Source organism: Geotrypetes seraphini, chromosome 16 (genome assembly GCF_902459505.1).
Source record: "Geotrypetes seraphini chromosome 16, aGeoSer1.1, whole genome shotgun sequence".
NCBI classification, from domain to species: domain Eukaryota; kingdom Metazoa; phylum Chordata; class Amphibia; order Gymnophiona; family Dermophiidae; genus Geotrypetes; species Geotrypetes seraphini.
Genome location: NC_047099.1, coordinates 12,908,418 through 12,969,365, shown reverse-complemented (window position 1 = coordinate 12,969,365; position 60,948 = coordinate 12,908,418). Strand labels below are relative to the sequence as shown.

At 41.2% G+C, this 60,948-nt stretch overlaps 4 protein-coding genes across 4 annotated transcripts; 3 read left to right on the top strand and 1 right to left on the bottom strand.

Moving 5' to 3' along the window:
- The first annotated feature begins 6,089 nt into the window (after positions 1 to 6,089).
- On the top strand, positions 6,090 to 7,034 carry LOC117349648 (olfactory receptor 6M1-like). The gene has a single exon (XM_033923241.1). The coding sequence runs from the start codon at positions 6,090 to 6,092 to the stop codon at positions 7,032 to 7,034; it is 945 nt and encodes a 314-aa protein (XP_033779132.1).
- A 19,479-nt stretch (positions 7,035 to 26,513) lies between these two features.
- Positions 26,514 to 27,344, top strand: LOC117349647 (olfactory receptor 5I1-like). The gene has a single exon (XM_033923240.1). It carries the CDS (start codon positions 26,514 to 26,516, stop codon positions 27,342 to 27,344), a length of 831 nt encoding a protein of 276 aa, XP_033779131.1.
- Positions 27,345 to 43,359: 16,015 nt separating this feature from the next.
- Positions 43,360 to 44,301, top strand: LOC117349646 (olfactory receptor 5I1-like). Its single transcript, XM_033923239.1, has one exon. It carries the CDS (start codon positions 43,360 to 43,362, stop codon positions 44,299 to 44,301), a length of 942 nt encoding a protein of 313 aa, XP_033779130.1.
- A 6,637-nt stretch (positions 44,302 to 50,938) lies between these two features.
- On the bottom strand, positions 50,939 to 51,883 carry LOC117349645 (olfactory receptor 5V1-like). Its single transcript, XM_033923238.1, has one exon. The coding sequence runs from the start codon at positions 51,881 to 51,883 to the stop codon at positions 50,939 to 50,941; it is 945 nt and encodes a 314-aa protein (XP_033779129.1).
- Positions 51,884 to 60,948: the final 9,065 nt, after the last annotated feature.

The window sequence follows — 60,948 nt, the reverse complement described above, 5'->3', positions numbered from 1 at the left end:
CAAGATAAGAAATAAGAAGATGGCAGTCAATACTTACAGAAGATTCATTGTGGCCAGTGCAGGGCCTTGATCATTCATTCACACTCAAGGCCAACTAGTTGCCATTCCCTCCTAAAGTTCTATTTCATAAAATTTTAAAAGAACATAAGAATAGCCTTATTGGGTCAGACCAATGGTCCATCAAGCCCAGTAACCCATTCTCACAGTGGCCAATCCAGGTCACTGGCCAAAACCCAAGGAGTAGCAAAATTCCATGCTACCGATACAGGGCAAGCAGTGGCTTCCCCCATGTCTTTCTCAATAACAGACTATGGACTTTTCCTCCAGAAACTTGACCATACCTTTCTTAAAACCAGCTACGTTATCCACTCTTACCACATCCTCTGGCTATGCGTTCCAGAGCTTAACTATTCTCTGAGTGAAAAAAAATTTCCTCCTATTGGTTTTAAAAGTATTTCCCTATAACTTCATCGAGTGTCCCCTAGACTTTGCAATTTTTGACGGAGTGAAAAATCGATCCACTTGTATCCATTCTACTCCACTCAGGATTTTATAGACTTCAATCATATCTCCCCTTAGCTATCTCTTTTCTGAACTGAAGAGCCCTAACCATTTTAGTCTTTTCTCAAATAGGAGAAATTCCATCCCCTTTACCATCTTGGTCGCTCTTCTTTGAACCTTTTCTAGTTCCGCTATATTTTTCTTGAGATAAGGTGACCAGAATTGAACACAATACATATGGTGAGGTCACACCATAGAGTGATACAGAGGCATTATAACATTCTTAGTCTTTTTAACCATCCATTTTTTCATAATTCCTAGCATCTTGTTTGCTTCATTGACCACCACCACACATTGGGTGGAAGGTTTCAGCATATTGTCTACAATGAAACCCAGATCCTTTTCTTGAGCGCTAACCCCCAAGGTGGACCCTAGCATCCGGTAACTGTGATTCAGGTTATTCTTCCCAATGTGCTTCACTTTACATTTGTCCACATTAAATTTCATCTGCCATTTGGACGCGCAGTCTTCCAATTTCCTAAGGTCTTCCTGCAATTTTTCACAATCCGTATGCGTTTTAACAACTTTGAACAGTTTAGTGTCATCTGTAAATTTAATCACCTCACTCATCGTTCTAATTTCTAGATCATTTATAAATAAGTTAAATAGCACTGGTCCCTGTGGCACTCCACTGTTTACTCTCCTCCATTGAGAAAAATGACTATTTAACCCTACCCTCTGTTTTCTATCCGATAACCAATTCCTTATCCCCAACTGAACTTTGCCACCTATCCCATGACTTTCATTTTCTTAGGAGCCTCTCATGAGGAACTTTATCAAAAGCTTTCTGAAAATCTAGATACACTATATCAACTGGCTCACCTTTATCCACATGTTTATTCACACCTTCAAAGAAGTCAAGCAAATTTGTGAGGCAAGATCTCCCTCGACTGAACCCATGCTGACCCATGCTCATGTGTGACCTCATCATGTTGACATCTGCGCACGCACAAAGACCCTTCAGATGGGCCATGAGATGCCAGAAGGGGGTGCCAGCAGGGAAGAGGTGCCAGAGAGAAGGAGAGACGCTGGCACTGGCTGATTGTCTTCAGAACAGGCACATGCCGTGAAATACCTGAAATCTCTAGAGGCACACTAGATACACTGCACTAAAGTGTCACAGTTAGGCCTGCAATGGACATGACATAATTCGCTGTACCTAGACGTTTCCACGTAAAGGCTGACATACAATAGCATTCTCTAATGGAATATGGGTGCCCAGATGATGTTAGAGAATTTGTGCTAGTGCCTAGGATTTTGGTGTCTTACTTTTGGCACACTTTATGGAACCAGATGATAGCCATCGGAACTGGGGTTGACGGCAGTTAAAGAATAGAATGTGAATGGTGGTTGAAGTGAATTGGGGTGGAGATGGAGGTGGGTATGGAGAGGGATAGGGATATGATGTATTCCGGAAAGGCATTTAAGATCTGGTGTTAAATGATCATAATAATTACAAGTCAAAGATCTTGATGCTTTTTTGGAGTGTGTTTCTGTTTCTCTCTATGCTTATTTTTATCTCTATTTTGTTTACTTTAATTATTATTTTAATTCTATCTTTAAATTATTTATTCATTACTTGCTGGAATATTTCATTTCTATCTCTGTCTTTTTATTTTATTTTTCATACTGTTTCTTCAGGTACTTTAGTTAGATTGTGAGCCTTTGGAACAGTTAGGGAATTTCCAAGTACCTATCTTATTTATTTAGTTTTTATTTATTGTATCTTTAATGCATCATTTTTGTAAACCGCTTAGAAACCTCACGGTTATTAGCGGTATATAAGAATTAAATTAAATTAAAAAACCTCCCCCTTTGCATGAATTTGCGTATTTCATCAAATGCATTCATACGTCACAAATCCATCCTGGTTCCACCCAAACTGTGCCCTGGGGATGCCTATGTGTGCTCCTGGGCAAGACACTTGATCCTCCCAAACTTACCCCCCTCTTTTACTGAGGGCTCCATTTACTAAGCTGTGGTACCATTTTTAGCGCACGCTGAAGATTAGCGCGTGCTAACCCCCGCGCTCCGTGGAAAAACTAATGCCAGCTCTATGGAGGCGTTAGCGCCTAGTGCGCGCGGCATTGTAACACGTGCTAAGCATGCACTAAAACCACTAGCGCAGCTTAGTAAAAGGAGCCCTAAGGTGTGCTAACCGATTAGCGCCCGCTAAACGCTAACGCATCCATAGACTAACATGCATGTATTAGCGGTTAGCTAAATTGATTAGCGCGCGCTAATTGTTTAGTGCACCTTAGGGGTCCTTTTATCAAGTTGCACTAGCGGGGTTAGCCCATCGTACATTTCATCACGTGCTAACCCCCACTCAATGCAGGCGCTAGCGGCTAGCACGGCAGGCGGTTTAACGCGCTTTAAACCCCCCTACCGCAGCTTGATAGAAGGACCCCTTAGTAAAAGAGGATCTAAGGGCTCCTTTGACAAAGCCACAGTAGGGATTCCCACATGGCAAAAGCAACGCAGCCATTCAATTCTTATGGGACATGCTACCGCGGATTTGTAAAAGGGGTCCTTAGATTGTGTGCATTATTGAAAGATAGTGTGTACAGTGCTTCGTACATCTAGTAGTGCTATAAAAATGATAAATAGTAGGCACTAGTAGATCTGCATAAAATCATAAGTTATTGTCAGCGTAGAAAGTCTGCATAGGTGCACGTGCATCCAGATAATTTTATAAAAGCCATTTCCCCCCGTGTAAATCATGCTATATACACAGAAAATGTTTTACAAAATTACCCTTTCAGTGTGTAGAGTAACTTTTTTTAAAATTAGAAGAAAAAAATTACACTGTATCATCACAAAATAAAGGATATGGAAATCATCATACATTATAAGGAAATATTCCCTTTAGAAACATAGAAGATGACGGCAGAAAAGGGCCATAGCCCATCAAGTCTGCCACTCCAATGACCTACCCCCCTTGATTTTAACCCCCTAGAGATCCCTCTTTTATTAAGGGCTCGTTTTACGAAGCCGCGTTAGCGGTTTAACGTGCATAATAGCACGCACAAAACTGCCGGCCATGCTAGACGGCCATGCTAGACGGCCATGCTAGACGGCACTGAGCTGGCGTTAGTTTTAGCCACGTAGCACGGGTTTAGCGCACGCTAAAAAGCCCTCAAACCGCTAATGCGGCTTCGTAAAAGGAGCCCTAAGGTGCGCTAACTGAGTAGCATGTACTAATTGAATTAGTGCGCGCTATAGGCAGACCCGTGCATGTTAGTCTATGGACGCGTTAGTGTTTAGCATGCCCTAATTCGATTGGCGCACCTTAGTAAACGAGGGGTTAAATTCCATCGAACCCACATTAATGAGAGGATAGTGCTTACAAATTCAAGAAATAAAGAAAAAAATATAGGATATAATCCTAAACTACCTTGGCATATATTTATTCATCTCCCCATAATTTCAAAATCAGAATTGTGCAGAGTTACTTTCCACTGCCAGGTATGGGTGGGGGCCACCTCTCACGAGAAAAGAGCCTGCCATGAGCAGATCCCAGTAGATCTGTGATGAACTTCAGTACTTCAGTTTAATGTGAGAAGCACAGCATAAAAACAAAGACATTTCCAGCAGATAAAGATTTTAAGACCCATCCAGCCTGCGAAGCCTATCTCTTTCATGTTCTCCAAAGCCAGAAGAGTCATCAGTCAGAGCAAAATTATCTGTTTGGCCTATCAGCAAAATCCGTAGCTGTTTGAGAAACATTAGGCTAGAACTTCTGAGGGTTTCCAAGTCTCTAAGATTTTCTTGTCACCTCCTTCTCGACGAAAATCATTCTCCAAGTCAAGATTTGTCTTTCACGTAAGCAGGAGTCAGATGCAGTGAAATGTCACTAAGATTGTTTATAGGTATCGTGAGATAGGATCAAGTAATGCATATTAAAATCATAAAAATTTGCCATACGCAAAAGGCCTTTTGAGTGTAAGAAGCGCTCAACGATCCAGATCCTGAAAGATCCAAAGAAAAACATCCCAAAAGCTCCTTGAGTACCAATATTTGATGTTAAGACCAATCTGAAAAAAATTAAAAAAAAAATCTGCAGCAGATTAAATATAACATTTCGTTCATGGATAAGATTAGCCATACAAATCCAGGTCATTATGTTTCCTGGTGACAACATGGTTCTGTCAACAGAATTAAGAACTAGAATTTAAAGTGATGAAAAAAAATGAGTACAATATTTGCTAGTTGATTGGTCTCCTCATGAAGTTTGCATAAGATTTAGGAAAAGAATGGAATATTATTATCAATTTGAATGCTCATATTTTCTTTAATACATTATAAATTTGAACTGCAAGATTTCCAATTAAATGTTTGGGTTTTTTTTTTTTTTAGAAAAATGGCAAGGATCTCCCATCTCTTGCCAGTTAGGCTTCCCTTAATATTTTAATTTAACTTTCTAAGGGGCTCTAAACAGAATCTACTGTAAAAAAAAGATGTGTAGGAACACCCAGAAATGCATATGCAAGTGAAAAATATATATTCAGCAACCAACACTGTTTTTGTCAAACATATAGAACTAGTGTGGTCCACTCACAGCTTTGAGCATGAAAAGAATTCAATTTACACTTACAGGACCTGATTTTTTAACCTATGCATGTACGTGTCAGAACTTATTTATGTAAGTGCAAGATTTTACAAAATGGATCTTCTAGGAAGAGTCAATTAAGAGAAAAGAAAAAAAAAAAACCTCTTCATTTTTTTTCTAATTTTGAGCTGGTTTTGAACATAATTGAGGTAAGTACTCCTGTCTTCTCATCCACTGGTGCCATCCTGAAGTACAAACCAGCAGTTTTCTGTAACTTATGCCTACCTCAGAGCAGGTGCAAATTGCATGCCCAGATTGTTTACTGTAATTATGTCGGAATACTAGGGATATACAAGCAAAAATAATTCATGGAATTTTTTCTGGGTTTTTTTTTTTTTTTCTGGAGCAACTATCTTCAAGAGTGTGCATTCTTTGCAATGGATTGTGCATTATGGAGATCATCATAGAATATTTGTCTGATCTTTATTACATGTAGATTATATATACATGGGAATGGTAATTTCAGAATGCTACTGTTCATACATATAGATAGTCTGGAATGCAAACATTTTAGGGTGAAATCAGAGGAATTAATATCAAATTTGATTTATTAATATTTAATATTATTATTTTCAAAATTGCTAAAATTGGATTACCCCATTCATAAAATACAATGTTTAAGAGAAGCCAGACATTTTTTTTTTCTATATTCATAAATGCACACACGGAAAAGTTATATTCATTCTTGTAGAAAACAGAATCCATCTGTTCCACTGTATGCAGAGCCTCTGGTTTTAAGATTGTGATCCTACACCATTGCTTGCATTGCCAGTTCCAAGAAAAGTTTAGCATCTCAAAACAGCTTGATTAATATAATATATCATTTTTATTCTATCTGTATGCATGACCATAGCAGGTCATGCATTCATTTCATTTCTTACTGTTTCTGCAGATATCATACATCTTGGAAGTAATTATGGACATAGGGAATCATACTGAAGTAAAACACTTCATCCTGCTGGGATTTTCAACTGATCTGCAGACACAACTTCTACTTTTCCTGATCCTATTAATTCTGTACTCGATAACAATAATAGGTAACATCATAATCATTCTATTGATATTGAAAGATTTTCGGCTCCAAACCCCTATGTACTTCTTCCTCATCAACTTGTCCTTCTTGGAGATCGCTTTTACGACTGTCACTGTGCCAAACATGTTGCAAAACCTAGTGACAGGGAATAAAATCATTTCTTTTTCTATGTGCATTGCTCAGTGCTATTTTTATTTCTTCCTGGGATCCACTGAGCTTCTTCTTTTAATGGTTATGTCTATTGATAGATACACAGCCATCTGTTTCCCATTGCATTATGCCACCATTATGAACCATCAATTTTGCCTTCTTCTTTCCATTGGTTCTTGGGTAGGTGGGTTCCTTGATACTATCCTACAAGCTATTTTAGTTTCCCAGTTATCTTTTTGTGGTCCCAATATTATTGATCATTTCTTTTGCGATATAGATCCTCTATTGAAACTAGCTTGTATGAAAACAGAACTCATTGAACTCATTGACCTGGTTATGGCTCTTTTAGTAGTCTTAAGTTCATTTATTCTAACAACCTTGTCCTACATTTATATTACATCTGCAATTCTACGGATCCAATCTACCAAGGGGCGATGGAAAGCCTTTAACACCTGTTCTTCCCACATCACAGTGGTAATGATCATCTATGGAAGCTCTTTGTTTAGTTGTTTTCAACCTTTGTCAAATTCTTCAGTGAACCTCAACAAAATATCTGCAGTGTTGACAACTGTTATCACCCCTTTGCTGAATCCCTTTATTTACAGCCTACGAAATGAAAAGGTCAAAGAGGTTTTTCGAGAATCAATAACTAGTAGGAAATTAATCAGGCAAAAATAGAATGTAGAGGACATAGTCTTGAGGGCTACAATCCAGTTAGGTTTTCAAGATTTCCACAATGAATATGCATGAGAACCAGTACATGCAAATCAATTTCATGCATATTCATTGTGAAAATCTTGAAAGCCCAACTGGATTTTGGCCCCCAAGCACTGTGGTTGCCTACTCCTGGTCTAGAAGGAATCAACGTTAAAGGTATTATGAAACTTAACGAAGCTTCAGTATTTTGGAACAATATTTAGCTTGTAACATTCATCATTTCTTTAGATATTCAGTGATAACCCTTATTTGAGCACCCTCACTAAATATCAAGTTTCAAGTTTATTTAAAAATTTGATGAGATCGCAAAATCCAATACGATTTACACATAGCCTGGACTTAACTTGGCACTGTGGATATTCAACGGTGATACCAAGGTACCTAACTTAGGGCAATCTTTTTATTGTCCAGTATTAACTGGTTAGTTTTCTGGACATCACTGCTATCAACAGTACCCAAGTAATTCTTGGACCTACTCTGACTCTGCCTCAAAACTGCCCTAGCAGTAATTGGGGCAGCCTGATTTTTTTCAGCAGCATTATCTGGTTATATGCCACTGAAAATCTGGGGAACACCTGCCCATTTAGATTTTCAGAGGCCCTACCTGGTTATCTCTTGCAGAAAATTGGTTCCTTTCTTTTCAGATGGTCCAAATAAATTAATGTTGAGAAATTCAACAAAGTTTAGAATATAAATAAGCCATGTGATCATCACTGAAAATCTTCATTCTGAATTCCACTTTGTATCAAGGTCCTTGCCTGAGAAATAGTTTTATTAGAACTGGGTTTCTAGAAGCTCCCTAACAAACTAATTCATCAGAATGCAAAAACTGATTTATTGGTTCTGTCCTCAAATGTTCTGGAGTCATTAAATAATTTGGGGAGGTTTTCAGACTGTTCACAATGGAACAGTGTCAATAGGTTCATTTTTGTCTATAAACTTTGCACCAGAGTTAGAAAATACCCATTTCCACCTTGAAGCATGTTATGTATCAAAGCACCAGACTTTTGTTAATTAGATTTTCTACGTGGATCAGCATTTAAACTACAGTTGTTGTTTGTTTAAATGGCTCAATGAGAATTATAAATAAAAAATAGTTATGATTATAAGTAGAATTACCTATATATTCTTCCAGGATTGCATATTTAATTTAATAAAAAATAATATATATATATAAATTAATTAATATGACCGCGAGCAGCTGGAGTTAATGTTTCTAAGAATGGTTTCCAAATAAGTAAAATTCTTCCTTGTTTCGTATCCCAGTCAGAAACAGACAAAGTCTCCATAAGCACTAAATATAACATTTGTGCTCTCCAATGACCATAATTTGGTCCTGTAGGCCCTATCCATGAATAAAGAATAGCTTTCATCCCAGAGAGAATTACCCTTTTAAAAAAAATTTTTAAACCCCTTAGGTATTGGATGTTATATGTCAAAAAAAGGCAAAATAGGCTGTAACTATTACAATGCCACGTAAGACGCCACATTCTACTAACCCTAGAAAAAATCTCTGACCAAAAATTAGAGATCAAAGGACATTCCCAAAACATATGTGATAATGTCGCCTTAGGATGATCACATTTTAAACAAGAACCTACAGAAGCAATTGTTGCCCTATATGCTCTCCAAGGCGGCCTATACATACGAAAAAGAAATTTATAACCCATCTCAAAATAAAACATGCCAGGTATAAGACCATGTAATAAAGATAAAAATCTTTTGAGATGAGTGCCCTGTAAATTCTTATATTCGTATGCTCATATGTTTTTGTTTTTTGGGGTTTTTTTTTTACCCTGATTTATATCTATGTGTAAATCGCATTGAAGTTGAATTTTGCGATCAAATCAAATGTTTAATTAAACTTGAAACTTATTTAATCGGGAAGTGGGGTGGTGATTAATGGGTTTGTAAAACTGAAATTGTTTCAATGTATTATTGATTGTTTATTTATATAATTATATATATTGGTATATCCACTTTTCAAATTATTTGTATTTTCTCATGTTTAATAAAAATGATTTATTGCTAAATGACTCAATGAAATGTTTCTTTTTTTTTTGTAAATCTTTATTGATTTTCAAACTAAAACTAATACAAACAAAAGAGCAATAAGTACTCCATAAGCACTAAATATAACATTTGTGCTCTCCAATGACCATAATTTGGTCCTGTAGGCCCTATCCATGAAGAAAGAATAGCTTTCATCCCAGAGAGAATTACCCTTTTACCCATTGCACTAATAACTATACAGGTAACACATATTTCAATCAAATCATCCTATCCTTCCTTAATAACATAACATAGGACTTAATATGTAATGATAGAATTAAATTACCCAAGTGTAACCATCAAGATTTATTTCTCCCCCCCCAATCCCCTACCCTGGATGTGTAAAGGATAATAATAAGAAGAAAAGAAAAGATAAATAAACATTATTATAAATTTACAAATCTAGTCAATGGGCTCCACACTTTATTAAACATAGAGCCCCTGCCGTTTCCAGCCACCGGGGATCACCGACGCAACCCGACTTTTGAGTCGGATTTTTTCTTCAGCCCTTGAGGGCCACCGAAAGCCTCCCCCCTCCCAGCGACTTCCTAGGCAGAGGAAGGAGGAAGTTTCTGCCATCTTGTCCCTCCTTCCTCCGCCCGACGCCGTGCAAGCAGGAGGACTCTGCTCTCTCATAGAGCCCCTGCCGTTTCCAGCCACCGGGGATCACCGACGCAACCCGACTTTTGAGTCGGATTTTTTCTTCAGCCCTTGAGGGCCACCGAAAGCCTCCCCCCTCCCAGCGACTTCCTAGGCAGAGGAAGGAGGAAGTTTCTGCCATCTTGTCCCTCCTTCCTCCGCCCGACGCCGTGCAAGCAGGAGGACTCTGCTCTCTCATAGAGCCCCTGCCGTTTCCAGCCACCGGGGATCACCGACGCAACCCGACTTTTGAGTCGGATTTTTTCTTCAGCCCTTGAGGGCCACCGAAAGCCTCCCCCCTCCCAGCGACTTCCTAGGCAGAGGAAGGAGGAAGTTTCTGCCATCTTGTCCCTCCCTCCTCCGCCCGACGCCGTGCAAGCAGGAGGACTCTGCTCTCTATTAGAGCCCCTGCCTCTCCAGCCACCTCTCCAGCGAACTCTGCACAAAACCCATACATCCACTCCTATAATCATCTCAAATAACTACTAAACCGCAGTCTTCACAAATATATAAAAAAAAAATAAAAAAAAAATGGCACTGCGTACACCCAACCTCATTCTTGTCCTCATACTAATTGCCACATTTATAGCAAAATGGAAAACCACAGGCTACCAAATACAAACCATCCCTATCCTACCAACAACACACAGACCTGTTCAACATACCAGAAAACTGCATACCACCAGAACGCTAACTCCATGCCCAATATCCAGCCAAGCCAGCATCCCCACCATCTGGGGAAAAAGACCACCACCAAAGCCTAACTCAAACACACAAAAACACCAAACCTCACCAAGAACTATCATCAATACAACCACTACCCCCACCACAAAATACACAACAATTGCTTGCGCATATATGAACATCAGATCCGTCAGCCCAAAGGCAGATTTAATCAAAGATTGGCTGACCAAAGACAATCTAGGCTGTCTCTTCCTAACCGAAACATGGCTCACCTCTGAGTCAGATCCAAGCATTGCAGAATTCTGCCCCAAAGGATATAAACTTGAATTAGTATGTCGAGAAAACAGAAGAGGAGGAGGTCTAGCAATCATAACAAAAAACAATCTCAACATCGACGTACTAACCAAGCACTCCACCCCTTATCTAGATCTGCTAGCCTGCCAAATATCTGACAAATCACTCAATGGAAACCTGAACTGTCTTATTTGCTACATTACACCAGGTAAATGGAACACCTCAAAACAAGAACTTGAAGAATTCATCTTCCAGAACTCACTCTCCTCCACACATAACTTGATCCTCGGAGACTTAAATCTCCACTTAGAAGATCAATCATCCAAACAAACAACAGAAATACTCTCATACCTCAACACTTTATCCTATCAAATTCTCAACCCAGAACCCACACACGAAAAAGGTCATCAACTCGATATAGCAGCTTATTCATCTCCAAATCAAAACGAACAAAACATCTACATCTCAAATGGGTCCTGGCACCCTACTCTATGGTCAGATCACTACAAATACTCATTCACCATCAATTGGGCTCAAAATAACAACAAACCCATCCCAAAGAAATCACTCATCAAGATCAGACCGAAAATCGAACCTCACACATTCTGGAACACAGTCGACCCCGAAATCGACCCCAATAACCCCAAAGAATTCATAAACAGTTGGCGGACCCTCAGTGAATCTACACTAAACGAACTAGCTCCAATAAAAAACAAAAACAAAATAGACAGACCATCTAATAAATGGTTCGACGACGAACTTCTACAACTAAAAAGAAAATGCAGACAATTAGAAAGGACATGGAAAAAACAAAAACACAATCACATTAAAGATGAATGGAAAATCCTAATCAAACAATACAATACCAAACTGAAGGAAAAACGAAAAAACTACTACTCCAAACTCATCAGCACCGAAAAACCAGACACAAGAATACTTTTTAACATCGTAAGAAATCTCACTGATACCAAACCATTTCTCGCCACCCAAGGAAACCAAACTCCCACAGCCACCCAATTAGCAGATCATTTCAAACACAAAATCATCACAACCAGATCCACATTCAACAACTCAAGAACCAACATAGAAGAAATACGAATCAATCCCAAAACAGATGAAGCAATCCCAGCAGACAGGATATGGACAAACTTCCCAAAGATACAATGGTCAGACTTGGACAGGCTTTACAAAAAATACAGCAAATCCTCATGTGACTTAAACAACTGTCCCTCATACTTACTAGCAACAGCTTCCACCAAATTTAAAGCTAGCCTCACACTATGGCTTCAAACAACATTAAGTGAAGGTCATTTCCCACCGGAATTAGGAGAAATCATAATTACACCTATCCTAAAAGATCCCAAAGGTCCTATAGATAATCCTGCAAACTATAGGCCAATCGCCTCAATCCCACTATACATTAAAATAACAGAAGGCCTTGTCGCACAACACCTCTCCAACTACCTTGAAGACCATCACATACTACATCCATCACAATCCGGATTCAGATCCAACCATAGCACAGAAACTCTACTGGTATCACTATTAGACATTGTCCGACAACACCTCAGCAAAGGAAACAAGCTGCTTCTCATTCAACTCGATCTTTCTGCGGCATTCGACCTAGTTGACCACCACACGCTACTCCAGACATTAGACGCAATAGGAATCTCAGGTAATGTTCACAAATGGTTCCGAAGCTTCCTCAAAACACGAACATACAAAGTCAAATCAAAAGAGCACATATCCGACCCATGGTCAAACCCATGTGGAGTACCACAAGGATCACCATTATCACCCATATTATTTAACCTCTTCATAGCATCCCTAGGCATAACCCTAGACGCCCTAAACACAGTATCTTTCAGCTACGCGGATGACATAACTATCCTCCTCCCCTTTAACATTCAAGACCCATTATCCACAAACCACCTGAAAATAATAATGGAAACGGTAGAAAAATGGATGTCAAGTCATAAACTAAAACTGAACTCGGAAAAAACTAAATTCCTACTACTAGAGAAGGAAAAAAAACCATCTCTCAAAGAACTAGTATTAAATACAATCAAGTACCCAATGCAAAGTACACTCAAGATCCTGGGAATACAACTAGACAGAAACTGCACAATGCAGTCTCAAATCCACAAAATCATCCAAAGAGCTTTCTTCACAATACGTAACCTAAGAAAAATAAGAAAATTCTTCAACAAAGATCAATACAAGATAGTAGTACAATCCCTAGTACTAAGTATTGTAGATTACTGTAACAGCCTATACCTATCATGCCCAAACTACATGATAAAACAATTACAGACAGTTCAGAACACAGCCCTCAGAATCATCTACTCACTCGGCAAATATGACCACATCACCAAAGCATACCTAGACTCACACTGGCTACCAATAAAAGCAAGATCCCAGTTCAAATTCTACTGTCTACTATACAAAGTAATACATGGAACAGCCCCCAGCTACCTAAATAACAGACTACACCGTAACCTCTCACACAGACTAAGGAGAACTCAGAGCCTATTCATTCACCCCCCTCTCAAAGGAACACGACGAAAGAAACTATACGACAGCCTTTTAGCGACACAGGCAGCAAAGATCGATACTACCATCACCAATCTACTGACCAAATCTACAGACATTAAAGTATTCCGAAAAGAAATCAAAACTCATCTCTTCAAAAAACACTTCCCATCATCATAACCTCACAAAAGTATTAGAAAATGCTCTCACGACCACCTCCATCACCACCACCAGCAACACCCTGAATCCGGACAGTATTATCTCTATTCGTCTAAACAACCTATCACTATCTACTACCTGCTATCAATTTCTCCTGGAAAAGTCCAGACTAACAATTATAACTGGACACACTCTTGATTACATGTACTGCAATGCTACTGGAAATGTCCAGTCCTCTAACTTGTAATCCGCTTAGAACCGCAAGGCACAAGCGGAATAGAAATCACTAATGTAATGTAATGTAATGTTTTATAAGAAGTAGCTGTGGATTCAAATCCAAAACATAATGAATTAACCTTCCTGTAGGACTGTAACCCTTCTTTGAAGATCATTTATAAATACTTCTGTGGCATTTATACTTGTAGACAGCATATACGAGGGGCCACTGAAAAGTTCTCATCCCAACCAACAAAGCTGGGGCAGTCTCCATTGAGGACTATACACTTATTCCAGTGATTTTCCATTTTTAGCGTTGCATCAGAAAAATATAGAACAAAAAAAGTGGAATATCACTGGACCCACCCCCTATTTTACAAAGGTGCGCTATGCTTTTTAGCATACGCTAAATTCTAACACGTGCATGTTATCCTATGGACGCATTAACATATAGCACGCATGTTGATTTAGCGCGCACTAAAACGCTTTGCACACCTTTGCAAAAAAGGGCCTAAGTATGTAGCCGTTGATAGAGACTAACCCAAATTTATTGGTTGGGATGAGAACTTTTGAGCGGCCCCACATACATGGAAATGGTGGTTTCAGAATGATGCTGTCAATATGTAGTCTGGAAAGTTCAGATTTTAAGAGGGTGTATTAGCCAAACAATATGCTTGTATATTTTTATATTTTTTTCTCAATGTCATTTACACCTGGTCCAGACAAGCTAAGTAGTTAGTGTATATATTACTTGTAATGGGATCTTCAGCTGTGATCAATTCTGGGCTCTGTATTGTTCTAGACCAACTGAAAAATTAAAAACATACTGGATACTGAGTTCATAGTGGTTAGCATTTCTTTAAACACTGGCTACCATAGGTCAAATAATATTCAGGTAGTCAGTGGCTATATGTGGATAATGCTAAATATCCAGAGTTAAGCACAGATTCTCAAACTAACAATGATTTTCTAGAGCCAGTAGCTGCCCATATCTCTGCAATGTGGCATAATCAAGCTGGAGAAATGGGCGTCAACATGGCAGATGAGGTTCAACGTGGATAAGTGTAAAGTGATGCATGTCGGTAACAAAAATCTCAGGCACGAATACAGGATGTCCGGGGCGGTACTTGGAGAGACCTCCCAGGAAACAGACTTGGGAGTTCTGATCGACAAGTTGATGAAGCTGTCCACGCAATGCGCAGCAGTGGCAAAAAGGGCAAACAAAATGCTAGGAATGATAAAGAAGGAGATCCTGAACAGATCGGAGAAGGTTATCATGCCGCTGTACCAGGCCATGGTGCGCCCTCACCTGGAATACTGCATCCAGCCCTGGTCGCCGTACATGAAGAAGGACATGGTACTACTCGAGATGGTCCAAAGAAGAGTGACTAAAATGGTTAAGGGGTTGAAGAAGCTGCCGTACAGCGAAAGATTAGAGAAACTGGGCCTCTTCTCCCTTGAACAGAGGAGATTGAGAGGGGACATGATCGAAACATTCAAAGTACTGAAGGGGATAGACATAGTAGATAAGGATAGGTTGTTCACCCTCTCCATCATAAAGAGAACGAGAGGGCACTCTCTAAAACTGAAAGGGGATAGTTTCTATACAAACATAAGGAAGTTCTTCTTCACCCAGAGAGTGGTAGAAAACTGGAATGCTCTTCCGGAGTCTGTCATAGAGGAAAACACCCTCCAGGGACTCAAGACAAAGTTAGACAAGTTTCTGTTGAACAATAACGTACGCTGATAGGGCTAGTCTCAGTTAGAGCGCTGGTCTTTGACTAGAGGGCTGCCGTGTGAGTGGACTGCTGGGCATGATGGACCACTGGTCTGACCCAGCAGCGGCAATTCTTATGTTTTTATGCTCTTAGATAGGTAGATGGATAGATAGAAGGATAGATGGATGGATGGATAGATGGATAGAATGAATGAATAACTATTATGGGGTTACTCCAACCTTGCAAATCCTCCAGAACATGTCCTGCAAATCAACCTAACCTTTTTTTCAGGAGGTTTATATGCCTGAGAGGCGGGTCAAAGGTCACTGATCTTTAAAAACTTAGAACTACAAAACTTATTAATAAAAACCAATCAAAAATGTATAGAAAGAGTAAGAAAGATCTCTAAATATTAAAAAGCCCTATTAAAAAAACCAGATTTAAGCTAAAAAAAAAAAAAAGTCCCAATCAAATTTCAAGCGAACTGTTTTATAAACCTATAAAAATCAAAAGAAGAGCAGTTAGATCTGGAGGCAAAATGATGATTGTGGCCTTGAAAATGCCCTTCTTCATGCTCCTAGTCTCCATCCACTCTGACACTGCATCTTAGATTTTCCCTCATTCCTAACTGCAGCTATTCATCCCATTCTTTACCCTTGACTACCTCTCATTTTCTTATCCTTGTTTTAACCTGTTTAGATCTACCTCTGACCCCTCCAAGTCCTGTCTCTTCTTTCCTCCCCGCCTCCATTCCACATAACATAACATCATGCTTCTATACCACATAACTATGAGTTCAATGTGGTTTACAAAAGTTACATAATTCACAAGGAAAAAAATCAGAAAACAACTACCGTATTTGCCGGCGTATAAGACGACTGGGCGTATAAGACGACCCCCCAACTTTTACAGTTAAAATATAGAGTTTGTTATATACTCGCCGTATAAGACTACCCCTTCTTCCGCACACCTTCTGCACAACAAATAAAACTTAAAAGAACATCAGAATTTATTTCAACAATTTTAATTAATTCACTAAAGCTGAATAGAACAATAAACCCATGGGAGCTGTCATGCTATTTGTTTTCTAAACTGTTAACCAAACTGAAACTGTCAATGATAGAAGGAAGATAACACATAGAGGGAGAGAGCAAGTGCCGGGCAAGTCCCTAGCAAGTTTGCTGGCATGACAGTTTCCCTTTAAAAGCCTTCAAAAGCCTCCTGTTCGCCCCTGCAACTTCCTTAAGGGCTAGACTCCACACACGGCCGCATGTGCGAGAGACGTAGTCAAGAGAAAAGGGGTGGGGCCAGAGCGCCGCTGCTTCCCGCTGCGCAGGATGAAGGAGATGGCACCCTTGTCACACTGATGTCCCGCCATGGCCCCGCTGATGTCCCGGCAGGTTTACTAGTACCGTAAGCACCGTAAGGAGGTAAGGAAGGAGATGTTAGGGCATGTAAAGTAAGGGCATGTAAACAGTACCCGGCGTATAAGACGACCCCCGACTTTGGGGAGGATTTTAAGGTACTGAAAAGTCGTCTTATACGCCGGCAAATACGGTAATCGACCAGATATTTAGAAAAAAAAGAAGACTTCAGTTGTTTTCTGAAATATTCATAAGAATAAGATGTCAAAAGCAGTGAGCAAACATCCTTATCGTAAAAAGCTGCTTGGAATGAAATCAGATGGTCGTGATATTTCTTGCTTTTGCAACTTTTAACCAAGGGGAAAACAAAAAGGGCATGTGATTTTATAATATTCTTGTGAGATGCAATGAAGAATTTGTCAGTTAAGTAAAGTGGGGCTTGACCAAAGGTGAATTTATAACATTTGCAACCCAACTTAAAAATGATGCGTGCCTCCACAAGGAGCTAATGCAACTCACGACAGAAAAGGGTCACGCGATCGTACTTCTTCAGGCCGTAGATTAATCTTACTGGAGTATTCTGGATCCATTTCAATCTGGTAATATTTTTCTTGGTGGTAGCTAAATGATCAATATTACAATATTCCACAAGGCATAGTAACGACTGCACCAAAAGTTTAAATGCGGAAATTTCAAAATATGGTTTAATAGTACACAGCTTTCATCCTCCCTGCTGCCACTAAACCATTTTGCCATCCTAGTGCCAGGCTGCCACCTGTTTGTGCGTCTGACCTACCAAGGCTGATTTTACCAAGCACATAGGTTTTGAGAAAATCTACATGGGATCTTTTACTAACCTATGGATAGCAGAAACGCATGCTTACTGCTGGTTAAAATGCACAATCGTGGGGCGCCCTCAGGCGTCTTTTGATAGTTCTTCCATGTGTGCACGCTACCCATACAATACAAATAGTTTTGATTTTTTAGCGCTGGGAGCAGGTCCAGGGCAAACAGTAGCTGTGTGGTTAGTGCATGAACCCTTACTACCTACAAAATGGTTGTCAGTATGTGCTAATGGGAAAATTAATGCATGGCCATTATTGCCAAAATATAAAAATTGGCCATTTCCCAGTAGCATTAAAAGTGGCATTAGAAAGAACCACACCTAGGACAATGCAGAACACTTTTTAATGCTACTAAAGGCCTGTTTTACAAAGCCGCGAGACTACAGCCCCAAAGCCCTTTAAATCTCTGGGCTTCGGGGCTGTTTCCGTGCGGCTTTGTAAAACAGACCCTTAGTAAAAGGGTCCCTAAGTCCATACAGGCTGGATATTTGTAACTTCATGCATGCATCAGATGCACAATTTTAGAAATGTCTGTTTCGTCCATGAAATAGTGCTGCATGAGCAGAAATGGCTAGTCAAATTGTCCTCACAGGTGTTTTTCTGATTCAAGAACTGATACAATTGTAGGTATCAGATGTGATTAAATAAATCATAGGTTGCATTCCAAAACTGTGCAATAAATATGCAGTCTTCCATTTCCATTGTCACAGTGCTCATAAAACGTTTCTTTAACACAGAAAATATCCCCTTTTGACTTCATGGCTAAAATGTTTTCTTCCTTTTGATTACATTTTTGAATCAATTCATACTCAAGTTAAATAGATTTAATTCTGTGTGGCTTTATTCATTCTGGATTGATTTCAGTCCTTTAGATAGGTAAAACCCTCTTAGGTTTTATTATGCTTGCGTGGCTGCAAAATTTTAAAAAGTCAGCAGATGGCAGCAAAGGATAAGAAAATATATTTACCAAACAAAGGACTCTAACAAAGCCTCAGTAGGGGTTTCTATCATGGGCCAGTGAGGTAAATGCTCCGACACCAGCATCTAAATATGGAACCTCCTTGAACATATACTGGTATTCTATAATACTTTCAGTGGGCTAATTAAACATAAGAAGAGCCATACTGGGTCAGACCAATGGTCCATCTAGCCCAGTCTCCTGCTTCCAAAAGTGGGCAATCCAGGTCACAAGTACCTTTTATGATCCCAAGTGGCTTCTCCTATGTCTGTCTTAATAACAGACTATGTTAACCGCTCTTCCACATCCTCTGGCAATGAGTTTCGGAGTAGAGAATGACACGGTGAAAAAATTCATCACCGTTCCCGTCCCCGCGGATAACCGCAGGAAACAATCCCATGTCATTTTCTAGTGTCTATTTCAACCTCGGTCCTTCTACACCAGCATTCTTCAAAGCAAAGCTTGCGGGTCAGTGGTTTCGCACAATTATACTCTGATTCTTCCCTCTCTCCTTAAAGAATGACATGAAGATGGTTTCCCGCGGGGACGGGAACGGTGATTAATTTTGTCACCATGTCATTCTCTATTTCGGAGCTTAACTATTTATTGGGTAGTCATTCTAATTTTTGATGTTTTATAAAATCGGTTCACTTCTACTAGCCCAGCACTCAGAATTATGGCACTAACACAATAATGAAATGCAAAGTATGCAAATGCAATGAAAGAATGAATGTTTCTAACAGCACGTGGGTACTTTGTAATATTACTACATCAGCACCTACCACCATTCATTATGCAAAATAAGAACAACCTTACTGGGTCAGACCAATGGTCCATCTATCCCAGTATCCCATCTTCACGGAGGCCAATCCAGGTCACAAGTACCTGGCAAAACCCCAATGAATAGCAGTATTCCAAAGCTGAGATTGTGATGTCATAATGCCTCATTCCACCAGTGCCTAAGAGCTAACCTCATCAGTGATATCACAATGGCTTGACTGTCCTATAATTGGCTCATATACAACATAAGAATAGCCATGCCGGGTCAGACCAATGATCCATCTAGCTAAGTACCCCGTCTTCATCGAGGCCAATCTAAGTCACAAGTACCTGGCAAAAAACCCAAATAGTAGCAGCATTCCATTCAGAATCCTAAAGAATACCAAGATTCTGTAAAATCCCAAAGAATAACAAAAGATTCCAGAATCCCAAGTAGTAGCAAAATTCCATGCTACAGATCCAGGACAAGCAGTGGCTTCCCGCTTGTCTGTCTCAACAGTAGAATAAGGACTTTTCTTCCAAGAACTTATCCAAACCTGCATTATCCATGTGCTAAACAGGGCTCAAACATCAGTGCACATGGGCCATAATTTTATCAATGGTACCTAAATCATATGTGCTGAGAAACACATGTCGTCAATCTCAAGTTAGATGCCGTTTATTAAATCATACCTAGTTGGGCCTAAACTAGACTTATGCACCAGTAAGCTCTTGCTATTTGTGCCAGGTTTTTCTTGGCCTAAATACCAGCACCTAAGTTAAACACCTGCAGGCCCCTATGGCCAGTTTAGGCACCTAGATGCAAGATACCCAAGATCTGCCCGCTATCTCCTTAATTTGCATTGCAGAGTTTTACCATTCATTAGAATTTTGTGTGAAATGAACTAAAAAAAATACCCAAATATTAGGATACAAGTTAAAAGCCAACAACCAAAAAAGACAACCCCTCAAGAAAAGCTGGTGCAAATCTCAGTACATAATTCTATTTGGGGCAATAAAAGCAGCACACATATATCAGTTTAGTTTTGATTTGATTATTAGAGAAAATCCTAAGGGTAAAAGCACTTCAAGAGTTCCAATGTTGCATCAGTACATTTAATTTTATCTACCCCCGGAGACTACAGCTCTGTGGGCCTCAGTCAAACCCCTGAACCCCAGTCCCTGAATATCTTGTAAATCTGGATTTACTTGTCCTGCTTAAGAAAATTCTGAGCACAGAACCAAAGTGGAATTGTCCCAATCAGAAAGGTGAGCACTAAAAAAGTGTCCTTCAACTCTTCTGAATTTTAACAGAAAATGTCTTTATTCATCCAGAATAACGTATATGCATCCAATGACTCAACGACCCGACATATGCATGTTTCGGTTTAACCGGCCTGCCTCAGGAGTCTTATGAGTCTTCACTAGGTGTATTAGAAAACCATATGGTATACAAGAAAAACACACGCCCTCAAAACACGACTACTAATATACAGAGACGTAAAACAGTGATCCTGCAGGAAGTCCGTCGTGAGGATCACTGTTTTACGTCTCTGTATATTAGTAGTCGTGTTTTGATGGCGTGTGTTTTTCTTGTATACCATATGGTTTTCTAATACACCTAGTGAAGACTCCTGAGGCAGGCCGGTTAGGCCAAAACATGCGTATGTTGGATCGTTGAGTCATTGGATGCATATACGTTATTCTGGATGAATAAAGGCATTTTCTGTTAAAAATCAGAAGAGTTGAAGGACACTTTTTTAGTGCTCACCTTTCTGATTGGGACAATTCCACTTTGGTTCTGTGCTTTCGAGTTTGTGGTTTTGTTTCCCCTGTTTCATTTTGTGTTTTAAGAAAATTCTGAGGCCAGTCTGCATATATTCTGTTCATATCTATTCTGATGTAGTATTATTTTCTTTGGGGGATAGGAAATTTTTGTTTGTCCTCGTTTGTATTAAATGTTTAGCGAGTAAAGGGCTCAGGATAATATGTATGTAATATGTAAACCGCATAGTTTTATGCGGTATATAAATTGTTAAATAAATAAATATTCTGTCCACATTAACGAATGAATGGAAAACAAAAGCACGTTCCAAATATTTCCCTTGTACAGCCGCAGCCTAATTGCTTTGTAGGTTGTTTCGAAAGCAGTCATCAGAGACATCTCCCTTGAGCTCCTCCGCTACCATTTATAAGCAGAGACTTCATCAGGCAAGAATGATGCAAAAATTAAAACTGGGTGTGGTAAGGGTAAGTAAGAATTATATGAGCTTTAGAAAATCATGATTTCTGTTTCTGACCATGTTTCTCTATCTTGTTAATACTTTTTACATGTGAGCAGAACTGGATTTACAACATGCGTGTTTTAAAGGGTACTTTTGTTACTGCATCCACGAGACTCTCTTCAGAGAAATAATTTCTCCTTTGTGTACTCCTTTTTTCACTTATGTAATAGAAACATAGAAAGATGACGGCAGAAAAGGGCCATAGCCTATCAAGTCTGCCCACTCTACTGACCCACCCCCCTAAGTGTACTCTCCTAGAGATCCCACACCTAATGACTCTATTCCTTAACTCGACCCTCGTAGGGATCCCACATAGGCATCCCATTTATTCTTAAAATCTGGCACGCTGTTGGCCTCGATCACCTGTACTGGAAGCTCGTTCCAATGATCAACCACTCTTTCGGTGAAGAAATACTTCCTGGTGTCGCCATGAAATTTCCCGCCCCTGAGTTTGAGCGGATGCCCTCTTGTGGCCGAGGGTCCTTTGAGAATGAAAATATCATCTTCCACCTCGACACGTCCGGTGATGTATTTAAACGTCTCAATCATGTCTCCCCTCTCCCTACGTTCTTCGAGAGTGTAGAGCTGCAATTTGTTCAGTCTCGCTTCGTACGAGAGACCCTTGAACCCCGAGACCATCCTGGTTATGACGATAGGTCTCCAAGTTTATTCAGATCTTGATATACTGCATTTTACAAAGCATCTAGACAGCATGAGGGGCCACTGAAAAGTCCTCAGCCCAGCCAACAAAGTTGGGGCAGTCTCCATCGAGGGTTGTACAGTTAGTTCAGCAATTTTTCTCTCTTTTTTGGGGGTCTGTATTTTTTTTCCGACTGAAAAGAGTGTAAAATCACTGGACTAAGGCCCTCTTTTACTAAGGGTACGCTAATTAGTAAAAGAGGGGGTAAGTGTATAGCCCTCGATGGAGACTGCTCCAACTTTGTTGGTTGGGTTGGGAACTTTTCAGCGGCCCCTTGTAAGAAGGGGAGAGACAGGGAAACAAGTGCTGAAAAGCATAGGGGACTACAATATTTAACAGGACAGGAGTAGAAAGAAAGGATAATTGTAGGTTTGTTTGTTTTTCTGTGCATTGGGATCTCTTGTCTGTTCTCTAGGTGGGGAGGAGGAGTTTAGAGAATAATGGGGGGGGGTCACAGTTTAAAAGCATCTTTAAATAATAATGTTTTAAGGGTCAATTTAAATCTTTCTAGTGAAGTCGCTAATCAGAGTTGAGTGCATTCCACAGGGAAGGGCCAGTCACTGTGAAGATGCTACTATAAGCGTCTGGGGTATTAAGGTAATTAAAAAAAAATAAAAACAACGATAAGCCAATATTACCTACTTCATATTAGCTGAACATTATTTCCATATGTGTGTCCTGGAAAATGCATTTATAAGCAGTCCCTTGAGGTCTCTCATTTTTTCCCTTCTCTTCTTTGTCTTCTTTCTCTTTCTTTGTAGTGAAAATGAGCTGGACGCTTGTAGATGGATCATTTTGGTCTTCTTATTCTGTTATAAATCATGCATGTCTTGCAGAGAATGGAAATAGAGGGGCTTCCTTATTTTGTTATTTATTAAAAAATTTATGTACCGCATACAACTATGCGGTTTCCATATCACCATTGATCTATTTTTTATTGGTAGGAAGAGTTCCTTAATATTTGTTCTGCTGTTTCATCTAGCATTATTTGGGGTCTTAGATCCCCTTCAGTCACAATGTTTTAACCTTTTTTCTACAGGCACACGGAAGCAGTCGTTTTGTAAAGAACGGGACACAGGGGCGGACTGTCCCTGGCGCCATCTTGGTTGGGCCTCTGGGACCTCTTGCCCCCCCATGCCACACTTGCACCCTCATGTCTCCCCACACCTCTTTAAATCTTGGCCAGCAATAGCAACTTCTCCGGCCTGCTTCTCGCGCTGGTCTGGCTCCCCTCTGAAATCACTTCCTGGTGGCAGGGCCAGGAAGTAATATCAGAGAGAAAGCCAATACCAGTGCAAGCAGCAGGCCACAGAACCTGCTTATGCTAATGAGGATTTAAGGAGGTACAGGGGAAGGGAGGGTACAAGTTTGCCATGTGAAGTGGTGAATGAATGGCGGGGGAGGGGGGGTGGAGAGGAGTGCACAGTGGAGCGCCACCACCTCAGGAGCCTCCTACCTTTGCTAGACCACTACACAAAAGGCAACTCAATGACTAGTCATGAAAGCCGTGGTGTGTAAATTTTGAGGAAATGAGCACTTACACCTTATTCACCCTTAGCACTAATACAAAAAAGTACATGGAAGTGCTATGGGACCAAATTCAGTCATTTGCATGCTGACAAAATGCGTGCTGAATGGCGCCAAGAGTTGGACTTCTTTTATAGAATATTTGTACCCAACTTTTAGGCACAAGAATTTATAGCAAGTAATCCCTCCGAGTTCTATACTACTGCCACATCTTTAGTGAATGCCCCTGGCCTGCTCATGCCCTTTGCATGGCCACACCCCCTTTTATAGCACAGCACCTACCAAGACATGCATGTAAATCCAAGCTGTTGCCAATTTATACTAATAATTGATTTTTAGATCAATTATTAGTATAAATTATCAGTGCTAATAGGCTTCCCAAATCATGCATTCATATTGAGTGGGCACCCAAAACTTGAACATCCAATTTTGAGCTCCTTGTATAGAATTTTGAAGAAGGTATGAAAATGCAAGGGGGTTTAGAGATGGTCAGTGCATGGGTCGAGCATGGGTGAGGCTCCCAGTTACACAATTGATTGACAGAATACACAAAGTTACATCCACCCTTACCACATTGACGTGGTAGCAGTTTTGTCATATCTATGGCTAATGTAATAGCAGATGCCTAAATATTATGTATGCTGAAGGCAGATTACATCTTGGCATATGGATACCGTTAAAGATAAGGTGATCACCACAAGACACCAGGATGCCCCATACCTTTTCCTTCTCTCTCTCATTCTCTAACATTTGTTGGTATTCTTCATTGACTTGAAGAAGGTATCATAGTTCTCACACTTAGTAGCAAATGTATGAAGAGGTCCTTATACTAAATTTCACTACAAAGTGGCCTTTGCTATTTTTATTACATGGGTTATCCACTTTTTAGTACAGCTCTAAAAAGGCTGCAATTTGACTTTCCCTATTAATGGCCATGCACTAATTTCAAAATTAGCACATGGCCTTTAGTGCCTTAGGTCTTATCATCACCTATTTTGTAGGCAGTAAGGGATCCCATGCTAATCCTTGGCTCATTGGTCAGTTTATGCCCATACTCACAAGCTAACTGATTAGGGCATGCCTACTTTCTACCCACCTTGTATTTTAGCACATGCCAAGCCTGCAGTTAGGGACATATTTTATAAACAATGTCATAAGTTAGGTGCCTAACTTAATTGTTTTAGTTGACTTTAATTGGAGTGATTATTGACTGCATCATTTAAAACCGATTAAAAGTAGGTGCTGGGAGTATTCTACTGTATAGGCTTGCATTTAATAAATTTTCTTTTAAATATATAAATATATAAACTTAGCTTTTGTTTAGTTTTTGAACATGTTATTTGTAAGCTACAAGCTGTTTGCCTGAACTTTTCTGTCTTTGCATCATCCCCGACCCTGATGAAGGACGAAACGCGTCGGTGGGGAATGAGATAGGAATCGTTCAAAAACGAAACAAAAGCTAAGTTTATATATTTAAAAGAAAATTTATTAAATACAAGCACAGGCATTTTAAGAAGTTATGACACAGATAATAAATTAAATACTCCGATTTAAATAGTTCCGGTGAGGAGAGTCACCACACGGATTTTCCAAGTTTATAGTGCAAGTGTGGTAATCTGAGAGACTTCGGTGAATGATAAAGTGTAAGTAAGAAGAATGAGCTCTTGAAGAATTACCATAGACATTTATGTATTAGGTCTATATTGCTGGCACCTAGGCTTTTTGGCAGTAGACATCCATACTTGTAGACGCCACCAATTTAAACGCCGTTTACAAAATCCGGCCCTTAGAGCGTGTCTCCTGAGCATGGCCATTAGAACTGTTTTTAAGCGACGGTAAGCACGTCAGTGCTTATTGCCATTTAGTAAAAGAGTCCCTAAGTTTATTCAATGTATATTTATTTATTTATTCAATTTTCTGTACCGTTCTCCCAGGTAATGGTTTACATTAATTTAGTCAGGTACTCAAGCATTTTCCCTGTCTGTCCCGGCAGGTTCACAATCTATCTAATATATTTGGGTCAATGGAGGATTAAGTGACTTGCCCAGGGTCCCAAGGAGCAGTATAGGTTTGAACCCACAACCTCAGGGTGCTGAGGCTGTAGCTATAACCACTTAAAGTCACAAGGCAAAGAGTGGATATGTCCTAATAGGATTTATGAACACTATTTATTACACAAAAGTCCTTTATTCATCAAATAACTGAATAGTTCAAACTCAATGACTCGACATGTACATGTTTCGACCTCAACCGGCCTGCAGTACACTAGCATCCATGCACTGGCTGCGTATCCAAAAATGCTGCGCCTTCAAAGCCCTGGTTCTTGCCTTCAAAACCTTCCACAAGATGATGGAGCGCTCTCATCTTGTGAAAGGTTTTGAAGGCAAGAACCGGTGCACTACAAGATGGAAGACTCCTGAGGCAGGGCAGTTGAGGCCAAAACATGTACATTAGGACATATCCAATCTGTGCCTTGCAACTTTGAGTTTGTGGATTTGGTTCTCCTGTGTTTATCTCTACTTTAACCACTTGCTAAATTATGAACTTATGCATACCTATTCTTTCATTTTCTGCAGGTACCTAGGATGTTCCCTGACTAAATGGAAAGAACAAACCAATCTATAGTTCTTGAATTCATTCTGCTTGGAATCACCGATGATCCAGATTTGGAAGTTCTGTGGTTCATAATATTTTTCCTCGCTTACGTGATGGCAGTTCTGGGGAACTTGATTATCGTCCTGGTCATCTATTTCTCTCATAGCCTTCACACCCCTATGTACTTTTTCCTGGGTAACCTCTCCTTCCTAGATATCTGTTGCACCTCCACGACAATCCCCAAAATGCTGGTCATCTTTTTTTGGGAGAATAAAGTCATCTCCTTTGTGGGTTGTGCTCTTCAGCTGTACATGTTCTGCTGGTTTGTAATTTGCGAAATGTTGCTTCTCACCATAATGGCCTTTGATCGATATGCAGCCATATGTAGCCCTTTGACTTACAGTGTAGTTCTGAACTGGAGAGTGTGTATTCAGGGAGCCACTGTGATGTGGTCAGTGGGGGCAGTCATTTCCTTTATCCATACTTTTTTAGCATTTAGGTTGTCCTTCTGCGGCTCCAATAGGATCGACCAATTCTTCTGTGAACTTCCTTCTGTATTAATACTCTCTTGTTCTGACACAACCATAAATGAAGTGATACTGCTCGTCGTTGATATATTTCTGGGGATATTCTGCTTTTTCTTTGTCCTCATATCCTACATTTTTATTGTACTGGCCATCCTAAAAATCCGTTCTGCCACTGGGAAGCAGAAGGCCTTTACCACATGTGCTTCTCACCTAACTGTGGTAGTTTTCTATTATACAACAATATTTCTAGCTTACCTACAGCCCAAGTCCAGCACCTCACCAGGAAAAAAGAAAACGATGACTGCATTGTATACTTTATTCATTCCTATGCTTAACCCCATTATTTACAGCCTCAGAAACAAGGAAGTCAAAGATGCAGTGAAGAAAATCATACACAGCAGATTAAATTCCCGTTGACAGATTGCAAGGCTAGAGCAATGGTCACTTGGCAGAATGTCATTCTAACGGTTGTATCAAGTAGGCGATAGAATTAACCTGAAACATGCCCATTATCAAATCTTTGGAAGAAAAAAAAAATAGTGTTTTTAAATTAATTCTATTGGGTTTTGCTCTCATTTTTATTTATTTATCTATTCAATTTTATATACTGTTCTTCCAGGAGAGCTCAGAATGGTTTACATGAATTTATTCAGATACTCAAGCATTTTTCCCTGTCTGTCAAGACGTGCTCGCAATCTATCTAATGTACCTGGGGCAATGGGGAGCTTAACCCCCTCTTATACTAAGGTGTGCTATACGTTTTAACGCATGTTTATCGTGCGCGCTAACCACTAAAGCGTCCATAGACTAACATGCACGGGTTAGCGTTTACCGTGTGGTTGACGTGCGCTAAAACGCTCAGCACACCTTTGTAAAAGGAGCCTTAAGTGACTTGCCCAGGGTCACAAGGAGGAGTGTGGGTTTGAACCCACAACCCCAGGGTGCTGGCACTGTAGCTTTAACCACTGCACCACACACTCCCTCATCAGGGTTTTAGTTCCAGTTTGGTTGGAAATGTGGGGAGATTTTATTTTCTAACAACAAAAAAAGAAAATCTAACTTACCCCTCTTCTTTTAAACTGCGCTAGCAGTTTTTAGGCTAGAGAGCCACGCTGAATGGCCCGCGCTGCTCCCGACGCTCAAAGGAACTCTATGGGCGTCGGGAGAAGCGCAGCTCCCCACTCTAGAAACTGCTAGCGCATTTGAAGTAAGTACACATCCAAACCACCGTCAACCATTCTCAAGTCACAACAAACACTCACCAGGCACTCATGCACTCATACCCCTCATGCCCTCATGTAGCTACCTAGGGAAGGAACAGCAACAGCCCCGGGAAGGAATCAGTGCATAGGAGCTGCAGTAGCAGCTGCCTGGCCAGAGCACAGGAGCAGGGCCCTCCGCCAAAGAGCTAGGTAACACCAGTGTGTTAGGTGCCCTGACTGGGGAGTACACTGTACTTCATAGCGACTCATCTCAGCCAAGCGAGCAAGCCACTGTGGGAAAGAGGCCACCGTGTCAGCCACCCAATGCTGCAACAGAAGCCTTTTCGCCACCAAGACAGCCATGTAGAGAACCTTTCGCTGAGGCAACGTGAGCCCCAATTGTGATGGGCATCTACCCAAGGGTATATTGTTTTCTCATTTCTTGTTGGCCCGCTCTACTTCTTGTTGAGATCATTGTTTGCTTGTTTTACACTGTTCCTATTTGTTCCCCTCTGGTTCTATGTCCCTTTTGCAATTGCTAATAAATATAATTGAAAAAAAAAAAAAGAAACTGCTAGTGCAGTTTAATAGAAGAGTCTCTAGGCCCGTCTTTTACTAAGGTGCGCTTAGCGTTTTAGTACGCGTTTAAAGCGTGCTAAATGAACTTGAGCGCTAACCGCTAATGTGTCCATAGGATAACATACACACATTAGCGTTTATCACGTGATTAGCGCACACTAATATTTATCATGTTCTAAAAAGCATAGTGCGCCTTAGTAAAAGAGGGGGTAGGTATCGCTCACTTCTCATAATCATATAGAATCCAAAAAAAGAAAGTAAAAGAAAACAGAAAGATAAACCAGGAGATCAAACCGAACGCTTCCTTCCAAGGTTCTTGAAGCCAGAGACTCATCCTAGACCCTAGAAAATGGACGTCAAGAACAAATTAAAGTGAACCCTCAAAACCATAACTAAACTCAGAAAGCAAAAATTGCAGAATTAGGTAAATACTGAATTAACGATCACTTATATTAAATATCTGTGATCCATTTCCTCAATCACAATTATCTCCACTACATGAAGAAACTTGTATAAAGTTTGGAGAATCTTGTTCAAATTTTTGAGATAGTTGGACAATTTGATGGCATCCCTCTATTTTTTTGTGGAAGTATGATTAAGAAGTTGTACTGTATGGGATTTCTGTTTGTGTGACCCGCCTTGGGAAAGTTCTGGAATGCGTTGCCAGAGGATGTGGTAAGAGTGGTTAATATAGCTGGTTTTAAAAAAAGGTTTGAACAAGTTCCTGGTGGAAAAGTCCTTAAACTGCTATTGAGAGTGTCATGGGAGAAGCTAATGCTTGTCCTGGATTGGTGGCATGGAATGCTGCTACTGTTAGGGTTTTTTCCAGGTACTTGTGACCTGAATTGGCCTCCATGAAGACGGGATACTGAGCTGGATGAACCATTGGTCTGACCTAGTAAGGCTATTCTTATATTCTTAAAATTGCAATTACAGCCCTAAAAGCAAAAAGGGAGATACAGGTACAAGATCCTTTATCTGAAATTCCGAAAACCGAAAGGTTCCAAAAACCAAATGGGAAAGAGAGCCGCAGATTCTACTCAGGGTGGCAGTGAGAAGCAGAAAAGGAAGCATTTACCTCTGTCAATAGCAGAGAAGGTTTGTGGTTGAAGTGTTTCACGTTTGTCTTATTTTGAAAATTTTTTTTAAAAAAAAGTTTGGTGGCAATTGTATGGTCTTATTTATTTATTTATTTCGATTTCTATCCCGTTCTCCCAAAAGCTCAGAACGGGTTACAAATAGACGTTCACAACCGTTTGAAAACAGACTAGTCATGATAACAAATAGGTTACAGTAGACAATAACAGAGCTTATTCTAGAGACCAGACTGGTCATAGTGAAGAGTACTAGAAGTATATTGAGGAGGCAGTTTGTAATGGCCCGATTGGCGGAAGAGGAAGGTCTTTACTGCTCTGCGGAAGGTCTAGCGACCTAATCTGTGTGGGTAGTCGGTTCCATAGCTAAGGTAGGAAATGGCTATAGGATCTTTTGTACGCCATACTTATTTGGAGGGATATCCCTGCAGGAATGCTGAGTCTTTGTTCTGCTTTGGGGCGGATGGGGCAGTTAGGGGTGTATAGGTGTAGCTTGGGTGCTATGTAGGCTGGGTTTTTTTGGTAGAATCTCTTGTGTGTCATGACCAGGACTTTGAAGATGCATCGCTTTTTGACTGGTAACCAGTGAGCTGCATAGAGCACTGAAATAATGGGGTCATGGTAGCTGAGGTTGTATAGGAGTCGAATTGCTGAGTTCTGCACTTTTTGGAGGCGTTTTAGATCTCTTACAGCGATGCCATTGAATAGGGAGTTGCAGTAGTCTAGTCTATAGAGTACGTAGGCATATAGCAGTTGGGCTAAGTCTGTTTCTGAGAGGTAGGTTTTGATCCTTCGCAGTTGGCATAAGCAGTAAAAAGATTTGGAAACTACCTGCGAAACGTGGGTGGAGAGGGACAGGTAATCATCCAGTATAATTCCAAGACTTCGTACCTGGTCTTTTGCTGTTAAGGGGGAGGATTATGGCTCTGACTTAACATTCCTTAATATGCCAACTAATAGGGAGATATACAATGTAATTCTGTGATGATTATTAAATCTCTATTTATTATTATCACAGCTCTATCAATAGTTATTAATTTTAATTATATTTTGTGAAGTGTGTTCAAAAATAATACATTACCCCCACATAAACCATGTGGACACTGCCGTTTATGCAGTTACGTTATGCAGCAATCATTTGTGTTATTTCCAGCATAAAAAATAAAAAATTTATGTTATCTACGGGTACAAATTGTGAATCGCAGGGAGTGGTGTACTGTATAATATGCCCATGCGGTCTCCCATATATAGGGCAGACCAGTCGTAAGATCAAAATAAGAATAACAGAACATCTAAGCAACATACGAAAAGAAAGAATCACTGCTCCCTTGGTAACCCATTGGCTACAAAAGGCACACTCCCTGGAAGATTTAAAGTACACGGTTTTGATTCATGTAAATTTACAAGAAGGAGATATCACGAAATGCTTGCTGCAGAAAGAACAACGTCTCATTTTTAATAAAAATACCATGCATCCATATGGACTTAATTCTGAAATAGAATGGTTAAACTTGTAAATCTAAGGTGGAGTCCGATACGTCACTTCCGGTTAGAAGTGGGTGAATAAAAGAGGAGGGACTAAAAGCAAAATGGAGAGAGTATATATAAGACACGATAGTTGGTAGTTCCTCAGCGTGTTCATTTTGAGGTGACAGCCCAGCAGAAGTAAGCCGTATAGGTATGTAAAAATGAATCATTTAAATAGGTTGGTCTAATAGATAATATATATGAGATTAAGTAGGATATAGAAATTCAGTACCGTTTAAACATCTAAGTTTTAATAAGGTTTTAATTAAAATTGTGTTTTTAACAGGGACCCCTCCTGATGAAGGACCCGAAACTCGAGTCGGGGGGCCGGGCTTAATATATTTTAGCGAACACGGAAGTTATAATTTAACACTATATGCACAAGCACTTTATGATTTAAGCACTTTACCTCGCTGCAGCTGGAAGTTAAAGAGAATAACGCCAAGCCTATTGGAACAGCTATCAAGATAAGTTTTTTTTAAACTATCTACAAACATATATAATGAGTATCAAAAAATCTAACCTATCATATAGAATAAGGAGGCTGGCAATGGGACATTAGAAGTGTGATGATGGTCCCAAATGTACCCCAGTTCAGTGAGATCACAGAATGCACGGGTATTGGTCTGAACACTTCACAAAATATAATTAAAATTAATAACTATTGATAGAGCTGTGATAATAATAAATAGAGATCTGACTTAACATTACCATTTGAAAACTGGGAAAAAATCCCAAAAATAAAATATGCCTGGGTCCAAGGATTTCAGATAAAGTATCTTGTACCAGTAGTAACCTGCATGGAGTCATAGATAAAACACTAGTCACCTCTTTAGGCAGACTAGATGTGTGGCGCAGTGGTTAAAGCTACAGCCTCAGAACCTTGGGGTTCTGGGTTCAAACCCACGCTTCTTCTTGTGACCTTGGGCAAGTCACTTAATCCCCTCATGGCCCTAGGTACATTAGATAGATTGTGAGTACACCGGAACAGACAAGAAAAATGCTTGAGTACCTGAATAAACCCATGTAAACCGTTTTGAGCTCTCCTGGGAGAGCGGTATTGAATAATTAAAAAAATAATAATAATGTACTATGTAACCACAGAAAATACAACACCCATCCCTGTTTTACAAACCTACAAAGGCGTTTTTTTATGTCGGCTGGAGCGCTGAATGCTCTGCGCTGCTCTTACACTCACAAAGTTCCTATGAGCGTCAGGAGCAGTGCAGAACATTCAGTATGCCGACCGGCGCAAAAAAAACCGCATTCATATTTATTTGTTGCCTAGAGTAGACAACCCTCCTTCCCTCAAGAATTCTCATCGCAGGCAAGAAAATAATTGATAAAGGCCCTGTTTTACTAAGGTGCGCTAATCGATTTAGTGCACGCTAAACGCTAACGCGTGCATGTTAGTCTATGGATGCGTTCGCGTTTAGTGCGGGCTATTCAGTTAACGCACCTTAGTAAAACAGGGGGAAAGTGTCTCTCTGTATGCAACAACAGGGCTGTGGAAAGTCCTGCCTCTTTCTCTATAGCAGGGGTGTCAAAGTCCCTCCTGGAGGGCCGCAATCCAGTCGGGTTTTCAGGATTTCCCCAATGAATATGCACGAGATCTATTTGCATGCACTGCTTTCATTGTATCCTAATAGATCTCTTGCATAGTCATTGGGGAAATCGTGAAACCCCGACTGGATTACGGCCCTCGAGGAGGGACTTTGACACCCCTGCTCTAAACAGTCCCAAAGAACTGTATAAATAATGTTTTCTATTCATCTAGCTCTGATGAGTGGTAGAGAAGCCTGTCGCCCCTCCCTATTTGAGAAGCTGGTGGCAGTGTAAAAACATTTTTATTATGAGTTATTTAGACTAAAACCCATATTTAGTTGACGTTGAGAATGCTTTACCCATCGTGTGGTGGACACCTGGAATGCGCTTCCAGAGAGCGTAATAGGGCAGAGTACGGTACTGGGGTTCAAGAAAGGATTGGAAAATTTCCTGCTGGTAAAGGGGATAGAGGATTACTGCACAGGTCCTGGACCTGTTGGGCCGCCGTGTGAGCGGATTGCTGGGCACGATGGACCTCAGGTCTAACCCAGCGGAGGCATTGCTTATGTTCTTATGGGAGAGGAGGAGATAGTGGATGCTGCGGATGGACCATTTGGCCTTTATCTGCCATCATGTTTCTAGGTTTCTATAACCATAAAGCTCTATGACATCACAATGCAGGTGCAAAGAGCCTTAGCCTATAGGAAGAGGAGATGCAAATGTTAAGAGCCTTAGCCAATAGGGAGTGGAGGCAACAGTGGATGCTACAGATGGACCATTTGGCCTTTATCTGCCATCATGTTTCTATAACCATAAAGCTCTATGACATCACAATGCAGGTGCAAAGAGCCTTAGCCTATAGGAAGAGGAGATGCAAATGTTAAGAGCCTTAGCCAATAGGGAGTGGAGGCAACAGTGGATGCTACAGATGGACCATTTGGCCTTTATCTGCCATCATGTTTCTAGGTTTCTATAACCACAAAGCTCTATGACATCACAATGCAGGTGCAAAGAGCCTTAGCCTATAGGAAGAGGAGATGCAAATGTTAAGAGCCTTAGCCAATAGGGAGTGGAGGCAACAGTGGATGCTACAGATGGACCATTTGGCCTTTATCTGCCATCATGTTTCTAGGTTTCTATAACCACAAAGCTCTATGACATCACAATGCAGGTGCAAAGAGCCTTAGCCTATAGGAAGAGGAGATGCAAATTTTAAGAGCCTTAGCTAATGTGCTTCCAGAGAGCGTAATAGGACAGATTACGGTACTGGGGTTCAAGAAAGGATTGGACAATTTCCTGCTGGAAAAGGGGATAGAGGGGTATAGATAGAGGATTACTGCACAGGTCCTGGACCTGTTGGGCCTCTGCGTGAGCGGACTGCTGGGCACGATGGACCTCAGGTCTGACCCAGCAGAGGCATTGCTTATGTTCTTATGTTTATGTTAGACACTGGCACTTGCAGGCCTGCCAAGTCTCCCCGGGATGTCCTGCTGATTTGCCCCCCGGTGCCATGGCAGCAGGCACCTTTTCTTATATGTTATTTGAATGTGCTGTTGTTGAATCATTTGGGGATGTGGTTTGGCAGTAAATTGTTTGATACTCTTAGGGGCTTAGCTATTCAGCACAGGCCCTCTTTTACTAAAGTGCGATAAGTGTTTTAGCGCCTGTTTAGCGTGCACTAATATGTATCGTGAACTAAAAAGCATAGCGCACCTTAGTAAAAGAGGGCAATAGTTTCTCAGAATGGACTAATAGTGCTGCATTTTCCTTTTCAGCATGGTGGTCCAGTGTTTGTTTAACTTGCAAATATGAAGAGGTGACCGCCACCAGATGGAATAATGTTCATTATACACAGAGGGTTTGGGCTCTTTTGGACAACTTTTGTAATTTACATACTGTATGATTTTCTTTTTTAAAAATTCTTTATTTTCAAACTACAAATGCGCCATAAATGAATCACATATATGTACATTGTATAATAAGCGCAGCAAACTTTCAAATATTACTGTAACAAAGAAATTTCCCCCTCCCTCCCAGCTAATATACCAACAAAGAAATCAAAACCTTCGTGAAACTATTCATAAAATCCCTGGACAAATTCCCTTCCCTTAACCCACCCCCTCAGGTTGTGTACGTTTACTTGGACTGAAGCTGAGAGGGGACACGGCCAGGACAAATGTCAGAAAGTTCCTCTTCGCACAGAGAGTGGTGAACGCCTGGAGGTGGTGGAGGAAACCACCATTCTAGGATTTAAGGAACAATTGGGCGCACATCTTCTTGCAGGACACATTGAGTGATACGAGTAACTAAGATATTCTCCGGGGTACGCCTGGCTGAGCCTCCGCGTGTGCGGATCACCGGACTAGATGGACCCCAGGTATGATCCGGTGAAGGCATTTCTTATATTCTTATGTTTATAAATTAAAATAAAATTAACTTATTCCTCTTTACAGTATTTAGTCAATGGCTCCCACACCTCTACAAAATTCTTCAATCGTCCCTGTTGTACGGCCATGCAACACTCCATTCAACCTATCCCAGTTTTTCCAATTTATTAAGATAAGCTGCATGGCAATCCCTGTCATCACTAATAGAAGCTTGTTATTATTCATAGAAAGTTGACTTTTAACTCTCAAAATAGTATCATAATAGTATCAAAATAAAATAGTATCATAAGATAAAGCCACTGGATCCTCTAATAATCTATTTACTTAGTCCCAAATAGACCTCCAAAACTGCAGTATCAAGGGACAATAGTAAAGTAAATGATCTAAAGTCCCGGCTTCAAGATGACAACGCCAGCATCTATTAGACTTGGAACGATCTAATTTATATAATCGAACAGGGTCCAAAAAGCTCTATGTAAATAAGAAAAACCAAGTTTGTCTCATAGATGCTGACGTCGTACATCTCATCCTCCAAGTCCAAATACGTGGCCATTGAGACGCAGTAATCTGATGCTTAATCTCAATGCTCCAAATGTCACGAAGACCAGTTTTTGGTTTCTTATTATCGTGGGTCTCCCTCATACAGGATAATAAAGGCCATACCTTGCCCCTAACTACCGTAATAATAGAAACTGTATAATTTTCCATTTTTATCTTGAGCTCCCAATTTGACTTTATTATAATTTTGTCTTAGGGGGATGTATTTGGGTGATTCTGTAATGTTTGTATTGTTTAAATCAATAAAATACATACAGTGAACCCTCGATTTAACGGACTGCTCGGAGGGAGGATCCGTTGTATGTGAGTGTCTGGAAAATCCGAATGTATGCTAAACAGACGCAAAAAACTACAAAAAAGACAATATATGTTGCAAAACTATATTCTTATTTATAAACAAATTTTTTAAAAAATCAAATCACCGTATCACAGCGCACGAGTCATGTTTGGGCGTTTATTCTCTTATTGGCCGAAAAAAACGTTTCTAACGTCACTTGCCTTTTGGAACATTGTTTATGAATTATAACTTCTCTGAAATTTTGGGAAGTGAAAATAATATTGTTGCAATTCAGATTCCGACGACGAGTCAAGAAATGAAACCTACCCCCTCTTTTACTAAGGTGCGCTATGCTTTTTAGCGCACGCTAAACACGTGCCAAACGCTAATGCATTAGCGTTTAGCGTGTGTGTTGATTTAGCACATGATAAACATGAGATAAAACGCTTAGTGCACCTTAATAAAAGAGGGCCCAAGTCATCTAGATGATGTCTAACTTGACTCAGTTTCATTCTTTTTATTGTAGGCTCTTCATCATCACTCTCGTCGTCTGTCATTTTTTGGTTCATAACTTCTTCAGCTATCAGACATAATTCAGCTTCTTCAGTTATCAGACATAATTTGATAACCAGGATCACCCTCATCTTCTTCCAGCCATTCTAGTAGAGCTTCTTCCGTTGTATTACTTTCTCCTGCATTTTTCATCATTGTGTAAAAATTTTCAGCTTCAAATCCATTGAACTGCATTTCGCTTTCAATGTTATTTAGAAGTTTATTCCACCCGTTCGCTAATGCATCACACTTCACCACCTTCCAAGCTGCTGCAAAAGCTGATTTAATGTTATATTTTTAAAGATTTTGCAAAGTGTGTTCCCCTCTGATGTCTCTTTCTTCTGTTTCATCTTCCAACACCAAATTTTATTTGTATATCCTCTTGGTTGTCAAAATAATTCCCTGGTCCATAGGCTGGAGAATAGATGTTGTATTTTGGGGAAGAACCATGCATTTTATTTTCCCATCATGACCACACAAAATTTTTTCTGCTGATGCGTTGTCAAGTATCAACAGTGCTTTCATGTTTTCTGCTGGTATGGATAGTTTTTGCACTTGGAACCTCTTAACTTATGAAACAAAATGATCAAAAAACCAGGCCGTAAAAATACTTGATAAAGATTCAAGTGCCATTTTAAGATTTTTTTTCTCGACCCTCATAGGGTCGGAAGGGTGTGCATGTCCGTATTCCCATCTAGTCTGCCCATCCACAGTAACCAATATCTCTTTTCTCCCTCTCAATGAATGAATGCTGGTACTCACTTCTATGCGATGGGTACCTTCCATTAAAACGAGGCCATAGTGGAGCTATGCTTGACTCCAGTGCTCTAGGCCAAAAGGGTCAACCACCAAATAGCCATCCAGATTAACTTGCGGTGATAACCCATTGTCATAACAGCAGACCCAGAACAGATGCTTTTATGCATTCCGATGCAGAAGCTATTCCAGGTTCCAGCGGTATCACTTTGCAGATTGCCCTCAGTAGACTGTGAAATACCCGATAAAAAGGTTATGCCTTTAGAATAGTCCATCAGCATCTGGCGCTGGCTCTCGCGGACCGGCATTGCCTACCCCTGGTCTAGCCAAACGAACCCTATATATGCAGAGGTGTTTTACCTGCAATTACCAGTCTGTAAGGTCCACTGGGGGCTTGTATCACTATGAACAATGCCACGGAGATTCATGTTAAAAAAGCTCTCTTTATGCCCCCCCCAAGTGAGATGCTCCTATACCCCCACATGTGAAACTGAGAGCAATTGAAGTACCCTTTCCAACCGTTGAAACCTTTACCTGTCCCTTGCCTGTTTGTCACTGAACTCTTTGGGAGGTGCCTAACAGGTGCACATGAGGAACCTGAACCTAGGGCCTCTCCAACCAAGAACTCATCACTTTCCTCTGAGCCACTGTTCACCCAACTTGCCTCGGTGTTGGCTTCCCTACATTAGCAGGTCAGGAAGAACTGATGGCCATCTAACACTTACCCCTACAAATGGTGTTCTGGTGCGTTCTCTGTGTATGCTGAAGGGAAAAATTGGGTACTAATGCTTGGGTACATTTTTTCTTTTTTTTTTGCTCCTACATTCCCAAGAATGCAGAGTGCACATGACACCTCCCAAACTCATCTCTGATACCCTGAGGCAAAGGCATGAATTCCCAAAGATGACAACACTAGGGCTTCAAGGACCCACCTTCCCACAGATCAGACACTCACTTCCCACCGACCAGACAGAACTTCCCCCAGACCAGACACAACTTCCCCCAGACCAGACACAACTTCCCCCAGACCAGACAGAACTTCCCCCAGACCAGACACAACTTCCCCCAGACCAGACACAACTTCCCCCAGACCAGACAGAACTTCCCCCAGACCAGACAGAACTTCCCCCAGACCAGACACAACTTCCCCCAGACCAGACAGAACTTCCCCCAGACCAGACACAACTTCCCCCAGACCAGACAGAACTTCCCCCAGACCAGACAGAACTTCCCCCAGACCAGACAGAACTTCCCCCAGACCAGACACAGCTTCCCCCAGACCAGACACAACTTCCCCCAGACCAGACACAACTTCCCCCAGACCAGACACAACTTCCCCCAGACCAGACACTACTTCCCCCAGACCAGACACAACTTCCCCCAGACCAGACACAACTTCCCCCAGACTAGACGCCAAGATTGAAAGGAATCCAACCACCACAGAGATGCTCCCTTCACTTCATCAAAGGACTGGCTCAGACTGGGATCCAATGAGACAAGTCACGCCTCAAGGATCTTCTGAACACTATCCTGGTGCAATTCCCCCTGGAAACCCATAGAACAATCATCATACCTCCAATCCTCCCACAAACCGGAGCTGGCACCAATGCAACCTGCAATTAGAGCATGAGTAAAACAATTTAATTTTTATTTCAGAATGGTGTCACACACACCAATCCATTAATTTATCCATGATAACTGAATGACTAGCCACCAACCCAGTAGCATGAGCTGACTCCAGACTCCGCACATACCGCATCGAACTATCCTCCGATTAAACCAAGAGATTCCATCATGCTTGCCGAAACACTGCAACTGTGCACTACAAACTGGACACACTTTCCCAACACTGCACCCAGCAAACCTTCAAGCCTACCGGACACCACAAGTGCTGAAGAATGTGATCCGCGCAGCACACTCTGCACCAAAGCCTGCGGCTGCCCAAACCCAGATGCGGAACCCTCGAAGAAGCCTGCTGTCACCCCACAGCCACATAATGGCAGACAAAGGGCAAACGGCCCATCCAGACCATCATCCTCTCTTCCCTAGGAGATCCTACTCAGTCTCTTTCTCAAACAACCTCACCAGCAACGCGATGGTGGACAAAGGCCAACTGGTCCATCCTCCAAAATATCCCACGTGGTCCCAGGCGGCCAACATCACTTCTCTCACTCCGCTGCGAGCTCCAGCCCACGCTTCAGCAACCGGCCCCCGGGTCCCTACTGGAGCATGCATGTCCACTTCCACATCCCGGCCCCCCCGATCCGCAGCAGGTAACGCTGACACATGAGGCAGCCAGGGCTCTCTCTCTCCCCTGGAAGGGCAGATGCTACACTGCTGCGCTGCAAACTGTCCCACGCAAACCGCACCCAGAGCCTCCCATCACCAACCTGCAAATGACACAGCTGCCAGGAGAGAGAAAAGTCGACCCACTCCCCACATGCCAACAGCACCAACCTGCGGATGGGCCAAGGACACTGCCAATCCGACACCACCTCGTGCTTCTCCCCGACGGCTCCAGTCCCACTCTGGAGCTCAGCCACAGGGCCGCCGTCCTTTCCTTCCTGTAACTGACCGGTGTGCCATCCGCTCAATGAGAAAGACAGACCACAAGGCGAGCACGGGCAATCAGGCCACAGGTGTTCTCCCCCTCCCAGAGCGAAACACCGCAACGTTTCCATGGCGAGGGCCGAACTGCAGCTTCCGCCTCAGTTCGGGTTGCCTTACCCTCACTCACCCTGTCCCTAATTCCCTGTCCCTAATTGGCCCCTGTGCCCGTTTCCCTCTGCCCTTCCCTCCCTGGGCAAGAGCCTGGGCTCTTTTGTCACCGCTGCCCCCCTATATGGTGGGGCGCTTGTCCTTTTTTTTTTTTTTTTTTTACCACAGATGGCGAATCTTTCAATTTTTTGAATTCATGGCCACACATTAATTTTTCCATTAATACAAGAGATGTAAGCATTGATGCTAAAACTTTCACGGGACACCTAAGTGCACCCAGCGGTAAGACATTTTAAGCTGCGGTAAGCACACAGCTTAGTAAAAGGACTCACATAATTGCCATTATTTTCTGTCCACATAGAATGAATGCCCTGGATTAATTGAGTGTTCTGCATGTTTCTTAGAAGGCAGCCATCAGAGACAGCTCCCTAGAGCTCCTCCGGTACCATATATAAACAGGGACTCCATCAGACAAGAATCGTGCAAAAAAAATTTCAAAAAAAGAAAAGACTGGCTGTGATACAGGTAAGCTAGAATTTCCTGATCTTTTTTTTTCAACAAAAGTACCACTTCCTCTGGCTACTAGATTGTGAATATATTGTCCTCCTAGGCCATTGAGATCGTCCAATAAAAGGCAGTTATATACTCCCTCTTTTAAGTTGATTAAATTAGATGAGATCAAGGCAAGAACTTTTTACATTGAGGGTTATGGAATAGACTTCCTGAATAATTACAACAGATGAAGTAGTATTGCAGTTCGGAAAATTGCTTAAGGCAGGAGTGTCCAACCTGCGGCCCAAGGGCCGCATGTGGCCCCGTGAAGTATTTTGTGCGGCCTCGGTCGAGGGCAATGCAGTGTTTTCCTCTGCTGCCTCCAGGTGTTTACCATCTTTCTGGCTCCCTCCTCTGTCTTGCTGCAATGTTTGCTCGTTTGTGCGGCCCCAGAATCATTTTTTTCGGCCAATGCGGCCCAGGGAAGGCAAAAGGTTGGACACCCCTGACTTAAGGCGTATTTGTTTTGTCAAGCTTTTAATTAAGTTTGCTTCAATTGCTTTGCTACATCATTTTATTTTGTTATATAATTTCAATTTTATGCTGGGTTTTACGAAATGGTGCTAGAGACTTTTAGCGCAGGCCAGCGAGGTAAATGCTCCTACGCTCATAGGAAGTCTATGAGAAGAGGAACATTTGCCTCACCAGCCCGCCCTAAAATCCTCTATTGCCATTTCATAAAAGGAGGCCGTAATGTTTAGTTCTTTGTATTGGGTTCTACTTTTAGGAATGTAATTTTTGTAAACCACCTAGAACAGGGGTGGGCAACTCCGGTCCTCGAGGGCTAGAATCCAGTCGGGCTTTCAGGATTTCCTCCAATGAATATGCATTTGAAAGCAGTGCATGCAAATAGATTTCTTGCATATTCATTGGGGAAATCCTGAAAACCCGACTGGTTTCCGGCCCTGGAGGAACGGAGTTGCCCACCCCTGATCTAGAACCATGTATAGCGCGGTATAAAAAAATGTTACAAATAAATATAAAAGTCACCATATTTTCCACTTTCTTTCTTAGGAGTAATTGTTACTCATGGGACCTAATTTACATATTTTCCCCCCATTCTATCATTGGGAAACAGACAGCCCATTCTATCCCAATCTATCTATTTGTAAACGGACAGCCGTCAAGCATGTCGTAGGTGACACTCTTTTATTGGACTAACAGTGTTTTTCAACCTTTTTACACTTATGGACCGGCAGAAATAAAACAATTATTCTGTGGACCGGCGGTTGAAGAATACTGGACTAAGTCGTGGGCCAGACCCCGTCCATCTCTACCCAATGTCCACCCCAGACCCCACCCCCATAATAGTACTAATTGCACCTTGCAGGTCACGTGCCTCATCTGGAAGCCTTCCCTCTGACATTGCAACGTCAGAGAGAAGGCTTCCGGTTCAAGCGCAGAGGATGCCCATAGGAGCCACTGCCCGTGGCTTTGTGCACTGAATCAGGAAGAGGGATAATGCCGCATCGATCGCACCGTGGACCGGCAGTTGAAGAACACTGTTTTGGGCCTGATGCACGTGCTGGCCCTGTGGACCAGCAGGAAATTTCTGTGGACCGGCACTGGTCCATGGACCGGTGGTTGAAGAACACTGGACTAACAGACTTCCTTTTACAAAGCCCCCAGACCCTCTTTTACTAAAGTGCGTAAAGCGTTGTAGTGAACGTTTAGTGCATGCTAAATCAACACGTGCGCTAACGCGTCCATAGGATAACATGCACGCGTTAGTGTTTAGCGGCATAGCGCACCTTAGAAAAAGAGGGGGACAGTAGAGGTTTTTACCGGGGGCCAGCGAGGTAAATGCTTGGACACTCTGCTGCAGCTTTGTAAAAGCCAGCGTTAGTTACTGCAGCTGTGACTAGTTCGTCAGAGCGATGCTTTCTTTAAAATGGGCAATATGGGGGTGAAACTTTGCAAGGTTCGGCAGATGAAGTTTAGCCGCCATCTTGTGTAAACCGAATGGACCATGGAGATCTTTATCTGCTGTCATTTACTAGGTTATTATCCCCCTCTTTTACAGAGGGACGCTATGATTTTTAATTGTTTTAGCGCTCGTGTAACGCGCGCTAAATCAACGTGTGCCCTAACCGCTAACGCGTCCATCGGATAACACGCACGTGTGCTAATTTGTAGCGAGCTAAAAAGCATAGCGCACCTTTGTAAAGAGGGGGTATATTTAGGTTTCTATGGGAAAATATATTCATAAGGGTCTCTCGTGGTTTCAGCTTCTCTCCTCTTGCCTCCTTTCTCTGTTTTTATAATGACATTGAACTGGGCAATTTCAGATAGATCCATATCGCTGAGTTTGGGGTATGTTATTATTTTGAGCTTCTTGTGCTATTCTTAATCATGCAGGTCTTTGCAGAGAATGGAAACAGAAGACCTTCTTTTCTCTCCTGCGATGCTGCTCTCACACTTTATGGAAAGGAAAGATAACTAAATTATTTTAAAGGAGAGAGCTACATAACACGACAAAGATTTAGGTGCACCCGTTAATTTGGGGCTTGATTCTCCTTCTGACGCTTGGGGCTCCTTTTACTAAGCTGTGTTAAAAACGCTAGCGCACCATAGTAAAAGGAGCCCTTAGTTTTAACCCCCCTTCCTCTCTCTCACACACAATTTTGAACTTTCCCATGCCTAAACTTTCTTCTGTTGCAGGTAACTCGGACTCTCCGTACACAAATGGAAGGAGCAAACCAGTCTATAATTCTTGAATTCATTCTGCTTGGATTCTCCGATGATCCAAATTTGGAAGTTCTCTTGTTTGTAATATTTTTGCTCGCTTACACGATAGCAGTTCTGGGGAACTTGGTTATCATCCTGGTCATCTATTTCTCTCATAGCCTCCATACCCCTATGTACTTTTTCCTGGGTAACCTCTCCTTCCTAGATATCTGTTGCACCTCTACAACAGTCCCCAAAATGCTGGTCAATATCTTAACGGAGAAAAAAGTCATCTCTTACATAGGTTGTGTTGTTCAGCTGTATATGTTTACGTGGCTATGTATTACCGAAATGATGCTTCTCACCATAATGGCCTACGATCGATATGCGGCCATTTGCAGCCCTTTGACCTACGGTACAGTTCTGAACTGGAGAGTGTGTGTTCAGGTAGCCATTGTGATGTGGTCAGTGGGGGCTGGAAGTTCATTGGTCCACACTCTTACGACATTTAAATTGTCTTTCTGTAGCTACAATAGGATCAGTCATTTCTTCTGTGAAATTCCTCCTATGCTAATGCTCTCCTGTTCTGACACAACCTTAAACGAAGTGATGTTGATCACCACCGATGTTATCCTGGGGCTTCTATGCTTTCTGTTTATCCTTGTATCCTACATTTTTATTGTGCTGGCCATCCTAAAAATCCGTTCTGCCATGGGGAAGCAGAAGACATTTGCAACTTGTGCTTCCCACCTAACGGTGGTGGTTTTATATTATGGGACGCTCTTTCTAACTTACGTACAGCCCAAGTCCAGCTCCTCACCAGAAGAAAAGAAAGTGATGTCTGCGTTGTATACTGTATTCATCCCCATGCTCAATCCCATTATTTACAGCCTGAGAAACAAGGAAGTAAAAGATGCGCTGAAGAAAATCATACAAAGCAGATTCTATTCTTTCAGTTGACCTCAATTAGATTATATGGCTAGAACAGGGATAGGCAATTCCTGTCCTCGAGAGCCAGGTCAGGTTTTCAGGATTTGCATGCACTGTCTCCTTGAGATGCAAATCTATCTCATGCATATTTATTGTGGATATCCTGAAAACCTGACCTGACTCTGGCTCTCGAGGACCGGAATTGCCTACCTCTGGGCTAGAGCAATGGTTGCTTGAGCAGAATTTAATTCAAGTGTTTGTAACAAGTAGATGATAGAATCACAAAATAATAATCTGCTTATAGTAAAATCCATAAAAATACAGATGTTTCTCGGTGTTGCTTTTATTATGGCTTCAGTTCTATTTCTTGAGGAATTTGGGGAGATTTGCTGTTTTGCCTTGAATGTTTTCCTAACGGATCTGCATGTGTGACTTAAGCATGCAATATAATAATGAAAGCAAAGAGTCATTCTGTTATGCTGTCTAAATATTATAGTGTGTAAACTCCAAGATATATTCACCCGAAGTGGTTCAAAACACAAAATACAAAAATAATACAAAATACCACTTCCAGAGAGTATGTGTTCAAAATTAGTTCTACAATGATTATATCTACTCAGGAAAAGGCCTCAGAATAGGAGCTTACGCAAAGTCCTATCATGGACTAAAACTTCAGCGTAACTACTCCTTGCTCCAATCATTGGCCTAAAAACACCTGAGGATATATTCAGCACAGTCTACTCCAGGTTTCAATAAATATAATTTTTTAACTTTTTTTTAAACTTTTTCTAAACTTTTTTAGAACCTTTATGTATACGATAATTTTTTAACGAACTATGAATACATCTCTCTATTAGTTTGCAAGAGAGTTTGACAACTTTGTACTTATCTTAGACGTTGTCATATTTAATTCAAGGATTGCCTGTAGGTTGCCAAAGGTTGCCGACGTGGCCAGCGTTTCGTGGACATATCACTCGGTCCACTGCTTCAGGGCCGTGGGCAAAAACATGCAGGCATAGTTCCGTTGAAAGCTGCTGAAGGTTTGTAAGCCTTCAGCAGATTCAACTGCAGTTAAATATTATTACACTTCCCCCTCCGTATTCACGAATTCCGTGTCTACGGATTCGCTTATTCGCAGTTTTAAACCACAAAATTCATTTTCATTTTTCAGGCTATTTTAAGCCCTGTAAGCCCCCCCTCCCCCTACTCCTTAAGCCTTACCTGGTGGTCTAGCAGGTTTTCAGGGCAGGAGCGATCTTCCCACATTCCTGCCCCGTGCAGATCGCTCACAGAGACTACGGGAGCTCAAGGCAAACATTTCCTGTAAGCGATCTACACGGGACAGGAGCATGGGAAGATCGCTCCTGCCTGAAAACCCGCTAGACCACCAGGTAAGGCTTAGGGGGGGGGGGGCTTTCAGGGCTTAAAAAAGCCGGGGCAGAACCTACCCGAATATTATTTGTGTTTTTTTAATATTCACGGGCCGGCTCTGCCCCTAACTCCTGCAAATACGGAGGGGGAAGTGTACTATTTCTATTGTGCCATGACTGCTAATAAAGATGACCCTGCCCTTATATCTTGTGGATATTCTCAAAGGCCCGTGTTCTCTAAACGGAGCCTTAACTTAGACACCCTACCAGTGCCTAAGTTAAGTCCAAAACACCATTTAAAAGTGGACAAAAAAAAAAATTGCACTTTACTTTGTTCAATTACATTGATTGCCAATTTCTGCTAGGATTACTTGTCTTATAAGCTCTGTGTATTGGTTTTTAATAAGTTACATGGCCTAGCTCCTTCTTATTTGCTGGATTTAGTTTTCTTAATGACCGGTAGACAGGGTCCATATACAACAAAATCAATTCTGTTTATAATTTCCAGCACCTAAATCAATTAAGCTATTCCGTCAACTTACCCCCTCTTTTACAAAGGTGCGCTAAGTTTTTTAGTACACGCTAAATGCTAACACGTGCATGTTATCCTATGGACGCATTAGCGGTTAGTGTATGCGTTGATTTACTTACGCCTATTGGACCTGGTGTAAATGCTGCTGCCCAAGCTGGGTGCACCGATACATTATTCTATAACAATGCGCACAAATATTCAGAACACCCTGATCTGACCATGACCATACCCCCTTTGGCAACCAGTGTGCACTCAATTATTAATGAAGAGCTTATTAGCCAATTAAGCTGCGCGCACAATTATTTATTTAATTTTCTATACCATTCTCCCAAGGGATCGTAGAACGGTCTACATTACATCAGTGGCGTAGCGAGGGTGAGAGGCATCTCAGGTGGTGGCGCCCCTCCCTCGCCCTCTTCTCAGCTCCCCCATCCACTCCTTCCCCGCCAGCTCCTACCACGCATGCCCGAGCCCCTTCCCTCATGCCTCTTTAATGTTCACAGTGTGCACAGCCACCCCAGCCTGCTGCTCGCACCAGCGTCGGCTCTTCCTTTGATGTCACTTCCTAGGCGTGGGTCCAGGAAGTGATGTCAGCGGAATAACCGATGCTGGCACAAGCAGCAGGCTGGGGTTGCTGCACGTGCCACAAACATTAAAGAGGTTCAAGGGAACGGGCATACGTGTGCGGTAATGGGGGGGAGGAAGGAGTGGGGGCAGTGAGGAGGACAAGTGCCAGCACCTGGGGTAGACCGCCCCCCCTTACTATGTCACTGCATGAAATTATTCAGGTACTCAAGCATTTTTCCCTGTCTGTCCTGGTGGGCTCACAATCTACTAATGTACCTGAGGCAATAGGGGGATTAAGTGGGTCACAAGGTGCAGCGTGGGCTTGAACCCACAACCTCAGGGTGCTGAGGCTATAGCTTTAACCACTGTTCCACTCTAGAAACCAAAATGTAGTAAAAGTATAAGACAGTCAAGCCATTGTGACATCACTGATGAGGCTGGCTCTTATTGGTGGAATGAGGCATTATGATGGCACAATACCAGCTCTGGATATCAGAGGCTGAGACTCTTCACACTATTTATTTATTCAATTCTCTTCTCCCAGGGGACCTCAGAATGGTTTACATCAATTTAATCAGGTACTCAAGCATTTTTTCCCGTCTGTCCTGGTAGGCTCACAATCTATCTAATGCACCTGGGGCAATGGGAGGATTAAGTGACTTACCCAGGGTCACAAAGAACAGTGTGGGTTAGAACCCACAACCTCACTGTGCCAAATTTGGGTACCACATAGCCCTGATTCCATAAATGGCATCTATACCATAGGTGCATCATGAATGTCAGTCTTAACTTAGATGCCATTTAATGGTGCCTAGTGGTGTCTAAAGTGGACATAGGTACCAATAGGCATCTGAACCTTATGCGTACCTTATTTATGCCACCAGCGCCTAAGTTAGGCATCTACCGACGTGTAAGTCCAAAACAGGCACCGACTATCCAATTAATTTTAATTTAAGCCAATTATGAAGTGCTAATTGCTAATTAGGCTAATTAGGAAGGTGCCAATTAAGCTTTTTAAATAATTAAGTTAAGCGCGTAGACCAGCTTGGTGCACCAATCTGAGTGCTAACTTTAGGTATCTTTTATAGAATCTGCCAGCGTCTAGGGGACAGAGCTTAGCAGTCCTAGACAATATTCAGCAGAGTTTAACTAGTCTCCAGCCTTTCCTAATAGGTTAAACCCTTTTGAATATCAAGTCTGTAGTTCTTAAATTCAGTTGAGTTAGATCAAGAGGTAACCATAGCATGTTATGGGATGAGAAACGGGCAGGTAATGACATGGGAAATGATCATGGTTTATGCCTGCAGTTAACACCTGGCAACATACGATGCTCTCACTTTCACTAATGTAGATTTATTTTAGGCATGCTGATTCTGGTTTATGAAATTAGTCATCTAATGTAACATAGTAGCATAGTAGATGATGGCAGATAAAGAACTGTACAGTTCATCCAGTCTGCCCAAGTGTAAGGTATGATGTGATACTATATATGCATATTTGATCTCACTGTACAGCACTAGTGATGTTGTATTACCACTGTTTCCTCTAAGCTGAGCAGGAGTCCTCCACCTACAGTTCTACCAGTAGAGGGTGCTGTTTCACTATCATATTTTCAATAGTGTAGGTCAGGCAAGCTGTTCCAGACTCTAGGTAACCTGCCTGTCTCTGACAATAACACAATATTGAGATACAACCCCTCCCCCCCCCCCCCACTAGCAGCAATGCAGTTGTAGGACGCCTGCTCAGCTTAGAGGGAACAATTAATATTATCCTTTTAATCTTTCTTTGGACTTAAAGCATATAGAATTGCTTATAGAATTGTTTAAAATATCACCCCACTCATTGTGAATAAGTTATTACACATGTAATACTGAGTTTCAGTCTGTGGTATAGTGGTTTTCTGAAAATGCCCTGTGGCATTTTTTTCTATATTATTTACAGTAAAACCTTGGTTTACGAGCATAATTCGTTCTAAAAGCATGCTTGTAATCCAAAGCACTCGTATATCAAAGCAAATTTCCCCATAGGAAATCATGGAAGCTCAGACAATTTGTTCCACAATCCAAAAACTTTAATACAAAATACTATATGTACTCGTATTGAAAGACCTCACTCATTTAGAACAGTCACTACACTCCTGTAGCGTCGGAGAGAGAAGAGCCATCGGCTCACCGTGGACACGCGTCACCGTGATGTGACGCGTGTATACTGTATGTACTTGTATTTCAAGACTTTGTTTGTATATCAAGTTAAAATTTCATAAAATGTTTTGCTTGTCTTGCAAAACACTTGCAAATCAAGTTACTTGCAATCCAAGGCTTTACTGTATTTAATGAAATAGTGTTTGTAGTTTGTTTTGTTTAATAAAGAGGCCTGTGTGCTCATGTCTTTGAAGATATTTGTGAGTGAGCACTCTTTTCTGATAGGAGACATACACGAGTACTTGACTCATTCATATTATAGCTAAATTTCATGAGAAAAATCTCATGCATTGCCACAGCTCAGCCCTTTGCATGTTCTGGGCTATGACAAGGTTTTATTTGGATGGCAGCAACCTGTTAAATTTAAAGGGGCCACTAGTCAGAATAACAGGCTCCCCTGATTCATTCTCTGATCTCTGATGACCCAGTGGGCCCAAATTCCCCTCGGCCCCAATGTGGGACTAAAAAGGTTTAACAGTCCTCAAACCAAAGCTACATTCCTCCATGGATTCCATCTCTTCAGTAAGGACCTATTCCATACCTGCACCCTCCCAATCTTCCAATGTTTTCTGACTTTCCTACTCATCTCAAGAGATTTAAGAGCTAATCTACTCACTCCTGCCCCAGTGGCTGCCTTTTTCAAAATGGTACTGCTGACCCCTAGTAATAGTTTAGCAGTATTACAGTAAGAGTCAGATCATTAAATAAAAGCACATGGAGATGTTTTCTGTCCTCATCATTCCTTGGACTTCTTAGGGTGAGTTGTCATGCTTCTAGGAGTGAGTTGTCATGCTTAGAGGCTGTTTTGGGCCTTTGGAATCAGAGAGGTGGAATGGGAGAGGTTTCAGGGAGGATTGCAGCTTCAGTGTTATGGACTTTTAAAACTTTTGAGGCACACCAGAGTGTTGGGGAAGGGATATCATTACCAAAAGGCCACCAGGGCATAGCAGTCCACCAGAAGAGGGGATTCCATTCTGACTAATGGACCCTTTCAATTTGACTAACCACATTTCCTTTTTATTTTTCTGGCAGCTTTTTGTTTTTGCACTAATGAGCAGGTCGCCATAATTTTGTGTTACAGCATCCCATTAATGCAAAAATTTATATAAATGAGCACAGAGTGTAGTTCACATGATAGTTTATTGCTGCAGTGCATACTTTTGCAATGTGACTTCACAAAATTCCATGTAAAATTACCAGACCTATTTTGGACTTGTATTGAGGGCATATTCATTAGAAAGGAGGAGCTACTCAGGATGGTCAGTGGTAAAAGGAAGCAGGGGAGACCAAAGGCCCTTTGGCTGGATACCATCAAGAATAACACCAGAATGAACATCAAGCACTTGACCTGGATTGGCCATCATGAGAATGGGCTACTGGGCTTACTGACCCAGTAAGGCTATTCTTATGTTCTTATGAAAGTAGCCATGGAAAACAGGGAAGCATAACGAGGACTGGCTTATAGAGTATCCAAGGGTCAGACACGACTGAATAGATAGTAGTGGCGGTACTTTCATGAAATCATTTTGCACCGGGCCCAAATAGATTTTAAAAATAATCATAATACATAATGCTTGCTTGTTTTCATACATAACACTTTAGCTGCCCAACAAGTCCTACTTTTAATAATTTACATAGCATTCAATCACTGATCTGGGGAATTCTGCCTTCACAATAATTCCTTCATTGTACTGCATGATATGAATAATTTGAAATGTCAATACAGAACTTAGAATAAGTCAGGGTTGTGAGGGTGGAAACACAGTTGTGCCCATGGAGAGTTTGTTCATTTGGAATTGGTGATACCAGTCATCAGCTCGTCATTCCTAATAGAGAGATTTGCTATCAACATATTAACACCTGCTTGATTATTCAAAAGTTAAGCAAGCTTATCGGAAAGTTTCAGCAACTAACCACTTTGTTAATTTTAACTATGCACATTTCTGCATTATATTTTATTAAAATATTTATTGGTTTTCCAAAATTCATATTACAGTCTATTTTATCCTGTTTGGCATCAGTTTCTTAAGGATTCTCTTGACAGCTTCCTTTACCTCTTTGTTTCTCAAGCTGTAGATAACGGGATTCAGGGATGGTGTTATCACAGCATAGAGGGCTGAGACAATCTTGTCCTTATCCAGATTCAAACTGGACCGAGGCCGAATGTAGGTGAAAATTACGGCACCATAGTACACTGAAACAATGCAAATATGTGCAGCACAGGTGGAGAAGGCCTTGCGTTTCCCTTCTGCTGAGCGTATTTTCAGGATGGTGGAGATGATGAAAATGTAGGAGATGCAGGTTAGAGTAAAGCACACCATCCCCAGGATGACATCAGCCGTAAACACCACAATTTCATTGACATAGGTGTCTCCACATGCAATATTCAGAAGCGGCATGATCTCACAGAAGAAGTGATTGATTCTGTTGTCATCACAATAGGGCAACTGGAAGGTACAATATGTGTGAGCTGTTGAATTTATAGAGCCAAGGATCCAGATGACAATAGTAATTTGCACACAAATCTTCCGATTCATTATTGTGCAATATCGTAGAGGATTGCCTATTGCAATGTATCGATCAAAGGCCATCACTGTGAGCAGCAGGAGTTCAATGCCCATAGCCCAGGTGAAGAAAAAGAGTTGGATGACACAACCTTTGTAAGAGATGCTTTTGTCCACTGACAGAAAGTTGATCAGCATTTTGGGAACCGTGGCCGATGTGCAGCATATGTCAAGGAAAGATAGGAGTCCAAGGAAAAAATACATAGGAGTTTTCAACCCAGGATCCACGATTGCTAGGATCAAGATAACGAGATTCCCCACCAAAGCTATGGAGTAAACAATTGTGAAGAAAATAAAGAGCATGATCTCAAGGTCAGGACGACTGGAGAGCCCTAGGATAATGAAACTGGTGACACTGGATAGATTAGCTTTCTCCATTGATATGCAACTTTGTCTACATTGGATAAAATAACAGGAATACAAAAACACATGTTTAAAGAAACAGATGCAGCTTAGATTTCCTGGAACTTTATGACCAATATATGGACAGCGTATTAGACAATGAGTTGAAAACAAATGGCTATGCATAATAAAAAGTTGTCAAATAAGGGCCACTTAGGATAAGGCAGCTCTTCCAATAACATAAGACAGCGGTTGCTATTCCATGTTAACAGCACTGCTGCTCCTTCCCTATCCATTTCCATTCACTATTGTGTCTAATGCTGTCAGTGGCATGGTAAGAGAGGAAGGGAGGGGTCCGTCCTGGGTGTCATCTTGGTGGGGGCACTGGCACCTCTCCTTCCCCCATGTCACACTTGTGCCCTCCTTTCACCCTCACCTGTACATCTTTAAATCTTCACCAGCAAGAGTGACTTCTCTGGCATGCTGCTCACGCCGGATTGGCTCTCCTTTGAAATCACTTCCAGGTCACGGGGCCAGGAAGTGACGTCAAAGGGAAAGTCAAGGCCAACGTGAGCAGCACACTGGAGAACTACTTGCACTGGCGAAGATTTTGAAAGGTTTGGGGGTGAAGGGAGGGCATGAGTGTGATATTGTGGGGCAATGGAGAAGGAGCGGGGGACAGAGAGGACAGCATGAGAGGGTGCAGGAGGTGATACCACTGTCCCAGGCACCTCCTACTCTCTATGCCACTACAGTTCTGTGCTAAAGTTCAGTACAGAGTTTCCTAATGCAGATAAAACCCATTGATCACAGAGAGAATGCAAATGGGCAATGTATAAAAAGCATGCAGTAAATTAGGAGAGCATGCCAGAAGCACGCACATAGTGAATTGTGCTAGCAGCAGCTACATTTGGATTATAATGTCTAGCATTATTATATAGATCTGTATATACATACAGGAAAGACTAAAATGATTAGGGCTCTTCAGCTTGGAAAAGAGACGGCTGAGGGGAGATATGATTGAAGTCTACAAAATCCTGAGTGGAGTAGAACGGATATAAGTGGATCGATTTTTCACTCCGTCAAAAATGACAAAGACTAAGGGACACTTGATGAAGTTACAGGGAAATACTTTTAAAACCAATAGGAGGAAATTTTTTTTTTTTCACTCAGAGGATAGTTAAGCTCTGGAACACTTTGCCAGAGGTTGTGGTAACAGCGGATAGCGAAGCTGGTTTTAAGAAAGGTTTAGACAAGTTCCTGGAGGAAAAGTCCATAGTCTGTTATTGAGAAAGACATGGGGGAAGCCACTGCTTGCCCTGGATCGGTAACATGAAATCTTGCTACTCCTTGGGTTTTGGCCAGGTACTAGTGACCTGGATTGGCCATCGTGAGAATGGGCTACTGGGCTTGATGGACCATTGGTCTGACCCAGTAAGGCTCTTAAGATATTAAAAACCATTTAACTGGCCAGGAATGGCTCTTGACAGGTTAAATAACATTTTAGTGCCTAACCATGGATATTCATAGAGATAACTAAATATCCATGGTTAGTGTCTAAAGCTGGCTACATAAATAGCAAGCCTAACTAACCACTAACCCCCAAATTTGTATATTCCACCTTATGCTGTATGTGCAGATTTGTTTGGATGGCCGATTTGTGTGCATAATTGAATTATTTAATAAGCCTAATCAGTGCTGATAATTGGCAAGCAACACCTCTTAATTGTCACTAATTAAACCTTGTGTGCACAATTTGATAGATGCATTCTATAAAGTGCCGTGTGCCAATTTTAGGGCTAGATTCACAAAGCAAACCGATTGTGTACCAATCGGTTTGCGACCACTTTGCGACCCCCTGCTCCCTTTCACTAACCTTACTCCAGATCCGATTCCTGCCCAATTCGATCTGCGCATGCAAATGAGGGGGAATTGCATGCAAATATAGGAAGGAAGCGATTTGCAAAAGAAAACTTCAGGAACACTGGCTGGGCTGGCCGATCAAAAGAAGCGACCGCTGGGGACCAGTCGCTCACCGCCTTTCCGACTGTCCTACTCTCTGCTCTCTGCCTGAAATCCCAGCCCTGCAGCCCTGAAACTTTCCAAAAAGCGCCCAGCTCTCTGCCGCTCTCCTCTCTTCCGCCTGCTCTCTTCTTTTCTTTCCTTTGCCATGCCGCCCTGCTATCTTCGGCCATGCCCCACTGCGAGCCCGGGTTTTTAACCCACAGGTTAAAAGCGGGCTGCACTTCTCGCCACCAGCCCCGGCTGATATCCTTCACGTCTTCTTCCTGTCTGCCTGTCCCGAACATGCCTGCCTGCCCTAGTGCCTGCAACCCGAAGTGGGTTAAAACCACAGGCTCCTAAAAAAAAGAACCCCCCTCAAAAAAAAAAAAAAAACTACACTGGTCCCGGAGCTCCAGTGCATGCGCAGATCATCTACAGATGGTCTGCACATGCACTGGGATTGTTATAGAGCGATCTGGGCAGGCAGATGAGGGCGTTCCTCCGATCGCCCCCATCTGCATATTGCAGTTTTCTGAATTCATCGGACCTGCCCGGCTTGGGCCCGATCAGGCAGGTACATGAATATAGCCCATACTGCTTGAATCCAAAAAGTGGGCATGGCCAGGGGAGGAGCATGAGTGGATTGTGGGCGTTCCTAGAACTTATGCGGATTGTTATAGAATACACCCGATGCATGCACAAGTTATGCACAGGGATTTTGATCTGGTTTTTCTTGGCCTAAATGGATGCGCCTAAAAGTTGAGATGCTCACTGGCACTTAATATTATAATAATAAATGTATTTATACACTGCAATAGAATAAGAACTGTAAAAACACAGCAAATTTATACCACAAAGCACAGTATATTATATATGAAATATAACATTAAGAAATTATTAACTTATTTTTGGATCCTATCCAGTTACAATTTTTAAGCTTATAGGAAGACTATAAGGTATAATTCTTGCTGATGTATATGAGGAGTTGAGATTGAAGGACACCCTGATTTTGTTGGTTAATGAGATCATTTGTTTCCTTGAGAAATGTTGTTAAATTTTGGTCAATTCTTCCCATAATGTGGGCTAGAATGAGTTAATTATGGTAATAATGTGTTTGCATTCCTTTGCCTTGATTTCTTTGTGAAATGTATTATTTGCATTTGATTTAAAAAAAAAAAATAATACTAAATTATTAACTTATCTAGATTATACATATTTATCAAATGATCTTCTAAAGGCCTTAGGGCTCCTTTTACTAAGGTGCACTATGCTTTTTAGCGTGCACTAACCACGTGCTAAACGCTGACACATGCATGTTAATCTAGGAACACATTAGCGGTTAGCGCACCTTAGTAAAACAGGGGGTTAAAATCAATCCACTAAAACTTTTGTTCCAAAGTCCTGCCTGATTCTATAAGGCCTGTGTACCTTTTAAAGAATAGTGCTAAGTATCGTTCTAGTCAGCACTGATTTTTGGGGGGTGACATGTATATAATATGGCCTTAACCACTTAACCGGTTAAGTTCCCGTCACCAAATATGAAAATGGATATTCAATTCTGGTCACCGGAAATGGCCAGGCATTGAATATCTAGGCTTAACACCAGTAGAAAACAGCAAAAGTGCCGTCCACAGCTTTTACAAAATTACCATTTATGCCAAGAATATCATTTCATCATGTGTGCAAGTTAAAGTTCTGATATGCAATGAATCTTCGGAAATAGCTTGTGGACCTTACTCTTTTTTAAGGTGGATTAAGGTAATATACTCGTATACTATTAAGTGGAGGCATAGCTAAGTCAGGAAAGTTAAGACTACCCTTTAAATATCTGTAAAACAGATCTGTAGGTGAATTGGTGACTAGGAGGTCTACACTACTTGTTTCATTTTTTTTTTTTTTTTTTCTGAAGATTCAAACTCATTTGAACTTTGGTGCTAGAGAAGGATTTTAGGCATGTCGTAGACCACCAGAAGAACTAACAAATCGATTCTGGAAGAGATTTAATCTAATCTTCCTTTTGTGAGTCGCAACATACCTATACAGGCTCAAGGCGACAGATCAAAGAGGAAGGAGAAAGAAGGATGGGAAGAGGAGGGACTTAGACGTAGGTGATGCTAAACAGAAACTGAGATAGTTAGTAGTCATAATCTAATCTAATCAAACCGGCTATGTCAATCAAAGTCCAAATGATGAAGTTACAACTGTCTTATTTTCGTCACACCATCAGAAGAGAGAGATCACTGGAAAAGGACATTATGTTTGGGAAGATCAAAGGAACCAAGCAAAGAGAGTTACCTGCAATCAGATGGCTGGACATTTTGAAAACAACCATGGGGATGATGCTGGAGGACCTTTCCGGACTAGCACAAAAACGATTTCTTTTTAGATCTGCAATTCATCAAGTTGCTATCACTCAAGCACGAGTCAATGGCACCTAACAAGACTCGGCAATGTGTTTGTATTTTCGTTATTTGGACTTTGTCTTTTTAGGGGCTAAAATATGTATTTTTCCAGATGTGTCAGGAGGTGTCCCAATTGGGCATAACATTTCTTCACTACAAGGAGATGCTGAAAAGCTCTTAGACTAACCAAGAAGAGAATGACATGGATATGGTTCAATCAATGATCTGAAACAATGTTGAAACATAGAATTTTGTTTCTGCAAATACGCACTTGACAAAATAAGATAACGCTCTTTTCAGCCACAATGGCAAAATAACACTCAGCATTTAGGAAGTTGGTTGGTAGGGTTGAGAACTTTTCCGCATCCCCTTGTATGGTATTAACGCTTATGCTACATTGCAGAAGACCGTGTATAGATCTTAAAACGTTATCATCTACATGTGCTCTTCCCACACTCCATCCAAATTCAGCACATGTGAATTCCCACCCACAAGGAATGCCCCATCACTTACAGATTAAGTACTTTTATATAAAATGTAAACCACTTTGGTTGTGCCACAAAAAGGTGTTATAAGAAATAAATGACCCATATACCCATATTCTGAGAAAATTAAACAGTTATGAAATAGAAGGCAGCATTCTGATGTGGATTGGGAACTGCTTAAAAGAGATGTAAATAAAGGACATAGGGTTAAATGGTTGATTCTGTCAATGGAAGAAGGTGAACAGTGGAGTATTGGGAGAAAGTCTGGTCATCCATCTCTGAATTGCTTTCATTTTCATTACCTTTATCTTATAGATTAATCAATTTTGGTTCTGCGGGTATAAATGATAAGCTACATACTTACAAAGACCAACTTTTGAAAAATTTGGTTAGGATAACTATTAAACTGAGGCCCTTGTTTACTAAGGTGCGCTAATCAAATTAGCGTGGCTAAACACTAATGTGTCCATAGACTAACATGCATGCATTAGCGTTTAGCACATCTTAGGAAAAGAGGGCCTTAGGAAAAGAGGGGATTAGTAAAAGAGGGGATAAGGTGCGCTAACCGATTAGTGCATGATAATTGACTTAGTGCGCACTAAACGCTAACATGTCCATAGACTAGCATTTAGCACGTGCTAATCGGTTAGCACACCTTAGTAAAAGAGGGCCTAAGTATGAAAAATACTTGCAGTTAAGTGTGGCAATGTGAGAAGTTTTAACAAAATTTGGGAACCTTTGCTTAGATATTATAAATGTTAATATTTCTCTCACAGTATTTCATGACTGTTTTGTATTTATTATATTGATATTGTTCACTTGGTTTTGTATAGTATGGGGCTCATAATCGAAAGAGAAAAACATCCAAAAACCGGCCTAAGTCGGCACTTGGACGATCATAAATGAAAGACGTCCAAGTGCCGATAATCGAAACGGGGTTTGGACGTGTTTACAAACGACCTAGGCCTTCCCAGTGCCGCTGAACGACCAGAGCTAAATGGGGCATTTCAGGAGGAGTGTTGAAGGTGGGATTTGGGCGGGCCGTGGGCTGACTTAGTCATACTGAATGTATAACCGAAAGTTTTACAACACTGCCTAGACGGAACTTGGACATTGTGACTTAGGCCATTTAAAACATATAAAGTGACCAGATAAGCACTGCAAACACATAGTACAGACCCCCACACACTACCCCAATAATCACCAACACCCCCACCCCATAAAAATCGTAATCACAATTTTAAATATCTGCCTCCAGAACATCAGCACCTGGGCAGCCTGTCATAGGAAAGCCTAGTAGAGCTGTACAGAGGCAGATTAAGTTGTCTTGGGGGTGGGTTAGGGACCCATAGAGAGAAGAACCCAGGCCCATAATCCACTGTAATCACTGCATTCATGGTAAAACATGTGTACTCCCTCCCAAAACCCCAAAACCCTTTTGTACTGCCATATAAGTGGCTCCTGCAGCCATAAGGGCTACTGGGGTTATAGACAGGTGAGTATAGTACATTTTGGGGGCTCACCATGACCTATAAGGGAGCTGTAGTGAGATATTTATGGGGAACCCTTTTTGTGAAGTTCACAGCAGTGCCCTGTAAGGTACCCCACTATTCAAGAGCAATGTCTGGGTGTCCAGTCCATCACTTTGCTGACCCCTCCCATATCCAACAGGGCTTATTCTAGGCGTTTTTGACTTGGACAAATATTTGGATGAAAATCTGTTATAAAGATGGACAATTTAGTAGCTTGGACAATCAGATGGCTGGACGTATAGTTAGACGATTTTCGAAAAAATATATATATATTTTGGGCGTATTTTTTGAAAATGTGTCCTAAGCTGTGTTTGACTTTGGTCGACTTGCGACTTAGGTGAAAACGGACTTAGACGTTTCTTTCGATTATGCTCCTCCACATATTTTAAAATTTAAGAAAAAAATATTTAAGGAAAAAAATAAATTTGGGAATGGGAACAATGAGGGAAGTGATTAAAATTTGCAAATACACAAAATTATTCTAAGCTGTTAAATCAAAAAGAAGTAGGTGAGATTGTGGATGACTTTCAAGAGGCTCTGCTCAGACAAATGGTGACGGAACCCATGAGGGAAAAAGCAATATTGGATCTGGTCCTCACAAATGGAGAGAGTATCTCTAATGTTCTAGTGGGTGCCCATCTGGGAAGTAGCGATCATCAAACGGTTTGGTTTGATATAACAGCTAAAGTGGAGAGCAGCCACACAAAACTTAAAGTCCTAGATTTCAAATGTACAGACTTTAATAAAATGGGAGATTACCTGAAGAATGAGCTGCTAGGATGGGAAGACATAAGAGAGGTGGCAAAACAGTGGTCTAAGCTGAAAGGAGCGATAAAAATGGCATAAAATTCAATCAGTAATTTAAAGAGAGGTTAGTGTTGGGTAGGCGCGATGGACCATTCAGGTCTTTATCTGCTGTCATTTACTATGCTACAGTGCCTTGTGATTCTGGAAAACTGGCAGATGAAATTTAATATGGACAAGAGTAAAGTGATTTGCATCCCTGAAATTATAGTTAAACAATGATAGATTTCACCCTAGAAGTTACAACACAGGAATAACATCTAGATGTTATCATAGACAGTATGTTGACATCTTATGTTCAGTGTATGACAGCGGCCATAAAAATAAAAGAAAAATATTAAGAATTATTAAGCAAAGGAGTAGAGAACAAACCAAAGAATATCGTAATGCCTTTGTAGTTTCATGGTGCACCCATGCCTTGAGCATTGTGTGCAATTCTGGTCATTGCATTTCAAAATCGATAGAATAAAATTGGAAGAAAGGTGCAGAGAAGGCTGACCAAAATCATTAACGGGATGGAATGGTTTTCATGAGAAAGATTGAAGAGATTAGGCCTCTTCAGCTTATAGAGAGGAAATAATCGTATAATGAAGGTCTACAAAATTTTGAGTAGAGTGAAATGGGTAAACTCTTTCAAAAAGTACAAAAAGTAGGGGAAACTTCATGAAGTAATATAATGACACATTTAAACAAATGGAAGAAACTTTTTTTTTTTTTTTTACTCAATGGAAAGATCTCTGAAAGCACTGCCAGAGGATGTGGTTAAAGCAGTTAATCTATAAGAACATAAGAATAGCCTTACTGGGTCAGACCAATGGTTCATCTAGCACAGTAGCTCATCCTCATGGTGGCCAATCCAGATCACTAGTACCTAGCAAAACCCCCAAAGTAGCAGCATTCCATTCAGAATCCTAAAGAATAACAAGATTCTGGAATCCCAAACAGTAACAAGAGATTCTAGAATCCTTAGTAGTAGCAACATTCCAGAATCCCAAAACGTAATAAAAGATTCTAGAACCTCAAAGAGTATCAAGATTCCATGCAGAATCTCAAAGAATAGAAAGATTTCAGAACCCCCAAACAGTAGCAACATTCCATGCTACCAATCCAGGGCAAGCTGTGTATTTCCTGATGTTTGTCTCAATAACAGACTATGGACTTTTCCTCCAGTAATTTCTCCAAACCTTTCTTAAAACCAGCTACGTTAACAGCTCTCACCACAACCTAGTTGTGTTTTAAAATGATTTGGACACATTCTGAGAGGTAAAGATCATTAATCATTAAAGTTGACAAGAAACACTTTCCTATGCTACTGTTGAGTCTTACCATATCAGTCCTCAAATCTTGACACCTTGGCTTTCTTGCTGGAACAATGTTTCTTTCTTCACCATGTCCAGCAAGCACAATATCTCTTTATTGGCATTATCAACTCTTCTGCTAATATTTAATAAGGAAAGCGGTAACTATTTTTCCCTATGCTGGAGGAATTCTTGGACCTGCCTAATCTATCTCTAATATAAAGGTCTGGCTTCTTTGGCAGCTAACAAAGGATGAAAGAATGATGGACACAGACTTTATAAACATATTGTAGGGGACACTGGGGAAGCAATTATCCCTGAAGGCAGGCATAGTTGACATGGAAGACGCAAATGGATGACTTGCACTGAAGTGTTATTTGGTATAACTTTTTGCATCATCTTGCCTCATCCGAACAATTACTTCTATGTGGAGATCTAGGGACTTCTTACTCCAGATAACATAAACAGGAAAGCGCCCAAAGGAGGGTAATTTGAAGAGCACGAACTTTAAAACATAGTACAGAATTAACCCTTTAATTGGCAGATGGTGAAAAGTTGTTTTTATGTAACTTGATG

Coding starts and splice junctions, on each gene's coding strand:
- LOC117349648 (XM_033923241.1), top strand. CDS start 6,090: ATGGACATAGGGAATCATACTGAAGTAAAACACTTCATCCTGCTGGGA.
- LOC117349647 (XM_033923240.1), top strand. CDS start 26,514: ATGGCAGTTCTGGGGAACTTGATTATCGTCCTGGTCATCTATTTCTCT.
- LOC117349646 (XM_033923239.1), top strand. CDS start 43,360: ATGGAAGGAGCAAACCAGTCTATAATTCTTGAATTCATTCTGCTTGGA.
- LOC117349645 (XM_033923238.1), bottom strand. CDS start 51,883: ATGGAGAAAGCTAATCTATCCAGTGTCACCAGTTTCATTATCCTAGGG.